General features: G+C 35.1%; 3 protein-coding genes across 5 annotated transcripts; 2 read left to right on the forward strand and 1 right to left on the reverse strand.

Annotated features, from left to right (window-relative positions):
- The first annotated feature begins 1,134 nt into the window (after window positions 1-1,134).
- LOC128988882 (GMP synthase [glutamine-hydrolyzing]) lies at window positions 1,135-31,575 on the forward strand. Its single transcript, XM_054410627.1, has 15 exons — window positions 1,135-1,238; window positions 5,077-5,097; window positions 7,585-7,817; window positions 8,673-8,767; window positions 10,212-10,329; window positions 11,556-11,709; window positions 13,539-13,682; window positions 16,058-16,223; window positions 17,138-17,295; window positions 19,859-20,074; window positions 21,734-21,913; window positions 26,390-26,515; window positions 27,882-28,115; window positions 29,191-29,379; window positions 31,003-31,575. Exons 1-15 carry the CDS (start codon window positions 1,233-1,235, stop codon window positions 31,102-31,104), a joined length of 2,142 nt encoding a protein of 713 aa, XP_054266602.1. The 5' UTR covers window positions 1,135-1,232; the 3' UTR covers window positions 31,105-31,575.
- Window positions 31,576-33,787: 2,212 nt separating this feature from the next.
- LOC128988762 (DNA repair protein Rev1) lies at window positions 33,788-57,031 on the reverse strand. 3 transcript variants are annotated; one of them, XM_054410378.1, is made up of 13 exons: window positions 56,926-57,031; window positions 54,849-54,975; window positions 51,123-51,167; window positions 49,982-50,369; window positions 49,691-49,811; window positions 47,756-47,909; window positions 44,011-44,137; window positions 42,979-43,174; window positions 40,558-40,676; window positions 38,313-38,838; window positions 37,170-37,293; window positions 36,019-36,208; window positions 33,788-33,955 (listed from the first exon to the last, which is right to left on the reverse strand). In XM_054410378.1, the coding sequence occupies exons 1-13, from the start codon at window positions 56,977-56,979 to the stop codon at window positions 33,826-33,828; spliced, it is 2,301 nt and encodes a 766-aa protein (XP_054266353.1). In that variant the 5' UTR covers window positions 56,980-57,031; the 3' UTR covers window positions 33,788-33,825. The 3 variants fall into 3 exon arrangements, with proteins under 3 accessions (XP_054266353.1, XP_054266351.1, XP_054266352.1); XM_054410376.1 differs by having other exon boundaries at window positions 49,982-51,167; XM_054410377.1 differs by lacking the exon at window positions 56,926-57,031 and adding an exon at window positions 55,220-55,264 and having other exon boundaries at window positions 49,982-51,167.
- Window positions 57,032-66,366: 9,335 nt separating this feature from the next.
- LOC128989450 (sodium channel modifier 1-like) lies at window positions 66,367-68,098 on the forward strand. Its single transcript, XM_054411344.1, is given in 3 exon segments — window positions 66,367-66,375; window positions 67,407-67,527; window positions 67,530-68,098. Coding segments are annotated over 3 exon segments (699 nt in total).
- The last annotated feature ends 3,991 nt before the right edge of the window (window positions 68,099-72,089 follow it).

Here is a 72,089-nt window from a genome sequence, read left to right on the forward strand (position 1 = left end):
CATTTACAAATTTACAACTTATAATCACAATGTAAACTAATACCTACCTCTACTTAAGTAAAATCACACCTAAACTCGACTTTTTTAGTTGTTGGTCAACAGAGATTGAGGTTAGTTAGTTAGACAAATATTCACTAAAGTAAAAAAGTCTGCACCAGTGGTGCAACCTAAAACAAATAAACACCAGAATGCACAGAATTTCTTAAACTTTTGAATGAGATACGTTATCATATGGATAATTATATATTTCAGTGAATATAATGCGTTTTATGACTGCGACTATTATAGTCGCTCTGCCACTTAACGAACAAGTAAAATTTGATTGTTTGTTTATATTGTTGTAGGATCATATGTACCTAATTATATTGTAATGATTTTTAAACCATAATACAGGAAATGTCTTCCTTATTGCAGTGGTACTGCCTGTTTCTTTGTAGACAAAAAATATCCCTTGTTATGATTTTTTTAAATATCCTGTTTGGCAGTTTTGTGACACATACATGGTGCAATTGACTTTGCTCGAAATTTTTGTTCACTTTAGTGCTCAATTACAGTGATCCCTTTGTGAGGTAAAGCTATGTAACAAAGTGCAAGTTTAGAACCTTATTTTTCTAACGGAATAAAAATTATTCCATTTTACAATCGTTCTTAACCATTTATTTGGAGTTAACCAAAACCTTGCAAAACGGGACTATCATATTCGCTGCCCTACAGAAACCACGTTCCACGACTATTATATGTGTAGTCCAGTTGGAGGGTTAAACCATGTCCTCTTCCATAACAGCAATAAGCATTTTATACTTATATGCCAACCCCGTATGAAGGACGGTACTCTGCTAGTCATTTATAAAAGACACATCTGCACCCAGTTCCTGCATCTAGGTACATAAAAATTAAGTTATATTTCAATTTTTTACTTTAAGAGTAATTTATTGGATAGATTAATGTGTTAGCCAGTTAAAAGAGAAAGGGATTGAGGAGAAAGAGGATTGAGGAATGAACTGCTATCCTTTGATATGAAATGCATGTTCATCAGCTGTTTTTGGCATTACAAGTTGTTTGGTTCTAAATTTAGTGTCCCCCCTCAACCGCTGTTTGGTTTCTAATTTTGGGTTAGAACAATGTCCATTTGCTTGCACCACTGGACTAATATCAAGTTAGCCGTTGAGCTGGTTGTTCTGTATATGCTTATTTAATGTTTCTTTTAATCCACTAACATATTTAGGTTGTGAATGGAGGTATGTAGTTTTACTGTTTATAATAAGACTGATAGGCCTACTTGTTTTCACTGTACTTTGTTTGATCCATCCTCTACTGGCTGTGTTAGGTTATATTTGCTTTAGGCCTATAAGCACTATATTAGAACAAGTGCTATTGACGGTTTTCTCAAGATAATAGTGGTTTATTTATTAAAAGTTGTTTAATTGAAAGCATCCGGTCAACCAGTAACAATTTAATGTAACAGTGAGTGTTTTAGAACATATTGAAGCAGGCAAAATAATTCATTTTTCATTTACGATTAAAATAAAACGATAATTACCGTACTTACTACAGTACCTACCAGAATAAAGCATGTTGATTTATTATTTGAACTAGTAACGTGATGTAACTTCTTCAGCACTATTGAACAATTGCTAACTGAACTTTGATATCTATTTCACTTGAATATTGCATTTAAAGTTTTAATTATTGAGATTAAACTTGAAAATTTAACAAGATCAGGTTTGAGATTAGCTCTTGCTTATTTCTGTAGGCCTATGCTTTTGAATCATAATTTGCCCGGCAAGAAGAAGTTTAAGTTGTCTGCACTTGCAGACAATTCTCAGCAGCTCTAGTTTCCCTGAAGGACTAAACTTTTTCCGAGCTAATTTTGAAAAGTCTGCGTCTGTTTGAAGGAAATATAAAAAAGTACTTCTCATCCCTTGATATTTCCTCAATGGACTGGGTGAGAAATCCTTTCATTGAAGCTGCTTACAAGACTGCATTGTTTACGACTGATGAAGAGAGTGAGCTGATCAACTTGAAAAATGATCGTGGTTTAAAGCTACAGTACTCCAAATTAGTTGAAGATGCGGAAGCAGAATCAAAACTGAAGAAAACCAAAGTTAATATTGATATTTCATCTTTTTTGATTCCTTTGCTAAAGGAGTAGGTATCCGTTAATTTCAAAGAAGGCCATGAAAGTAATATTGCCCTTTTCTACTTCGTACATTTGTGAAGCTGCATTCTCATCAATTAACGCAATCAAGACCAAAACCTGTTCTCAACTAAAGTCTTTGGAAGACGATATGAGAGTCTGCTTGTCAACCATTGGTCCAAGAAAGAAACTTTTTAATGAACAAACGTCAAGCACAAGTTTCCCACTAGAACTGAATCAGGGTTTATTAAACATTTCTTACTCATTATTGGTAAATTCATACATTTTAATCAAGCTTATTGTTTAATTATTATTTAAAACTTTCCATTTAATAAAAACTAAATAATGCACATATGTTGGATAACAAATGTGAGTTTTATATTTTTTACCTTGGTAAACCCACCTTTATAGGCTACACATACAGGGTGACAAAAAAGTCTGGAAACGGTTTAATATCTTTTTAATTAAATTCGTTAGAAAATTCAAACCTTTCACATCACCACAGCTATCTGATAAGAAATAAGAATCTTTTACTATACAAAATATAGTAACACCTTATTACATAATTTATTTATTATCAGATATAATGCTTGCAAAAAGTAGTTTTCCTACATATACTTATATGTAGGAAAACTACTTTTTGCAAGCATTACCATTTTTGTACCTTCACCAGGGGACGGCCCATGAGAAGTAGGTACGTAATCTTTAACGTAAGCATAGGCTGATATGCACATCGTTTTAAAGGTCTGTTCAAGTGGAGTTCATTGCCAGAAACCGTGTCAAAAAAGGTTCATCCGTTACAAAATGGCGGCAGTCCAAAGTTCTTGCGGAATATACCTGCACATGCCTTAGTAATGGTAAATACTCGTAGTCAACATTAGCCGGGAAATCTGAAACCCGGTTAAATTTGTTTTGAAGACTGAAAAAAGTTACTAACTAGTGGACTTTAAAATACAATTTCAGCTCTCACACTAATGTTTAATACGAGTATTTATCAATACTAAGGCCTGTGCAGGTATATTCCACAAGAACTTTGAACAGCCGCCATTTTGTAACGGATAAACCTTTTGAGACGCGGTTTCCGACAATGAACTCCACTTGACTAACCCTTTAAAATGATGTGCATATTAACCTATGCTTACTTTAAAGATTATGTACCTACTCCTTCGGGGGTCGTCCCCTGGTAGAGGTAAAAAAATGAAAATGCTTGGAAAAAGTAGTTTTTATACATATGTAAGTTGAAGTGAAAGGTTTGAATTTTCTAACGGATTTAGTTAAAAAGTTATTAAGCCGTTTCCAGACTTTTTTATCACCCTGTTTATATATTTACTAGTAAAAAACAGGTTTTACGGGGTAAGGTGTAATTGAAAAAAAGAGTTTTTTATGCACTTACTAAATGTAATTTCAACCAACGATATTTTTGTAGACAAGTGTGCCGTGACTACAAACGTGAGTTAGTGTGCCCTGAACGGAAAAAGGTTGGGAAACACTGCACTATAACATAGAACAGACAAAACGTTAACAAAAAACACAAAACATACAATATTGTCCTAACCCTTTGGGTGCCAGAAATTTATTTTGGTACTTTCTGAAAAGTGCCAAAGTTTTTTACTAGGTATGTCTTAAAAGTGCCAGGCTTGCCGCAGGGGCGAAGCGTAGTGCGCAAGAATAAAAATTGGTAAAAATTATAAATTTTCATCCCAAAAGTGCCAAGGAACGATAAATCGTGCCTCGATAGTATGAGAAATTGAATGAAGTCATCGTTGTTGTAAAATTACAACCGAGTCAATCGTTATGCCCATTAAAACTCACATGATCGAAAGTCAGATTTAATTTCAGATCGTACTTATCAGATACTTATTATTCAGATTTAATTTTATTTGCAGATGACAACAGCAATAGTCAAAGGTTAAGTCAAAAATGAATTGGCACTTAATAACTCTTCCTCTGGTCAAAACATAAGTTTCTGGTTGAGCAAGAAAGGTCTTAGCTTAAATCGTGCCAAGACTAAAATATTAGGCTAGAATTTTTCGCCTCATCAAACAGGTCAAAAGAATTAATTTTTGCAGTTTCCAACACTAACATTGACCTTCCTGTCTGCAAATAAGTAGATTTTCTGGGACAAACAGTTCAAGATAATTTAAAATAGAATAACCACTTTGACCATTTATATGATAAACTAGATAAATCTATATTTCATATCTGAATTATTAGAAGAATTTTTGATGACAAGACAGTGATATTAGTAATACCATGGTTATTTATTATCAATTAATTATGTCTTACAGTTTTTTGTGGTGGGCAAATTCACCTTCCAGCAAATATATCTTTAAACAACAAAAAAATTACATCAGAGTCATTCTGCTCAAGAAAATCATGTAGATCCAGTTTGAAAAAAATTAAACTTTTGACCCTTCTGATTTTTATATTTTACACTTGGCACTTTCCATTAAAAACAAAATTTATTTATTTGAAAACTGTAAAAAAAACTCATACTTAATTATGAAACAAGACATAAACAACTTTTGGAAAGTCCAAGCCACAGATTAGCTTTGTTCCACAATGGGCCTTATTATAAATGCATACAACTCTACAACAAATTGTCCTATTATTTCACAGACCATTCTTTGAGTTTAAATAATTTTAAAAAGAAACTATTAGAAAAATTGATTGCACTTTGTCCTTTTGATATAATTCATTTTTATCCTGTCAACTTTGTACATATTTATTATGTGTAAACTATTAATATTAAAAAATATGCTATTTATATAAAAGCAGAACTGGTCCTTTGATCTCCAAGGCCAAGTTGTGTTATATAAACCATATCTTATATAAAGGTTGGTGAACCACATGTGCTCTCTCAGTAGACCACTGTCCAACCTTGAACTTGTTTCTTTTGATTTTCCACATTAGACTAACAGAAATAACTTTTGTTTCAGCATACTACTGCATTAGTAAATGTAAGTAGCCTATCCACAAAACTGTATTCGTTATTAATAAATGTACAAGTTTTACTGTCTATTATAATGCACATTGTTTAAAGGGCATAGTTACATCACAAGTTGTATACATGTTATGGAGGAATGTTTAAATTAAAAGCGCATGCTTGTGCAAAAAAATTAATTTGATGTCATTCCATTTTTTTTAGCCATTCCTATTTAATTATTTGAATTGTGCATATTCTTGACTTGCTATACAAACGAGAAATATTATGAACTACAACGTGACAGGATTTTTTATTTTAAGATTCTGAATCAACCACTTGACAGGTTTTAATGATGTGTTGAAGGAAAGATAACTTTAAAAGGCAGGGAATGTTGAAGCTATAATTTTAGTTTAGCGTTTAGGTTCTTTAGATATTAAGTTTTATTTAAAGAAAAGTCTAGCAGCTGACATGCTCATTTTAAGATTGTTTCAATGTAATTTGTTTTATAACTAACAGCTGTTTCAAACTTTCATTAAAATATTTACGTTACAACGTTACAAGTGTTTACACTAATATTGATCGTCGGTATTACATATTTTTACGATGTTTGCGTTTACAGGAAATGTGTAGCCTAATTTTGAACTCCATATTCCAAACATTTAAATGTGTATAATCAAGTTTCGACGTAAATATAATCTGTTTGAAATTTGAACTCATGTTAGGGATTTTTTTTTTTAGCGAACTATTGCTTAGGTAATTTAGGTTACACTTGACTTCTTAGGATACGGTACTTCTTTTTCTTGATGTTCGAGTGTGTATATATCATCGGCATAACAACATTTTGGTTAGTAATGAAAATGTAAACTGGTGTAGTAGTAGGTCACTAGAAAACTGTTCAATAAGCTGCAGGGTGTCAGTAGAAACCAAAATCGATTTAGGCCTATACCATACCATAACTATCCCAGTAGTATTGTATGGTTCAGAAACTTAGCCACTGACCAAAGAACCGAAAACTCTAATTGCTGGGTTTGAGAATGAGAGTGCAGAAAAAATATCCTGACCAGTTCAAAACCACGGAGGTTGAGATACGAAAGAACAGAGAGATAAGAGAAATGTATAAACACCCAAATATAGGAGTGCTTACTGAAAGTAAAAGGCTCCGGTGGGCAGGCTATGCATGGTGGAAAGAAGATAAAATCAACTTTTAAAATTATCGGATTTAAAATGCATATCATATCGTGTTGTTGGCCTATAATTGGATAAAAGAAATAGGTGGTCACGTGACATTTGTTGAAGGGACAATTTTCCCAATTAAAACTGTCAGAATTCCTCTTTATGTGTGTAAACTTGCTGTTCTGACCTATGTTTAGTTTTAATCGACTATTCGATTCCTGTACATAGGACAGGCCAACTAATACAGAATTTTATGATTATTCAAACTTACAAAACAGTTGGTGAAAGTAAACATCTGCTTTTAAATTTTATTTATTTGTAAACATTGTAGTTCTAAAAGTTTGACATTCAACCCCTTAAAACACTCTGGGGCGGAGCTCTTTTGATGAATCTGCATCAAACTTTACACAAACCATCCTTGAATAATGCTTAATAATAATAATGCCTGTATGTTTCATTACTATCAGTATCTGTCAAGCGGTTTCGGAGTCCATAGGGTATATACATACATACTTCCTCTTTTATATAGATATTCATAATATGTGTAAATTATTCATAATGCATGATTTTTATTGACATGTCGCATATTCATTGCTGATCTTCAGCCTCTGTATTGTGATTTATCCTGATGAATAAATTAAATTGAATTGTTTTGAATTCAAGATAAAATATTAAAGTTAAAATTATGTAGGCCTATGTTATTTTTTGGGGTGGTTTCTTTGACAATGAAGAATAGAAGCTATCTCATTCCTACGTGTTATAGCTTGTTTTGTACAGAATTTGCTGATGTCAAGTACTTGACCAAGCCAAGTAATAAAATGACAACATACTCTAAACCTACATGCAAGGCTGGTATTTCAACATCAGTTGACAGACCATCGGCATCTGTTGGAACAAGACTCACCTTGCTTAATATAGAGTAAAAACTAAGTGATAAATAGCAAAATAGCATTCACAACTCACACGATAGTACTGTAATCAGGTAGTATTAATAACACTCATGTGAATTTTTAAAATTGAAAATAAAACTCAGTGATAAGTTCTTTCCTCATAAAATTAGAAATATTAACTGTTCAAGAAAGGTTCATACATATTAATTTGAAATGTGTTAGTAAGTTTTGGTAAATATTAAACATATTTAACAAAAATATTAGGTATCACTTCTTAAAACTACATCTTCTATGTGACATATATTTTTTTATCAAATCACCAATAAATTAAGAGAAAAAGTATAATTTTGATAGTAGCACTATCCGTGAGTGACAAATTCATCTTTGTTCTAGTGGAAGAAAACATTGGCTGGTCCGTATAAGTCAATGGTGATCTGTATTAGTGTTGAAGGTAGCAGTGGGTGTTGCAGTGTTGGCGGGGAGGAGGAGGCATGACTGATGTTACGATGGCTGACGCAAACCACCGAGCCAACGGCGGCGCGCCAACGGGCGGCTGGGACAGGGTGGCTATACTGGACGCTGGTGCACAGTACGGCAAAGTCATCGACAGGAAGGTGCGCGAGTTGTGTGTGGAGAGTGAGATACTGCCTCTAGACACACCTGCATTCACACTCAAGGAGAAAGGCTACAAGTGAGTCAGAGGGGATAGCTAGGTTGTCATTTGATTTATAATATTTGTTTAAGATTATTAATTCAGGAACCTGGTAGAAACCTTCAGGTGTCAAATGATGGTCAAAAGTGGTTACTGCTTCCGTCTATCCCCAATCTCCCGAAAACGTCTACAGTATTTAAAAAACTGCCTAGATTTTTTAAATTTTTTACGGAGGGATATAAATTGTCTGAGCCATGAATTTTCTGGTGATCATTAATCAGTGTTTTTTTTAGAGTTCAAGCAGGAGGAAGTTGTTCTGTTAACTAAGTTAATTTTACTGTCTACTATGCACAAGTGAGTACTACGACTATCCGCAGTACTATCCTGATAATTTGACCAATTCGTATATACCAAGGTGAGAATGTGGTTCGGATTCCACTATAAACTGTAGGTCCCTTAGTTGCCATTAGCTGTATGGGCTATTAATTAACAACTGTGTCTAAGGAACATGTCGGCCTTAGTCACTAACAAGACTACAAGATTGCGCCACTCATCCTACACTCATCTCCATTCATACTTAGCTCAAAATACCTACTTAGTATGGTCGCCATTTCATCAAAAAGTATTAAAGTATTAAACTATGAAAAGTCATTGAACTGTTTAGTCAGCTGCCAATGGTGTTTCTTACAGTAATAGACCTATATGTAACTACTGTCGGGGAAAAAAGTTTAGACACTCGAGCTTAAGAGGTCTATAGAAAAGTAAGCAAAACACTTCGAAAATCAGGGAGCATATAAAAAAATCTGTGCGATTTGATGCATCGGTTCGTGCATGGGTATGTAGGACGGGCCAACAGCTAGTTTAAAATAATAATGTAAATTTTTAATGTTTCAGGGCTATAATTATATCAGGGGGTCCAAGCTCTGTATATGCAGAGGATGCTCCCAGATATGATGCAGATATATTCAGGATAGGAGTTCCAGTCCTAGGTATGTGGTGTGAATAACTCGGAAAACACATGGTTAAATGGGGTAGTCCACATTAGCCCTAAGCCAGATGTCAAAGTGTGGAGCTCAAGCTCCACAACTGAAATGTTTTGGACATGTGACTACATAAAAAAAGATTAAGCCATGGAGAGCATTTTTTAACTACTGAACTGCCAGAACGGTATTTTAGAGAATATTTTTGTGTGAACAAAGAATAGTTTGATGAGATTGAAAGTGACATTAGTCATATAGCACAAGGTGATGTTAAAATTACCATCTGAATTAAATGCTCCATTACTATATCTTTCACTTACAAAACACTAGAAAACCAATGCACTGTATTCCAGATACAATGCCGCGGAGGCCTGCTGCACGCAGCCTATGCTCAATGTGCGGTGCTCCATATAAACCTGTGTATTACAGAATCAGCCGAGGCTTGCCTTCACCTCGCCTCACTCCAATGTGCGGGCCTAAGGGTTCAGTCATTGTTTCCAACACGAATAGTTATGTCGTAATAGTCAATAAATCGAACAAATCACCATCAATTTGCTAACCGCGATCTAACCGCTACAAAAGAATCTGGTAAACCCCATCTGAGAAGCAGCTAATTTAGTGTTGATAGCCTGTTTATTTACGTTTTGGTGGCACTTCACTAATATTAAAACAAAATAACACTATGATGTGGTTAATTGCCATTAGTTTTAACATACAAATAAACTACACAAACACATAAAAATTTGGGGTCTGGGTTACAGAAAATTTAAGGTCGGTATGGTACAATATTTTGTACCTCCGTTCTAGGTACAAAATTGGTACGGTACGCGGCTACCAGTATTTTTGCCGTTTTATTCTTAGAATTGTATTTAAACCATCCATATATAAAGCTAGGATGGATTTGAACTAATTGAGAAAACTGTGAGCCCATACATACAGTTTGGGGTTTTTTATTGCATCATTACCCTATTAATAAATTATGAAAATTGTAAACAAACATCTGATAAACCTTTTATGTGCTCTGAACTAACCAACTACCTGTTGACTACTAAATTAAATTGAATGTATTCGTATTGTATTGTTATAATAGTCTGTAGCGAACTGAATTTGTACCGCATAAAATGCGGTGATGGCGGTAATTAGGCCAGAACCGTACCATACCTACTTTTTCTGTACAACGCAGACCCCTTATAAAAATACATGATAGAGAAACATATATTATGGTTTGAACTCACATTTATGAAGTTGATGGATGTTGGCCTAGAGTCGTTCCTGCTTTTGTTCAAGGCAGTAAATGTAATGGTTAAAAGAGAGCAGTCCTAGTCCTTTAAATATCTAATTTTAGCTTTTGGACAGGATTTAAATTAAACTTTTTAGGACAGGAATATCAGGTTGTTTTTGTGTCAGAAATGATCATGACGCTTTTAGTAAAAGAACCCTGGTTTGTTTTCAGGTATTTGTTATGGAATGCAGATGATGAATAAAGAGTTTGGAGGGCAAGTTATAAGGAAAGATGGAAGAGAAGATGGACAGTTTGCTATAGATGTTGATCCTAAGTGTATATTATTTAAGTAAGCCAATGTCACATATATTTTATTCCAAGTTTATGCCATTGATTCTGTCAATGAAAAGAGTTTACTGGTTTGTCATAAAATTAAAAGTCTGAGGGCTTTTAGTTACACAAAAAGAACACAAATACATCATCAGTATTTTGTCCTAGAGTAGGACTTCTTCATAATAGATTGATATGTTTGTGTGAACCAGAACTTTTTTGCAGGCCATCCATAAACCCCTTGACTCTTATCAGGTATCCTACCTGCACTTGAATTCATTTCTACAAACACCCCCTGTAATTAGCCCTACAGATTTACCTTGAAATAAAAAACCCATTGACATAACCACCAAATCCCATGTCCCCTGTGATATATTGATATTCTGTAACATTCCATTCTAATCTTGTTATTTCCATTGAGCAACCCCTTTGCATTTGGCTTTTTCGTACTTTTTTTTGCACCTTTATTCTTTTTATGTACATGATCAAGCCTCCAAATTCTCTTACTGCTCATGACTATAGTCATTGTTTTGAATAACATTTCCTGATCTCCTGTTTAAGTCTCCATGTTATATCTTCAAGTGTTAGTCTATATATTTCTCAATGTTTTATTTTGAAAATTTATTAGGCCCCAGCTAATTGTTCAGCCGTGAAATAAAAGTTGAATCACCAATGTTTGTTCTAATCTCTTGGCAGTAGTTTTAGTTTTATTTTTAATTTTAAAAAATCTCTTAAAGAGTTAATAATATAGATTTAGTTTTGTAAAGATAATTAGTTGATATAGGCCTATACAGTAGACTCTCAGTAATCCGGCATATATAATATTCGATGTGCATATCAACCTATGCTTACATTAAATATTTTCTTCTTACTCCTTGTGGGCCAGTAGAAGAACTCGCCCTTACTCACCCTTGGAGGAGAAGAAAATTGACAATTTTTGCTTAAAAATGTAGGTTTTAACGATAAATATCTAAATACAAAACTGTGCTACTGTCGACCACGCTGGGGGGTGACAACAAATAGTTTTCATGAAAACCATAGTGCCTATAACAACAATCAAAAATAAAATTGTGTCAGGCTTTCCGTGCTCACTCAACCCCTGGACTATAGTTAATGGAACCTTCGGACTGAAAAACCGAGAATTTTTTTAACGATTCTTGGTCCCAGTTATTTCTTTAAGTACCGTTGGTATCGAAAACCGTCTTGTGGAACCGACATAACAGCTAAAGAATATATCATTTGCAGGGGCCTAGATAAGTCACAGATAGTACTGTTAACACATGGTGACAGCATTGAGAAGGTTGCAGAGACTTTTCGGGTGATTGCCCAGTCTCGCAATTTTGTCGCAGGCATCGCCAACGACAAGTTGAGATTGTACGGTCTTCAGTTCCATCCTGAGGTTTGTTTGGTTTTTCATGAATAATAGTGTTTTTTTTTATGAATTTCAAGCATGAAAAAGTAAAAATTTAAGCATTTAGATACTGTACTCGACAGATAAGTGTGTACTTTTTTGCACAGATTAACTGTTTCACCAATAAGTCAGATGTGGTTTATATAAATGATCTCAAGTTGGTATTGTTTTAAGAATACTAGGGGTGTGCGTTGCATCAAAAATGCATTAAAATTCTGATTTGATTTGATGCATTGAATCGTGATTCGATTCAGTGGTGATCAAAAAACAATTCGATTCATGAGTGAGTCAGTATCCAATCCATATACGAAAAACCCTTACAGAAAGTCAACGCAATACAGGAGCGTGTTGATGTTGCGTTTCCTTTGTGAAGCGGTTCTTATTTAATGAATTCTTTGCTTGTAAATATTTCATTAATTGTTTTATAATTATTTGTTTTGACATTGCAAATGACAATAAGTATTGTTAAGTGTAGTAGCCTAAACTACTGTAATAGCAAAAACAAGTCACTCCAAAATCATTCTAAAAATAACACAGGTCTGAAAAATTGTTACTTGATACTTAACTAGCAATTGTTTTAGACTGATAAACTTGGTATTTGTTTTGTCTCCTATGTATTCCTTGTAGTTTGTAGGTCTGATTCTATCCTCTCATTTTATTAATTTGTGCCAATTGAAAGTTACAGTATAAATCTTGCAAATGTTTTTATTTGTTTACACAAAAACATATCTTTATTTGTTACATCAATATTCAAGAATAGGTAACATGCTTAACAATATGATTCTGAAAGTAAAAATTATAAATAGGCAAGTAAAGCAGCTCACTGACATTTCCAGCAATACAGGTTCTTCCATTATATGATTGAAAATAAATATTTTTCCACCCTAAAATTAATTTTATTTTGTCATATGTATGAATAGGCCTAACACCACATCAACAAACATTTTCATTACTTTGTGTGGTAAATTTTAATTTGCCTCTGGTTATTTCACTCCAATCATTGACAAGTATGAATAGTAAAATGCCGTATTGCTTCGAATCGAGTTGCATCGATTCAAATTGAAAACCTTCTGAATTGAATCGTTGCTTGGTTGCTTCAAATCAAAATTTTTTTGCTGCTTCGCACATCCCTAAAGGACACCTTCACAACATATCCATTTTTATTTTAGTGGTCTGATTTCTTTTTTCTTTATGTTAATTGTTATGTTTCGTCAAGACTTGTAAAATGATACCAAACTCAACTATACTTGCTGTTTGAAAATTTTGAGCTACCCCCTACCCTCGCTACCCTAAGGGCAAAATTTTCAAAACTGACCAATTATTGTAGCCCTTCATATCCAAACAAGTTGCCGCAAACCGATTTAAAATATCTCAAATCGTTAAAAATTTAATGTTTAATGGGGTGCAAGTTAATTTTCAGCTACCCTCATGGTTATTTGGGTATGAAATGTTTTAGGGCGCCATTTTCTTATAAGTGGGCCGATTTTGGTTTTCTTTAAGTCAATTGTTATGTTTCGTAAAGACCTGTAAAATGATAGCAAACTCGACTATACTTGTCATTTGAAAATATTGAGCTACCCTCTACCCCTGCTACCCGTAAGAGCAAAATGTTCAAAATTGACCATAATTATTGTAGACCCTCATATCTTAGAAGGTTGCTGCAAACAGATTTCAAATATCTCAAATGGTTGAAAAGTTAAGGGGGAGGGGGGTGTAAGTTACTTTTCAGCCACCCTGTATATTGAGAAGTATCCTTACAGTGTCCAAAGACAATTGTTGCATATTATATTGTAAAAGTGATTGACAATATATGACAGGTGGACCTAACAGTCAATGGCCAGTCTATGTTGAGGACGTTTCTGTTTGACGTGGCTGGTCTTACACCCAACTACACACTGGAGTGTAGAGAGGCCTCATGTATTCAATACATACGCGAGAGCGTTGGCACCAACAAAGTTCTGGTAAGCGAAGTAGCTGTAACTAAACGTATGGGATCTTAGATGATAAGTGTGACGATTTCCGAACAAGAGTTCATTGAACCTGAAATGGCCAGTTTAAAAATCACTTTTAGTTTTTAGAAAATATACTTGCTTGGTGCAAATTTGATGTAAGAGCTTACCAGTTGATTCTGACCATTACAGATTTATAGACACTGTATTATGGTATTTTTGTGTAACTCATTCTCCATGGCAAGTCTCAATAACATTTTGAAATTAGTCAGAGAAGTACCTATTAATAGTGGAAGAATATTAGGAAAATCGACCTAAAAAATTCGGTCTAAGTGGAAACTTTGCACAGTTGTTTAGTAAGCCCAAATAAATAAAATATCAAAAGTCCCCATAAATTCCTGCTGTGCTTCAGCCGCCATCTTGGAAAATGGCAGCCAATTTTCACTTTTTTGACAATATTTCACAAACTATTGGTATTAGAGAATTTTTGTAAATACAAAGGTTAAAGAACGTCTAAAAATACATCTTTTTTATATTAGAAAGTTTGCTCTATCTCTAACGGTTATTGAGATAAATAATAAAAGTTATCATTAAATTTAAAATTCCCACATTATTCTTATGGAGGAAAATAAAATTGTTGCAGTTTGCTTATTTATGGATACATTTTGATGAAACTTGGCAAATATATTTATTTTATAATGAGCTATTAATATTTAACATAAATACACACTTCAGTACCCTCCCTATAGCAGTAAACCTAGTACTCGTTAAATTTAAAGTTATTTAAATAGGGAATATATATCTTACATATTTAGGATATATTTTTAGTAAAAATCCAGTCAGGCAAATGGATATTCATTTGTTAATCATATTAACAATAATTTTTTCTTATTAGTATTATGATTTAAAGCTCACTTACTATCTTGTCACTACTATGTAACTACTCAAACCTTACGGTACGTTGTTACTCCCGGTATAATTATTTTGTCAGTAAATATTAGGAAATTGAACCTTAAAATCCGGACTAAACTGAAATTTTCCACAGTTAAACGCACAGTAAGCCTAGTTGATGAAAATGGCAAAAGTCCCCACAAATTTCGGCTGTGTCTCAGCCGCATTTAGTCTAGATTTTAAGGTTGAATTTCCTAATATTCACCGACAAAATAATTATACTGGGAGTAATAAGTAGGCCTACCATGTAGGTAGTAGTGAAAAGATAGTGATTGGACTTTAAACTTTAATACTAATACGGGAAAACTATTGCTAATTACTAAAATACTTCCTAAAAATGTAAGATAGATTCCCTATTTAAATACGGCAACTTTAAATTTAACAAGTACTAGGTTTACTGTTATGGGGAGAGTAATGAAGGTGTGTATTTGAGTTAAATATCATTAGCTTAGTATGAAATAAATAAGTTTGCCAAGTATTATTTATCTCAATAACCGTTAGAGATAGAGCCTTGTAATATAAAAAAGATGTATTTTTAGACGTTCTTTAACTTTTGTATTTACAAAAATTCTCTAATACCAATAGTTTGTGAAATATTGTCAAAAAAGTTAAAATTGGCCGCCATTTTCCAAGATGGCGGCTGAAGCACAGCCGGGACTCATGGGGACTTTTGATATTTTATTTATTTAGGTTTACTAAACAACTGTGCAAAGTTTCCACTTAGTCCGAATTTGTTAGGTCGAATGGCAGTTTTATTCCTAAAATTCTTGGACTATAAGTCAGATTATATGAAACTAGGGATGGGTTGGAAACCCGAAACCGGGAATTGTAAAATAAAGAGTTGGTTTGTTTTATCAGTTACTGTGCAAATCATTTTGCCGTGATCATGGTAGTTGGTTGGGAGATTTCACTAAAAAAGCACACGGACAAAGCTTCAAAAACATCTGGATTTGTAAAAAAAAACATGGTTTGGCACGTACAATCCTTCCTTCGGTAGCGTATGTCCAGTGCCTTATTTAAAGTCAACGGTAACTTTTAAGGGAAATTCCTTCTTAGTCAGTCCGAAAAGATTACCTACAAACAATTGCTTTATATGACAGTTTGACCAGAGTTAGCCAAATACACTACTTGATAGTGTAGGTGCCCAAGAGAGATACAACCAATCTTGAACCCTGATTACGTTTCTCATCAACTTGATCATTCTTCTTAGTTCAGTTAGTAACTGAGTTCTTTTTATCATGGGTTTATGAGGTGACCTAAAGGGCTTAATGAGTTCAAAAATCTAATGGATACAACAGAGCGTTCTCATAGCGCGGTAATAGCTTATTCCCTATATGGGGAATTAACAAAAAATTTAATCAAAGTTAGATACATTCATCAATCTTCATACCAGTTTGGCTGCAATATATTTTATGGGATTGTGATGTTTCTTGCAGCTTATGATCAGCGGAGGAGTAGACTCAACAGTGTGTGCAGTGCTGCTCAAGAAAGCTCTGCCAGACACAGATATCATCGCGTTACACATAGACAATGGGTTCATGCGTAAAAACGAGAGTCAGACCGTGGAACAGCTGCTGAAGAAACAAGGCATAAATGTACAAGGTACTAACACTATCTAGATTATTATTGTTTCTAAAATGTTTTTTTTTGTCGGTACGCCATAACTTTCCTAATAGGCCACTTCATTAATTTTTATAAATGAGGTATCATTTTTAAGCTTATTTTACCCACTACATTGAAAAAAAAAACAAAAAAAACAAATCCCTCACATTTCAGTGGTTTTTAAAAATAATTGATTTACTTCCTCACTTAATTTCAACTTTAATGCTTTGGTGATTGGATCAGCTGATTTATTTAGGGCCTACTCTTAGATGAGTAATGTTTGCTTGTATGTATGCTTGTACAGTAGACACTCTAAAATCCGGCACAATCTAGTAACCGGTGTCTTTTGACTAGGGATGGACGGGATTACATTTGATTCAGGAATTTTTTGGGACGGGATTCGATCCGATTGTTGGCGATTTTGCTGCTTCGTGAGTGACGATTAGACCGCTATCGTGAGAGATTTTCACGATAGTTCTACGAATCCAGGAGGCAAAGTCATTTTGACGATCCCGCCATGACCACCGAGTCATTTTGACGATTGCACTGAGACCGGCGAATTATGCCGACCTTAATGCCGTGACCGCGAGTCATTACCACGATCGCACCATAATCGCAGAGTCGTTTCGACGATCGTGCCGTGACTGCAGAGTCATACACTGACGATCCCGACGTTAATGCAAGTAATTCGACGATCGCGCCCAGAATGCGAGTCATTTTGACGATCGTGTCTTGACCGCAGAGAAAATAGACCTGCGATAGGACCAAATCCCGTCCCGAAAAATTCCCAAATCAAATGTAATCCCGTCCTGAAAATCGGGACCTGTCCATCCCTATAAATAGCATAACTTATTGACATGACTGCAGCATTGCAGCACAATGTGTGCATTGTAATTACTGTATGTGTGATGTAGTAATCAACGCAAGCCACCAGTTCCTCCATGGTACGACGTCAGTGCCTGTAGACACCAACACCAAGGAGCCCAACAACAGGACCAGAGTCACCAAAATGCTCTGCATGACTGCCAACCCCGAGGAGAAGCGCAAGATCATTGGCGACGTCTTTGTTGAGGTTAGCTTTTTATCTGCTTGAGGAATGAGTTGTTTAATAATTTTGTAGGCCTATGAGTAGTTCAATTGATAAATTTTGTAGGCCTATGAGTATTTCAAGTGATTAATTTTGTAGGCCTATGAGTAGTTCAAGTGATTACTCCATTGCAACTATGTGGGAGTTTTGTAAAGTGAAGAGTTTTTTGTTGTAATTTATAATTTTACTAGTACCAAAACTGGGCCTAAAGTTCATTACTTTAAATTTTTGTTTTGGGTGTGTTGACAATTCTGGATGGTAGTGATGTGTCGGTTCCAAAAGACGATGGTTCCAGCGGTTCTTGGGGAAATAACTGGGACCGAGAACCGTTGGAAAATTGTTGGTTCTTAGGTCCATCGGTTCCATCATCTACTTTACGTATTTTTTAGTACCGGTACTTATTATTTAAACGTTAATTATCACCACATGATAGCTACAATACTAAAATATAAAACTCAAAAATGCTATTGTTATAAATAAGAGATAATAAATAACTAGGGGTCTGCGGGTCCCCAAATTTTTCGGGTCGGGTTGGGCCAACAAAAGGCCCAAAAGACCGGGTCGTGTCAGAGATTTGTTCGGGCTAAAAAAAGAATAGGCCTAATAATTTATTTGCCAGTGGTGTGCAAGGCAGCATTTTTTTTCTCTTCGATTCAAAGAACTTTGATTTGAATCGATGCGATTAGATTCGATGCAGCACAGCATGATTTTCTTTCAAAATTATTTACATGTGTTTCTGTAATGGACTGTTACCTTAAAAAAAAAGGTTAAAGTAAAAATATGTACCTACTAAAAAAATGATGAACAAGAGGATCTAACCTCCTGCTGATGGAAACTGCCAATTTTATGGCTGGACTAAAGAAATCCAGACTTCACTAACAATTAGAATAAGCCTATACCAAAGCAATCGTTATTATTGTTGACCTGTATTAAATCAAATTGAGTTTCCAGTTTATTTTATGATGTACGGTAACTTAATTTCCACTTTAGGTTTAAATAGAAAGAGCTTATTGCCTGAGAATAAGGGAGACAAAGGATAGGATAAGCAGGCTTACCTTTAGAAATCCAGGCATCCCACTTCACTACAGGAACACAGAAGAAAACACAAAAGAAAAAACAACAGGATATTTCGAGGCCACTGGCCCCTTTCTCATCTAATGTGACTCTCAATGTTGAGAAAAGGCCAGTGGCCATAAAATATCCAGTGTTTCTTTTGTGTTTTCTTTTCTTCTGTGTTTCTGTAGTGAAGTGGAATGCCTACATTTCTAAATGTAATCCTGCTTATCCTATCCTTTGTCTCCCCTGACTTCCAATTTTATATTGTTGGCTTTCAATACTTCCGGTTCATTCTTAGGACCAGGACGAACCAAAAAAGTTGATAATCAGTGTTTGTTGTCAATTTGATACATTATTGCTTTCAATAAATAGATGTCAAATTAAAAATAACAATTGAAATTAATAAAAAAATTCAAAAAAGATCAGTGAGTCGGCCTACCAAAAAGATAACATTTATTAATTAGAACCGTGTACAATGACATTTTCTCACTACTTATATCTTCAACATTTGTTAAACTATGAAAATAAGTCACTAAGTTTAGCTAAAAACACATTCATAAATGAGGATACGAGTATATTTGAAATACAGAATAATAAAACAACCACATTTAAAAAACTTTTATTTCTTAACTTTTTTCCTTGAACGGGTCAACATTTTTTCACTCACTATCAACAAAAATTATCACTTATCATTTCACAAAAGCCGTCGATGTGTGAGCTGTGAAGAGCAGACAAGCTGAATGCTGAGGAAGTGCTGCTGGCTCAGGGCACATTGATACCTGATCTGATAGTCAGCATCTCCCCTGGTCAGCATCACTAATCACATGCTGTTCACAGGTAGCCAATGAGGTGATCAGCCAGTTGAAGCTGAATGCTGAGGAAGTGCTGTTGGCTCAGGGCACACTGAGGCCTGATCTGATAGTCAGCTTCTCCCCTGGTCAGCATCACTAATCACATGCTGTTCACAGGTAGCCAATGAGGTGATCAGCCAGTTGAAGCTGAATGCTGAGGAAGTGCTGTTGGCTCAGGGCACACTGAGGCCTGATCTGATAGTCAGCTTCTCCCCTGGTCAGCATCACTAATCACATGCTGTTCACAGGTAGCCAATGAGGTGATCAGCCAGTTGAAGCTGAATGCTGAGGAAGTGCTGCTGGCTCAGGGCACACTGAGGCCTGATCTGATAGTCAGCTTCTCCCCTGGTCAGCATCACTAATCACATGCTGTTCACAGGTAGCCAATGAGGTGATCAGCCAGTTGAAGCTGAATGCTGAGGAAGTTCTGCTGGCTCAGGGCACACTGAGGCCTGATCTGATAGTCAGCTTCTCCCCTGGTCAGCATCACTAATCACATGCTGTTCACAGGTAGCCAATGAGGTGATCAGCCAGTTGAAGCTGAATGCTGAGGAAGTGCTGCTGGCTCAGGGCACACTGAGGCCTGATCTGATAGTCAGCATCTCCCCTGGTCAGCATCACTAATCACATGCTGTTCACAGGTAGCCAATGAGGTGATCAGCCAGTTGAAGCTGAATGCTGAGGAAGTGCTGTTGGCTCAGGGCACACTGAGGCCTGATCTGATAGAGTCAGCATCTCACCTGGTCAGCAACAAAGCTGACACCATCAAGACCCATCACAATGACAGTCAGCTGATACGTAGCCTCAGGGAAGCTGGCCAGGTCATCGAACCGCTCAAGGACTTTCACAAAGACGAGGTAAACTAAGCGTAATAAAAAGTTATATTTTAAAGGGAAGCCGAGTGGCTGATAAGAAGATTTTCTAATAAGCATGTTCAAAGTCCCAAAAAAATTTTCATTTTGGTCATTTGGGTGGGATTTTGTTAGGATGTGGGTATCTTCCATCTTGCTTGCTATTGTAGCGGAAAAATGCTGGCCTTGTCAGAAGTATGCATCCTCACAAAGAAAAAGAACCCTTAAAACCTCATGAAATTCCAACTCGACCATGGCAAAAAGTAGGAGTTGATTTTTTACAACTCCCAAGCTCTATACAAGATATGAAAATGAAATAATATACATGAATACAACTTTTTTCATATTTTACTATCAATTAATATTATAAACACAGATTTTTATAACTTAAAAAAATCCGGTAATTAATGATTTCTAGCCCGACCCGATTTTGGTCCGAGACCCGAGGGCCAAAATTATCGGCCCGGCCCGACCCTACCCGAACTAAAAAAGTCTGACCCGCAGACCCCTAGAGATTATTGACGTCGTAATATACAGTACTGTTACATTGACTAACCGTAGAGGTTATTGATGTCGGCAATATACAGTACTGTAACATTGCCTAACCATAGAGATTATTGACGTCGTAATATACAGTACTGTAACATTGACTAACCATAGAGATTATTGACGTCGTAATATACAGTACTGTGACATTGACTAACCGTAGAGGTTATTGACGTCAGCAATATACAGCACTCTAACATTGCCTAACCATAGAGATTATTGACGTCGGGAATATACAGCACTGTAACATTGCCTAACCATAGAGATTATTGACGACGTAATATACAGTACTGTGACATTGACTAACCATAGAGATTTGACGTCGTAATATACAGTAATGTGACATTGACTAACCATAGAGATTTGACGTCGTAATACTGTGACATTGACATTAGTCTTCTTGTACACAGACACAGATAGTCTTCTTGTATACAGTCATAGATAGTCTTGTACATGGATACAGACAGCGTTGTGTTAGTAAAAATCGGTCTTGTACATGGATACAGACAGCTTTTTGTTAGTAAAAAAGATCAGGGAAAATCTGAACAAAATCGAATCCATCAAAACCGGATCCAGCCCAAGATCTGGAATTTTTTGGATCCGATCGGGTGCCGGTTCTAGCTAGGATCTGGCGGATCTGGTAGTCCGATAGCCGGATCCGACCATCACTAATTATTATTATTGTTTATGTTTGTGGTTGCTATGTTGTGAATCATTCTAGTAAAAAGTCAATACATATTATTTTAATTATTTCTTAAATAGTTAACACTGTGATTTTGCCGTAAACAGTTTTAATAATCGATCATAGGTTTTTTAACCATTCAAACTAAAGTAAATCATAGCGACAATCAAATTTCACTCTAGATTATATATAGTATTTTATGAAAACTGTACTTGAATTACATTTTTACAATTTGAGTTTTTTTCTGGATTTATGATTTGAAATTCCTGGATTTTAACAATGCTAATAAAATACTATGAACAGTGATTGAGGTTTACTGTGGTGGTTAGATTATGGTTTGTTATTTTTATCTAGGCCTTTGTAGATGGTAAACCTTTTGGCAAAAATTTTGTTAATCTTCTTTTATAACAGTCATTTAGAATGTGTGTGTTATGAAGGTGCGCAAGCTAGGACGAGATCTGGGATTGCCTACAGAGATGGTAATGAGACATCCGTTCCCTGGTCCAGGCCTCGCCATCAGGGTATTGTGTGGTGAAGAACCTTACATGGAACGGGACTTTGCGGAAACACAAGTTGTTGTTAAAATCATAGCAGACTACGATCTTATGGTGCAAAAGGTAAGAACTAGGGTTGTATTGATTCTCAAAACCACTGGTTCTTGTACATAGGTATCAGTAACGAGAATCGATTGTCAAGAGTCAATGCCGTTACAGTTACCCGACATGCTTATAAAGATCGCATGATTGAAAAATCCATGCTTCCGCGATTGCGGATGACTACGATAACGTTTCTGTGACTGTGGGAGAGGATGATGATAGTTACACATCCACAGAATATGATCAGAATTTGCTGTGTTCACGGAAGACGTTGATATTGTCCACGCGACTGGGCAATTGTTCATGATTTGGGCGGGATCGTGGAAAACAATAATGTTCCTGTGACCCCAAGCAGGGGTTGGTGTAGTATCTTACCAACTATAGTATCAAATCCTACCAGTTACATTTTAGTAAATTAACAAAAATTTCAATTAGTATCTGGAATTAATAAATTTTGGCATCAATAACTCCAAATAAGAACTTCTATTTTATCCAGTTAATTCTTTTGATTGCCGGACTATAGAGTTTCAGCTTTGCTATACAGTAAAGTTTGTTACCACTACCGGTACGGAAAATTTTGCAATTAATTAGGACAGATGGTGTGGATAATAAAATTGCTCACATTATTAAACTCTAAAATGGATTAGCCTATAAAATAACCCATTGACATAAAAAAATGTTTAAGAGAACAGTAAGCTTACCTTAAAGGGAAAGAGTCTATTCTGATACAGGAAACACAAAACCCACTACGTGATGGTCAGGCAGTTATTAACCATACTTTTTTTTCAGTTCAATACTTTCAATACATTTTTAGCGAATTTCCCATATAGGGAATAAGCTATTACCGTAGTACTCATGGTAAGACCTGGACGCGGGACCGATTTTTTTTTCGTTTTGAGGTCACTAGAGGCCAAAAACACCATCCGTTCAAATTCATATATATATACACTTGAGTCCCGCTAATCCGAACACGGTTAATCCGAACGTCCGCTTAATCCAAACACGTTCCCGATATTAATTTTAATAAATTTGCACTATATAAAATACAATGGGAAAGGTAAAACATCTTGAAATAAAGTATAAACAGAGTAATCAATTAAGGAATACAATGGTTTGTTTATTACGTAAAGTTTAAATTTACAAATCGTAATAAAAAACAAATAAAACAAAGAATTATTTTGTAAGAAATATTGCACATACCGTACTGAAAAATTAACTTTGGTTAGGCCTACTTGTTATTGGACATGAAGTCCCGCATTGTCATTTGCTGCAGTTTAGTAAGTCTGTTTTTTGCCGCGTAGTTCCGCCATTTTCTCATGAACATCACATCTGCAGGCGTGGCAGTAGACTGTTGTTCTAAGTAGCGAAGGGCAAGGTCAAGCGCTGCAGCTGCCTCATTGTGTGTCACTTTCTCCTCTCCTCCCCCGCCCCCTGGCTCGTCATCACTACCCTCCCCCTCGTCTCCCTGAACATGATCTTGCGTCACTGCTGCTACGATGTCATCGTCAGTCAGAGTCTCTGCACTAGTACCGTCTGCCGCCATCCATTCATCCACGTCCTCTTCCTCCGCGTTTTCACAACCGGGAATGTTTCGAATCATTGGTAATAAGTTAACTGGGTCATTTTCGGTAGGGGTTTCTTCAAAATCTAACGATTTCCACAACTTTTTCCACGATTTTCTTATCGCCCCAGTTGTCATATTTTCCCAAGATTCAGCTGCCCAATACACAACATCCTTTACGTTCATTTGTTTAATTTTTTGAACCAAGGGAATTGTATCATCTTCAATTAGGGACTTTAAAAAGTGTTTGCGATACTTAAGCTTCAGAGCCTGCAAAACCCCCTGGTCCATTGGTTGCAATAATGGCGTCACATTTGGAGGTAAAAAGGCTGCCTTTATTTCGCCACATGTTAGTTCGTCGACATCTGGGTGGGACGGTGCATTATCTAGCAAAAGAATAGCACGTGGGGGAATGTCATTTTCTTGGCTAAACCGTTTAACAGATGGTACGAATTGGTCATGGAACCATTCTTTAAACAGTTTCCCGTCCATCCAGCCTCTCTTCTGGTTCCTGTAATACACTGGAAGTGACTTCATGTTTATATGCTTGAAGGCTCGAGGCTTAGCAGCTTTGCCTATCATCATAAGAGGAAGCTTATGGTTACCAGCAGCATTGGAACAAGCCATAATGGTTACTCGGTCCTTACACATTTTAAAACCAGGAGCACGACTTTCTGATTTAGAGGCCAAGCTTTTAGTTGGCAGTGCTCTAAAATTTAGGCCGGTTTCGTCAGCGTTATATATCTGTTGGGGGGAATAATTTCCTTCGCTTATTAAATTGTCAAATGAAGCAAGGTATTCCTGCGCTGCAGCCTGATCTGAGGAAAGTTGTTCACCGGTGACAGTTAGCTGCCGAATACCATGACGTTTTTTCCACCGGTCAAACCAACCGGTGCTGGCTGTGAAGGAACTGTCGCCATTTAACAGATTGTTCAACTGAATTGCCTTTTCTTGAACGATAGGTCCACTTAAAGGGGTTCCCCTTTCCCTTTCTTGCGAGAACCACAGAAAAAGCGCTTCGTCAACTTTATCATACTGCGACTGTCGCGCCGTTTGCCGATTTTCAAGGGTTACCTCTGAAGACGTTGTGCAATATTGTTGAAGTTTCGCACGGTTTTTTTTCCAGTCGCAAATTGTAGCTTTGCCAACGTTCAGCTCTTTCGCTAGTTTAGTCACACTTTCACCATTATCCAAACGTTTTAAAGTTTCCAGCTTATCTTTAAGAGTCAAAGTGTTATGTTTACGTTTGTTAGACATTGCACTTATCACACTAAAAACCCGTACACACGCAAATCCACAGGTGACTGACCGCACTACGTAAACAAAAGCAGACTAGATCAAGGTGTTGTTGTGTTGCGATTCTGACAATTAAGCTAGGTGTATTGGTGAGGGGAGGGGGGCAGAACGGGGCAGACGTGTAGGCTACTGTGTACAGTCTCGGTAAGCAGTGCGTGCAGACGTACAGTCCGCACGCATTATCGTCACATCATACACGTCTGCCCACCCGTTCATATCGCTCTACGCTAGTTGATTGTTGACACGCTAGATATTGCACAACTGATGCGCTTATTTAAGTTTAACTGTTGTTTTTTTAATTTTGTTGTAGTAAATGGACTATTAAAATTGGTTTTTGTGTATTGCTCGTTCATATTACGACACTACGACCCCTTAAAATTGCTTCCATCTTGATTATCTACGTTATTTCGGCTAATCCGAACAATCAGCTAATCCGAACGGGGTTCGGTCCCAATTAGTTCGGATTAGCCGGACTGCACTGTATATATATTTTTTTTATATATATGGGTTTTTTATATAATGGGTTTTTCCCATTTTTGACCCTAAAAACCTAAAATTTTAGAATTTCTTTCCCAACCATTTTGTAGAGCTTAAAAAAAGAAATAATTTAGTATATTGAAGCATTGTTGTATGTCTAACGGTCACGGAGAAAATTTAAAAAAATGCAAATTTAAAATCCCCATGTTATTCTTATGGAGAAAATGAAAACTGTTGTAGTTAACTTGTTTATGGATATATGTTGATCAAATTTGGCAAACTTATTTATTTCATCCTATACTATTGACGTTTGGTCATAAAACACTGTTTACCTTCCCCGTAGCAGCAAACCTAAGCACTCGTTATAGCCTATCTAATATTATTTGAATTGGGAATAAATATGTCTTATTTTTTATGGAAGTATTTTAGTAAATATGTAATCAGACAAGTTGAAATTCGCTTAGTCTGCAGGTTTGCTGCGGTGGGGGTATTTTATTCATATCATGATTACCAGCCCAAAACACAGTTTTGGCTATTGCCGGTAATATTGGCAATAGGTCAGTGGAAGCGTGTCGCAACTCCACTAGTAACCTGCATAACCTTGCAGTTTACTTGGGTTTTGTTGAGTGTCACAAAGTATTGGGTATATCGATTGCTACATCTTGTTCGGTTGTTTTGGTCATGGCATGGAATGTGTAGCCTATTGTTCTGCTGACAAGAGGTGTTATAATTCCGTGTGACGTGTAGGACCGTCAAGCCTAATCTATCTTTCCCTCCCCCTGCGGGTGTCCGTGGGGGTGGGCATTTTCGCTTTCCAAATCTCTTTTATGAAGACCACTTTTTTAAATACACTTTCAATTGATAGTAACTCATTACAAATAATTTTGTTCTTTAAACATAATAAATCAAGTGTTACATTCTCAACTAGGCTTGTTCATTGAATTGTCTACCCTTACTGTGAGTGGTCGTTACAACTATACACAAACTAACAGAAAACCACAATTAGCATCTAAATCCGATTAGCACCCGATCCTGAAATTATTTTTTGAAATAGTGCAAGTTGCTTTTTACTTGATTTTAAATGTTTACCCTCTAACAAAATAAATGTACCATAACCTAAAATGAACTTATTGAAATGTCATCCGTGTGTTTTGATGTTACAGAAACACGCTTTGCTGAACAGAGTAGAGAGTGCCACAAGTGAAGACGATCGAGCAGAGCTGAAGAGAGTATCAAGCAGACAACACCTGGCAGCCACACTACTGCCCATCCGCAGTGTCGGAGTGCAGGTAGTTGACAAACTCAATAAATAAGTATGAACATTCCAAGGTATTGTCTCTCCTGCCAGGAGACAACACTGTACATTGAGGGATCAAATATTGTCACACAACTCCTGTTTGTGGCAGAGCTTAGTAGGGGACGCCTACCTAAAATGAATGGTGGACATCTCTGGTGGGAGTTGATGGGATAGGGTGAATTATTTGTTGGTCGAACTTAAAATTACGCATTTTGTAACATTTTGTCCATCCTGTGTGTTTTTGTATCTAAAACTTGTTTTAAAATAAGACATCAAGGAAAACAAATATAAAAAAATAAGAATTTATGTTCATTAACCCTCCGAGTGTTATTTGTCGCTGCAGCGACACATAACACACTTTGTGTAGTGTTTTGTGTCGCTGCAGCGACTCAGAAACACTGTTTCGGCGAAGGCTCTATGACTGACAAAATCGGATTGAACTGGATCGAGTTAGGTATCGTTTTATTTGACAGATTCAGAGCTTTCTCCCAAGGTCTGTCTCTAAGCGCTATTCATTTTAGTTCCGAAAATATTGTAGCAGACAGCTGATGTGCGTATTTGTAAACAGCTTGGTTAAGATCGGACCGATGACTGATGTGTTTTATTACGTTTATCATTGTTTTAGTGTTAAAAATCAAAAGTAGTGATATACGTGGTGCATTATAAGAAGATTTAAGTGATTTTGAAGGGCTGGTTGATGATCCTGAAGAAGTAGGTAGTGATATTGATGTAAATTATCAGCCAGATTCCTAGCTATGGTTAGGCTATGCATTCTTAGCTAAACGCTATGTACTGAAATCTGTTTTTTGCCCATAACTTATTTATTTGCAAATATACATCCTGATATTATTATATATTTGTATTCCTCATAAAATTTAGAACAAAGTGGCTATTTTCAAATATTTATAGGCCTATAATTTATACAATTTCATTGAGCGCAAACTTATTATTTTTTTTTTGAAAATTTTCCAAAATATTTTTTTTACCTAAAAATTTTTTTTTAAACAAATGTTCCTTATGTTCTATGTATAATATTGAAGCCCATGATTTTCCAAACAAAATGGTATATAGAACACTATAATTAACATTGTTTTCAAGCTTCTCAGATCCGTTTTAATAAAACCTTGCAAATGAGCAAAAAATAGGCAGACATTAAGGCCAAAACAAGGGACACTCAGAGGGTTAGAGGCCTGTGCGTCAGACTTTTTTAATTGGGGTCGGGTATGCTACGGTCTGTTTGTACCTTTTAATAAAATCAATTAAATCTCCTTTAATTAGTCATATTACAATAAACTAAGTCATTTTAGATTTTGTAATTTGTATAAAATAAACTGAACCAATGGACTTGCATTGTGCAGGGTGACAGGAGAAGTTATAGCTATGTGGTTGGACTGTCCTGTGATAAGAAGGAGCCCAACTGGGAGGATCTGTTGTTCCTGGCACGACTCATACCTCGGGTCTGCCACAATGTCAACAGGGTCTGCTACATCTGGGGCGACCTGGTCAGGGATCAGATCACCGACATCACGCCCACCTACCTCACCTCGCTGGTGCTCAGTACTGCGCGGCAGGTTGACCACGCCGCCACACAGGTTTTGTTGGCAATTACATTTCATTACTACCCCTGTAGCAACAACCTAAGTACTCATTGAAATTAATATTTTTTGAATAGGAAATAAATCTGACAATTGTAAGGGAATATTTTAGTGGAAATCTAGCAAGGTGCAGCGGGGTATATTTTATTATTAGAAATTGTTAAATTAGAATATGATGCAAACACACCAGGTTGTGCGAGGGTTGGCGAGTACTCAACTTTTGAGTAATTCCTTAACCTCTGCCAAATACTCCATCTCAAGTTGAGTAGTAACTACTACTCAAATATTTGAGTCGAGTTGTTATAAAAACATTGCATAGCCTATCCATTCAAGTTATTACTGAGAAATTGCCTATCCATACAAGTTACTACTGAGACATTGCATATCCATACATGTTATTACTGAGACATTGTTATCTATACCAGTTATTACTGAGATATTGCCTATCCATACAAGATATTACTGCGACATTGTTATCTATACAAGTTATTACTGAGATATTGCCTATCCATACAAGTTACTACTGAGACATTGCATATCCATACATGTTATTACTGAGACATTGTTATCTATACCAGTTATTACTGAGATATTGCCTATCCATACAAGTTATTACTGCGACATTGTTATCTATACAAGTTATTACTGAGATATTGCCTATCCATACAAGTTACTACTGAGACATTGCATATCCATACATGTTATTACTGAGACATTGTTATCTATACCAGTTATTACTGAGATATTGCCTATCCATACAAGATATTACTGCAACACTGTCCATACAAGTTATTACTGAGACATTGCCTATCCATACAAGTTATTACTGCGACATTGTTATCTATACAAGTTATTACTGAGATATTGCCTATCCATACAAGTTATTACTGCGACACTGTCCATATAAGTTATTACTGAGACATTGCCTATCCATACAAGTTATAACATATGCCCTAACTTTGTTACTTTATGAAATATTTAACTGTCCTGGGACATTTTTCCTCTCTTTATACTAAGTTGATAAGTAAGCTACTTATGGATCCTTGTTGTATTTCTTTGTGGTGATTCACAGGTCCTGGTGGCCACAAACACACAACACCTGGTGAGCCAGATGCCTGTCGTGTTGATCCCTATCCACTTCGATCGAGACGCTGTGACAAGAGGTCCTTCATGTCAGAGGTCTGTGGTGCTCAGGCCGTTCAAGACCCAGGACTTCATGACTGGCTCACCTGCTCTCCCCGGAAAGGATCTGCCCGTTGAAGTAAGTAACACAGTACAAGTTCACTGTTCGGTCAACATTTATTTTTATTTTGTTTTCAGTCTAACCTTCTTTGTCTATTCTTGGCAAAATATCTCAACCATATTGCCCGTTCGGATATGATTTTTTTTGTGACGTTCGTAAATATGTTACTTTCGGTGACTTCCGTGACCCTTCACTAAAATCCTGGACTTTTTGGGGACTTCCGTGACTGGACACCATATATATAATACACACACAACATATAATAACACAACAGTATATACAGGGTGTTTTTTTAAAAACTTGCATCTTTATTTATGTAAAAACCGCAATAGATAGAAATATGCAGTTTGCGGGAATCATCTATTGACGTAGGGGGACCAATTGTTTTGAATTCAACGTTACATTCACATTCCCCCCCTTTCCCCCCCTGCCCCCAACTTAATTTTTTTAAATAGCAAGGTACCCCTTGTGACATATCAAATAAAAGAGCATGAAAAAAGAAAATTTTTGATGAAAAAAAATTGAAAATCGGTTCATAAATTTGTAAGATATTTCCCCCCTCACCCCCCTGGAACTTAATTTTTTTTTATAGCAAAGTACCCCTTGTGACATATCAAATGAAAGAGCATGAAAAAAGAAAAATTTTGGCGAAATTAATTTTTCATTTGATATGTCACAAGGGCGGGTACCTTGCTATTAAAAAACAAGTTATGGATAGGGGAAAAGGGAGGTGATTATCTCACAAATTCATGAGCCGATTTTAATTTTTTTTTCACCAAAAATTTTCTTTTTTCATGCTCTTTCATTTGATATGTCACAAGGGGTACTTTGCTATTAAAAAAAATTAAGTTCCGGGGGGGGTGAGGGGGGAAATATCTCACAAATTTATGAACCGATTTTCAATTTTTTTTCATCAAAAATTTTCTTTTTTCATGCTCTTTTATTTGATATGTCACAAGGGGTACCTTGCTATTTAAAAAAATTAGGTTGGGGGCAGGGGGGGGAAAGGGGGGGAATGTGAATGTAACGTTGAATTCAAAACAATTGGTCCCCCTACGTCAATAGATGATTCCCGCAAACTGCATATTTCTATCTATTGCGGTTTTTACATAAATAAAGATTCAAGTTTTTAAAAAAACACCCTGTATAATACATGTCTACTTTGAGTGACTTTGAACTTTTTTTAAATGCCTGAGCCAAGCTGAATAATGAAAAGCTCAACCAAAAAGCTCGAAGGTTCGAGCACTCGCACACCCCTAATTCTACATATAATCTTCTCTGAGCTCTCCCCAATTTGGAAAATTTCCCCAAATATTATTACTGCTTTTCTGTTGTCTCGGATTGCATCTGCTAATTTGTACTTATGTCAGCTAGATGAATGTAACCGTCAACTGTTGTAATTTCAACAAGATGTTCTCAAAAGTGTGTGCAAGGCATATCAAGAGTGTTGATATGACTGATTTCTAAACCCCTCAGTACTACTGACGTTTGATGTTAACTGTCTACTGTTGTTATAGGTTGTCAACAAGATGTTCTCAGAAGTGTCTAGTGTGCAAGGCATATCAAGAGTGTTGATATGACTGATTTCTAAACCCCTCAGTACTACTGACGTTTGATGTTAACTGTCTACTGTTGTTATAGGTTGTCAACAAGATGTTCTCAGAAGTGTCTAGTGTGCAAGGCATATCAAGAGTGTTGTATGACCTGACGTCTAAACCCCCCGGTACCACAGAGTGGGAATGATGTCCGTATACACACGATGACGTGTGAACCTGTGTGCTAGCATTCCAGAGACTGACTGTACACAATAACTCAACAGTAGACCTCCGTGGTACAAACTTATTTTGTATATTTAAAAAAAATTATATTGCATATTTCTTTTGATTCGGTTGTTTTAGAAAGATTGTCTTTTTCACGCTAATTTATTTTTTAATTTTAAAAATATTTTAACATATGATGCTTGCAGTTATTTTATTGTTTTATTACCAAATGAGATTTTTTGTTTGAAGCCTATCAGAAATATAGTGTAGAGAGGGTAAGGAGGAAATGTTTTCGGACTTTATATATGTATTTTTTTATACTGTCACTAACAGTTATTAAACATGAGCTGTCGTGTATTTTAAGGACAACTCATGTGTCATGAGATGGTTCTGTTTTGAAAACATTACTGTTTTAAATGTAAATTATGAATAATATAAATAGTTATTAGAAACACCATGTTGTTTTTCTTTGTGATTGTCTTTTCCTGTGACTCCAGAGAGTTATTTTTAAAATTAGAAATTGTGTACCTTATAAATATAAGTAATGAATATATTTATAACTACTTATTTCTAAACTGCATGATAATTTTATTATAAGAATAATGTACTTATTGATTAAAGTTTTGATCATTTTCACAGTTACTTTTATTAGTTACTGTACCCATAAATCTTGTATATTAAAACATGAGAGGGTTTGAGGTTTTTTTTTATTTAAAGACTAGCAGAGTGCCCTTCGTACGGGTTTGGCATATAAGTATAAAATGCTTATTGCAGTTATACTCAAGTTAAGCGTTTGCAATGGGGGAGGACCAGTTTGATAAAATTTATTATTATTATTATTTTTTTAGGGCGACGGCAATTGAGCCGCGTTCAATCTTGGTGACGCAAACCATAGTCAGGCCCCACCTCCCAGTCAAGTGTCTCGACTCATCGCAGCTACCCAGTCACCCTCTCTAGTGGCGTAGCAGTACACGTAGCCATATGAGAGCGTTCACACAAGCGGTCGGTCGCCACGCTGCAGCTCGCATACTTCCCTTCGCTCTCATTGTGCGCCAGTGATGAATCCCAGTGTCTTTGATATCGATATTTTCATCTAGTCTGGACTTGTCGCTCGTGTGAACCGGTGTTGATTGATTGATTCTGTAGGGGCGGACCTTGTCCTGTTGCACGTCAGCCACTGATGGGCTTTTTGAGAGTCCGTCAAACCTGAGTTGCTTAATGAACTCCAGCATCCTGTCTATGAGCTCCTCCTGAGGAAGGTGTCTGCCCCTTGTCATTGCACCAAGAGTACTGTCCCTTACCTTATTCAGAGCTGTGAAGTCGTAGAGTAGGTGATCAGCAGTCTCCTCTGATTGCCCACATTTCCTACACACAGTGTAACCATTGTGCATCCTCAAGCGATGCAGCTGCAATTTCAGGAAGCCATGTCCAGTGACCATTCCTGTGATCTGTCTGAGTTGCCTCCTGTCTGAACGTAGAGCATTGGAGGCGACCGTCTGGGAAGGGGAGAAGAGGATGAGCTTACTTACCCTATGGTGCTGAAGCCTAACCCATCTTTTCCTGTGTTCCTCCTGAGCCCATGACATGACTGAGTGACATGCATGCCCACGAGAGATTCCACAGAACCGGTGTATCGCCGGGTCGCGAAAAATGCTAGTCAATGCAAGTCAGCTAGATAAGTCGCTCGTGTGAACTGTGCCTTAGTCACTAACAAAGCTACACAAGGCATTTTACTTCAAGCTAAAGCACGGGTCACACTAGGCTGGCATCAGCGGCGAATTGAAAGAAGCCGCTACTGTCAGCTTAATGTGACCACAAAATTCAAAAACAACGGCGACTAGAGGTCACGTGACCACTCGCACTCGCTGACGCCAGCGAGCAGCGTAGTCTGACCACCTCTGGAAGCGTGCCAGCGGCGACCAAAGATAATTTCCAGCTTGGTTTAACACAAAAGGACAAAAGCAACTGTCTAAATTTTTTAATAATTAGAGGTTTAACTAATTCTAGTAATTCCTGGAATGTATGTAGTGATATTCGTAAAACATTTTTGTATGTTTCTGCTTAATCTTTTAGCGCGTTTAAAAACGTGGTATTTTTTTTAAGTATTTTTATTTAAAAATTATTTGTATCCAATGCCTGATGCCTAATGGTCCACTAACGTCTCTTTTTGCAGTTAGGCATCTTTTAACAAAATTATTTCTTTTTCACACACATCCTCAATATTAAGTGCTGGTTTATGAGCACCCAAAAAGGACGAAATGGCGGCAAGAACTGAGCTTTAAACTAGGCGATTAAAATTAGTATTTGTAGCATAAGTAAGAACATAAAACTAAGCAGCTTACAGTAATTTGTTGCAAAACCTCACAGCTGTTACTTCTCACACATCGTTAATATCACGATCACCAGCGGCTGAAGAGCAGCGTAGTGTGACCCGTGCTTTAACTATTAATCCTTCATTGATATTTGGATTTAAATACAATCAGGTCTATCCCCATCAATTGGTAATAGTAATGATTCCTTCATCTCTAACCTTTTCATTGATCAATTAGGTCAAATCACAAACAATTAGGTCAATTAGGTTAAATCAATTAGGTTTACATTTAAAAAAATAAGAACATTAACTGTAAACGTTTAATAAAATATTATACAACTATTATTACTTCTCTTTAAAAAAATACCACAAAACATTTAGTTGCTTCTCCTATCATAGTGGTCTAAATGTGTTTGGAACCCTGAGTCTGAGGCCGTATTCCGCAACCATGGCCAGTTGTAGTTCATTGATCATATTGTGGTATATGTCCTGCCACAGCTGACTGTTGCGCTTCTCAATACACCTGCATCAAATGTTATTTAAATCAAGGCTATTCAGCACAAATTTTATAAAACATTTCACAAATGACCTTCAATACAATTAGCTTAAATGTCATTGCTTCAATTGAGATAAAGATTCTGGAGAATCTAATACACACTCTACAAGATTAAGGCCACATTACACATTATTTTTTTTAAAGAATAAAACAAAAAAGTTTTTTAAACAATTTTATTTATTCTGCTTATAAGGGTGCATCTTTTAGTGTGAGGTTATGTTCAAACAACGAAAAAACATGAGCATTTCTTTTTTCTATCATGATGAAAGGCACTGCCACTCCACTACCACACAACATAAACTCAAATCCAAAGACAAAAAATAGTTATTTGTGCAACTAGTGAGAAAAGTGAGCAATTGACTCACTCGAGAGAAATCCTTACTCACGAGCCGTATGCGAGTGAGGAATGGTTTCTCGAGTGAGGCAATTGTACTTTGAACTCGAGTTGCACATTATACTTTTCCTACAGTTACCATAAAACAAATAAATTGGTGAAGAAACATAACCTATTTTATTTTTACACAGAAGTGAGCTTTTAATATAACATTTAATGTGAAATGACAAATACAACAGTACAACAGCTGACCAGCTGATTTACAGCCAGTGATGCCAAAGTATTTCGCGCGCATACGACGTTGCCTGCATGTTACGCGCTCACTATTTCGTGCCTTCACGTTGCAAATTTGGAGTGAGACAAAGTAATTAGAGTGAGACAATGTTAACATTGTCTCACTGATAAGCGAATTGGCCACTTTGCTTTCTCAAATCAGTGAGAGAACATGTACATTGTTAGGTAACTGTAGGAAAACATTATTCCAATCAGCAATCTGGTTAGAATGCCGTTGGTTATAAGAGTTTCGAACCTACTTCAATGATTTAAAGTAAAAATTCAAGATTTAAATTTTACGAGAAATAACCGTTTTTAATTTAAATTCAGCTTGTACAGGATTTGCAACAAACATGTAGGGTAGGTGTATTCTGATTGGTCAGAATGTTCTAGAACATTCAAGTTGTAAGCCAATCAGGAGATGCCTACTGACTACCTATTTAAAGGCACTTCTTGCTCAAACCGTCCTTGTTTCTTTTTTACTATCATGCAGTTTAGTAGTTTTGAGAGTTACTGTAAGATGTTGAATTTTCAATAAAGTTTTTTTCATCCCTCTTTTAAGGGTAAGTTTTTAGATAAGTAAGAATTAAATAGAATTTTGCAAATCCTATAACTAAATTTATGTAGTATAATTTCTCCTTTTATTAAAACTTTGAACCTTTTTACAAGATGAACAAAATGATAAATTTAATTAATGCCTTATTTTTATTTTAGGGGCTCATGATTTGGATTTCAAACTCAAATATTACTAAATTTATAATGTACCATAAAATTAATACAAACTGAAGAATGAAATGTAAAGGTGAAGAGATAAGCAATAGTAAAGAAAAATATTTTAACTATTAAATATAACTGTAGATTAGTTACACGTTAAATATGAAACCATCAACAATTGTATGGCAGAGGGCAATGACCAGTAGTAAATTAAAAATCCACGACAATAATACTGTTTGAGACATCAGATCAAAATTTACTAAACATCATAAAACTATCATTACCCTGATAAAATGAGTTTTGGAATTCAAAAAATTATCCTAGTAAAAAATAATGGAAGTAAAGGTATAAAAGAGATTAACAATCTAAGTAATAAAACTTTTATGAGCTTTGACTCCCCTTGGAAGTACTTGCTCTTGCTGACCTCCACAAAATGATTATTGTCATGATAAAATAATAATGGGTTTGGGACTGAAAATGTTTTTTTTTCTTCATTATCATAGTAATAAATCATTATGAAAGTCGGAAACAAACATCTGATAAACCTTTTATCTTTCACTATTAATACAATTCTGTATCCAATAGTCAATGCCTTTATGTTCTCCTAACCAATAACTACACTCCCAGCAAAATGATTACACAATAGACTTATGTCAATTCTCGGGAAACCGGACAACCGACCCATCCCTAGTTTTATCACTTAGCATACCTGTGTAAACAGCTGACACTGACATCAAGGTGGTCCAGCTGATGGGAGGTGATAAGACCCTTGAGATACTTTGACAGCATATCTACATCACAAGGTTGGGGTGTGTCTTCTGCTGTGGTCCACGCAGTGATCACTGATCTTACCTCTTTTGGAGACAACTTCTGGTCTAGCTTCACCTCATCTGTGTGATCTACAACCATGGACTTTTCAGAAATATCAAGTTACACAATGTGCTACAGTAAAAAGTGAATTGTTCTTGGTATTTTTCTTGGTGATGGTAAAAAGTGAAGGCACAGCTGACCGGCGTGGCCCAAACTGGACCCGGCTCGGTCTCTGCTCCGATAAAGTCCCGGCCAAAAAAGCCCAGGACGGAGGCAATCCTGGTCAAACCCTCAGGGGGGAGATCTTTCGCCGAGGACTTAGGTGAACACCCAATACCTACTTGTGTATCTTTTAGGTGGAGGATAAACAAGACGCTGGCATGTTAACTCAAATGGAAAGTGGGCAAAGGGTCTTATGATCTTTGAAGGAAAGAGCGCGGAGAGAGGCTGATTTTGACCTTCGGAGCAATCTGGCACCAAATGGCGGTCGAGGGATTAGGACCCTTGTAAATTTCTTCAACCATCAAGGCAATCGGGCGTCAGCCCACCACAGATTTTTCAGAGCTTTAGTAATTTTTTTTTTAAACTATCTCATTTTAACCCTTGCCTTGGACTTTAGGTGGATATACCCGCTTACAGATGTAAAAAATATATTTCTTTGGTTTTTTTATATTTATTTTGCTGTCTGTAGGCTATACATAGTATAGGTCGTCCCGGAAGGGTTAACATAACTAATCATCTAAAATATTAACACAATCTATAAAAGTGTTAAGTAAATTTCCCTATCTTCGCATTATTTTATAAAATTTCCTCTGACTTTTGGTTTCTTCAACTTTTCCTTACCTGTTTCCCTGACTTTCCCCAATTTTGCCAGGTCCTTGGAAACCCTGCACTATGTATGAGTAGGCCTAAATGTGACAGAAAAGATGAAGTGGTTTTCAATAAATTGTCACTTTATATAAGCTTTCAAACTGAATAATTCTTGAATTTACATTTAATAATAACATTAATGGTTTTGATGCAAATTATAAGCCACAATACAATACACACCTTCAGAGAAAGGTAAGTATTTATCTTTATGAGGGTCAGGTGTCTTTTTAGACTTCTTCGGTATTGCATATTCAATTTCTCTTTTTATTTCCTTTGGTAACTCAGCGAGAACATCGAGGTCAATCTGAGAAAAAAAATCAACCATATGAGTTGGAAAACAATAAGATAAGGCAATGAGACATGGTTTGAATGCATGGTAAACAACTAACATTAGTACTAGAGATATGTAGATTCTCAATATCACAGATACTTGGACTTTGATATTCCTATTGACAATCGATCGTTAAAAGTCGATTCCGATAACCGACCTGTCACGTCTGCGCGATCGGAAAATTACCACTTGCCGTGATTGTGCAAGAAGACGAGGTTGTTACGGTGACCGAGGCAAACGATGATGAGGTCTACTACATGACCACGGTAGATTTTTATGATTTTAACACGATCACCCAAGACGACGATGACGTTTCCGTGACCGCGAAACGATGATCGATGATTTCTACAAGACTGCAGGAAATTATCAGAATTTTCCAGCAACTGCGGGACAATGATAATGTCCAAACCACCCTGCATTGATTCAAATTTTGCCGTAATCGCAGAAGCCGTGGATAATATTTTCATGACCGTGCGAGATATTCGTGATTTTGCCGTGTTCTTGGGAGGCGTAGATGGTGTTTCTGTTACCGGTGAGCGATAATCAAGTTTTTGGCGAAAGACAGTGATTATGTTTCTGTTTCTGATATTCAAAATTTGCAATGATCTCAGAAGACGACAAAAATGTCTCCACGACCGCAGGAGATGATCATGATATTACCTCCAGTTTTGCTTGAATTTTTCATTGCTGCATACAGTTTTTCCTAACTTGAAAAACACCCCATTACCTTAAAATATACTTTATGGTAGAGCATAAAGACAAGGGATGGTATAGTATTAAAAATCAATCCATTACAAATATTTTGTAAAACCATAAAAAATGTTTATCGGTTTCGAGAATTGAGAATTGATTTTTCAGGTGTCTGTATAGAGAATTGATCAATTTTGGTATTGAGACGTCAGACGTCACTAATAATTAATTAGTACCCTCTACAGTGTAAAATTATGATATGCGAGTAAAAATATGTTATTTTCTACCTATTGAAATCCTACCTGTGAATAATTAGGCCCTAAATCAAATCTTCCACTGATAAATTCAAATTCATCTTCACTTACAGTTTTGACAACTGTTTTTGTTTCTTCAGTTCTTGATTTAGAATCTATCTCTTCGTAATGTGAATCATTAACTGATAATCCGTACTCCATCATAACTTCTTTACGAATTTCTTCTGGCAAAGCTTCCAAAACTTCCTTTTCAACATCCATAGGCCTTACTCTTTCAGAAGTCTTTGGTTTATCTTTATCCTGATTTGTTGCATGTTTCTTCACAGTAAAGAACTTGTCTATTGCCAACGAACTAGATGCCTCTTGAGAGTTAGAAGTTTTGATCGCTTGATTTCGCACAAGTGTAATAGTTTCTTTTGTTTGGTTGATTTCGCTCTTTGGACGTAAGAATTTAACTATAGCATTTCCACTTGGTTTAGATAGCTTAGTACTTTCTAGCTTTGACAACTGGATTCCGATTCCTCTCAGTTCTATTGGGTCTGCTTTGAGTTGGTGAGATAGTGCTAAAACTTCTCTGAAAAAACATATATAATATATATTTAGGTGGGATAACAGCTCAAGTAACAACACAAATTTACTCTCTATTCATTTGTCAAAGTCAAATTTCCATTTAATCATAATATTACTCGTATATACAGTTATAAACAGGAAAACAGGTCAACAGGTGTTAAGTAATTCTATAATTTAACTAAAACCAAAACCATAAACAAAAGAATTAAATATAGACTGTCAGCCAGGCTGTGGTTACCATATTTACCATAGGGTCAGGCGCTCCCAGTGGTAACCTATGGTAACCGCAGCACAGCTGACAGTATATACGAGGGCTATCCAGAAAGTAGATTACGTTTTTGTCTGTATCCCCTAGGAGCGGGGCTAGCGCGACCAACTTGGTGTTAGTTCGTTATGCTGCTCAGTTGGCATCTAGCCGTTCTAGTAAGAGGTTTCTGCTGTACTCCGTTTGGTTACTGTGATAGTTTAAAATGTCTGTGTTAATTGAAAATGCCGCGAACTGTGAAGTGCGTGAAGTTATAAGGTTTTTGACGGCAAAAAACTGTAAACCGATAGAAATCTATCGGCATCTTTGTGAAAACATTATTTATTACTGAAGGTGGAGTTCGTCAGTGGGTCATCAAATTAAAAAATGGCCGAACTAACGTTCACAACGAAGAGCGAAGTGGAAGACCCAGCATTGTGACTGCCGAACTTGTCGAAAAAGTTGATGCCGATGTCCGTAAAACTAGAAAGTTCATAATAACAGAACTCCTATGGGTTTTCCACAAATTTTGCGAAGTTTGTTGCACGAGATCATGACCAAAAAGCTTGGTTACCAAACTGTAACCAAAGAGTCCATTAATTTTTTTTTTGCACGCACTTCACAGTTTGCGGCATTTTTAATTAACACAGACATTTTAAACTGTCACAGTAACTCAACGGAGTACAGCAGGAACCTCTTACTAGCACGGCTAGATGCCGACTGAGCTGCATAACGAACTAACACCAAGATGGTCGCGCTAGCCCCGCCCCTAGCGGATACAGACAAAAACGTAATCTACTTTCTGGATAGCCCTCGTATTTAGTTCTTTTTGTCTATGCTAAAACTAACTAACTCTCCTTTGTTATGGGTTAGGCCCAGTGAATATTGCATGGTTAAAAGACAGAGCTTTGATTTTGTTTCAATCTTATTTCAATTTCATCTAGTTATTATTTCCTTTTTCAGTGTTTTTAAAGACATTTGATGTTGTTTAAGGAACAAAAGTATGTGATAGGTCAGTATGATTCGGTTTTACCTGGTATTTCCGGTGCGAGTTACTGAGATGTAAGAATTGCACCCAGTTGTGTTCTCATTCTAATTGGCAATGATTTGAACCCAAGACTTTGGAAACTGAAGTTCTTTGTTCTACCACTTGACTAGCTTTGTTCCCTAATAGATCTTATGCATAAGTACTGAGGCACAACAGGATTGACAGCAATCGTGGTATCACAGAGTGTGTCATGATGTGTAAAACACTCTCATGTTATTTAACTTTCCAAACAAAATAATATTGTATTTTAAGGCAGAATACTAAAAGAAAACAACTCTGAATGGATTTATTTTGGTTGAAGGTGGAAGAGCCAATGACTTCTCCCGAATAAAAAAAAAATAAAGATGTATATCAAGACCAAAAACTGTTTAGGTAAGGTCGATAGCCAAGGAGATAAGGTAGGTAAGCAAGTTATTTGATTATTGAGATACCTGGTGATGACATCCAAATCATCGGTGGCCGTAAGAAGAGCTGAGGAGCGAGACACGTGATCACAAACACCATGACCGAGAAACTTGGCAGTCTCTACTGGAGCATCAGCTGCTCTGGTCTGTGTTGAACAAACAAACAGTGTAAATCCATCCATATACGGTAGAAATCCAACTATCCAAACTCCAATCACCCTGATTGCTAATCATCCGGATTACTTCAAACAGAAAAAATAAATGAATTGGACCAGACAAGCTTAATTTATGACAGATTTTAAAAACAGCACGTATTGTGGTACCCTACTGTTATACCACACCAGGTTAGGTAGGTTTTAAGTAACCAAATATTTTAAATTTAAATAAATGTATTTTTTAAATTTACAAATAACCTAGCCTGGTGGGCAAAGTCCTAGTGTGTCAGTTTAACAGAAAACCGTATTGAATGTGTGCCAATTGTGTCCATCTTCCAATTAAACTATTTTTGTGTTGTTTTATTTTAACACCTACACTATTACATTGGAATACACGAATACACAAGTAGTATAATAGTGGAACACCAGGCGGGATTCGTAAAAGGGAGATCTATAATGGATCAAATCCACATACAGAAACAAGTTATTAGTAGGCACTGGGAATACAATAAAGAAGTACATGGGCTTTTTATTGATTTTTCAAAGGCCTATGATAGCCTTCATAGAGGAAGAGTATTTCAACAGATGGAAATGTTTGGGATCCCCAGAAAACTAACGATACCCCCGTCGAACAAACTATTCATTTAAAGCACTATTAGAGCTATGGAATTGTACAATAACTAAGAATATTTACAGTTTTGTTCTTTTCATTATTAATCCTAAAAGATTAACAATCCGGGTAGTATTTAATTTTTTTTAGACATAATTAGTTTTAATCGAGTCCTGGACGTGTACATTTACAACAGCAAACACTTTGAATACCATTTAATAAAACATTAAAAAACACTATAATTTTGCGTTGTATTTGCTGATAGTTACTTCATCAATTCAATTCACAGTCAAGCGTCTATTCTATTCTATTAAATCCATCTAATACCTGCTCTGGGGTTAAGGCCCTTCTTGGAACTACCTAATCTTATTCATAGTTTTTGCCCAGCTTGCTGTGTCACACACCCCTATCTTCCCTTCCCTACTTTCCTCTTACCCACAAAACCTGTTAAATTAATCTATACTATAGGGAATCTTTTGGACTCGCGTGAAGTTGGCCCCACCATAAAGAGCACAAATTTTTAAAAACATATACATAATTTAGTGTTGAATTTGTCCTTCTCAAAGGTATATATAAAAAATTTGTGCTCAACAATAACACACCAAAAAAGCTATAAAAAGTGTTGGCGGGGCTAACTTCACGTTCAGCCGGCCACCAGAGGATTTAACAATGTTTTATACATAGAAATTTGGTGCTATTTTTGTGCTACAACAATATATAGTTTGTATAATTAGTGCTCTTAAAACAACCGATTGAGTGAGGAAAAACTTCCGACAGTGATGACGTCATCCGCAACTCCTCACATTTTTGCTCGAAACTTACTTGTTTAGGGGCTACATGATGTTAAATGTACAACGGAAGTCTCTTTTTCATAAGCTGTAACTCCTAAACGAGTGGGTTTACCGAAAAAGTGTCAAGAACAAAATAGTTTTTAAATTGCATTTTCTACCCAAAAACGTGATAAAATATAGGGTGTTCCATAAGAAATTTCTAAGTTGGCCGCTATGTTGGAAAATTGCAGCCATTTACAAACATCTCATTTACTTATTTTTCAACATCTTTAAAAACAAGAGAATGTTCCCCATTTTATGTTTCCTGTAAGATGTATCGTTTACAAGATCCTAATGGTGGCACCGTTAAATAAAACACCCTGTACACTGTATGAATTTAATCTAAAAGTGACTATTTTCAACCAATTTACTCAATGTGGCACGGTGAATGACGTCATCACCGGTGGCAGTTTTTCCTCATTTACTCGGTTGTTTTTAGAGCACAAATTATAAAAACTATATATTGTTGTAGCACAAAATGAGCACTAAATTTCTATGTAATACATTTTTAAACCCTTTGGTGGCGGGCTGAATGTGAAGTTACCCCCGCCAACAATTTTTATAACTTGTTGGTGTGTTATTGTTGAGCACACATTTTTTTTATACATACCTTTGAGAAGCACAAATTCAGCACTAAATTATGGATATGTTTTTATAATTTGTGCTCATTATGGTGGGGACAACTTCACGGGAGTATCTTTTGAGGGGACAACAGACTCAGAGCTACCCATGTCTCCTATTGTTTGTTGCGGAGGGTAGGTTTCTCATAATCACCCCATTCCGAGTGTCCTACACTCCTGGTTTGGTTTAGAGATAAGACTACTGCAATAAATCTGGATGAAACTGCACTTACCATCAATTTCAAGGTAATTAATTTCGTTTTCATGTTCACTTCCAACAATCGATTATGAACTTCTTTTGATAATTCCCTTAAGAATTGATCAGCTTCTTTAGCTTCTTGAAATCGTATTCCATAATTTACTTCAGCTGATACTGATTTCCTAATCTGGTCAAACACTAATTTTCTATGGTCTTCACCTCGACAATGCCTAAAAAATTATACATTATGTTCTTTTTGCCTCATTAATCCATCTAATGGATACCTTTAGGAATTACAAGGACGAATTATCACCTGTCCTAAAAACATTGACCCTGGTAACGAATATGTGCATTCAAATGCAAGAATAAAAATCATATTAATGTTAATTTATTAATTGTTATTATTTTTACTAGTCTTGAAAATGGGTGGACTCTGTCCCAGCCACCACTGGTTACACAACTGAATTTATACTTGCAATCTAATACAGTAGAACTCCAAATATCCAAATCAATTGAGACTTTATGGGACCAAATGGGGGATTAGGGAGTGGGAGAACCTTTCGCGCCGTTACAGCCAAACCTCGCATGAGGGGTTGGTTTGGCAGATTGGCCACACCTAAACTCTATGTCTTTGATATCTTTGACATGCTGAATTATTTGTTTTTTTAAGCTCTTAGTATGGGGAAAAATTGATAAATTTTGTGTTTTAAGGGTAAAAAATGAGAAACACCCATTTTTACCCCATAAAACCCCCCGTTTAACCCCGTTCCCATGGTCCAATCATGCTGGTTCACGAACTCATAAAAGTTTATCCTGCCTTACACATTCAAACCAAACTTTATCAAAATTGGACAAAAATTACCCAAGTTAAATTACAATCTGTTTATGACAATATTCTTTTTCCTAAAGAAATTTCAATGAAGATGTTGATTGATTGATAGAACTATGGTTTTAAGTTTATTAAAATATTTTCTGTAGGCGATTCAGATGGGAGTTTTACTGTAGGCTACTGCTATTCTAAACAAAATTAAATTAGATAAATCACACAGATTTATTGTTGTCATACTTATAAAGTGATTCCCCGGATTTAACTCCAAATTCAGCCTGTAGCCTAGTGAGGGGAATTTGTTGAAGATCTGAACATTTTTTTATCCCCATTGAAGAGAGTTTGTAACTGGTAGACCGACCAACACCTGGAACATTGAGGTGGCAAGATAAAAAAATGCATTTTGCACAGGCAAACATTAACCTATTCATGACTTTGTTGCTTCATACTTCCATTCATTTCCCATGCTCTTTGAACAATGATATACATTTTGTTTTAGTAAAAACGTTTCTTTTCTTTAAATATTTGCCCAGTCATTAGTAAATCTGTAAGTGGCCAGATGTTTCAATAATGAAAAAAAAAAATGTTATAGTACAATAGTTATATAGTAAATTATACTTGGTAACAAAGTTGGCGTATTTGACAGAAACCAAACCATAGTAACATCAGTACCAATCCAACTATGTCCATTTTTACTTTCTCCCCCTATACCATAGTATATGGAGAAAGTATTGTTTTCGTCAAAATTTTCGAGTTTGAGTTTTGAGTGGATATATCCGATTTGGGTCCCCCTGGACCCAAAAAAGTGGTTTTCAAAGTGATGTCTGTGTGTGTCTGTGTGTCTGGATGTGTACAGAGCTAGGGACTACTTGTCCCGACTACTTGGGTCTACTTGTGGTCCGATTTCGATGAAATTTGGTATGTAGGTTCTAATCCATGGTATCTCCAGGCGTTTTTTTCATCTTTTGGAAATTTTGATTTTTAATGGGGATTTTCCCATAAAAACCCATAAAAAACCGGAAAAATCGATTTTCTCGAAAATGGCCAGAACGATTTTGATAAAAATGTAGTATGTTGTAGCCCTTTAAATTCTGAACAAAATGGTACAAATCCCATTTCTGTAAAAATTATGGTTCAAAAGTTATGGTAAATTATGTTATTTTCCCATAAAACCCCATAAAATAACAAAAAATAGGATTTTAGAAAAAAATCCGGTTTTATTTTAACATAGTATGTTATGGTCCTTAAAATTTTGATAGTTTTTTTATTTTTAATGGGAATTTTCCCATAAAACCCCATAAAATAACGGAAAAATAGGATTTTCCCAAAAACGGCCCGAACGATTTTGATAAAAATTTTGTATGTTATAGTCCTTTATATTCTGATCAAAATGGTACAGATCCCATTTCTGTAAAAATTTTCACAAAAATGGCCCGAAAGATTTTGATAAAAATTTAGTATGTAGGTAGTCCTTTAAATCTTCTATATATATAATTCCGTAAGTCAAATTTTTGTAAAGAAATTGTGAGTGACTGGATGGCCGTAGAAGGATGGGAGGGGTCATATTTTAAAGGTCTTGACGTGAATTTTGAGGGAAAACTATTCATTTATCTTATTTTTTTACTATAAATTCGCAACAGAATAAAACTTTTCCCATTAAAACAACATGGGGTTTAATTTGTTTACATCTTTTGAAATTAAAACAGCTGTACCACAGATTTGAAAACAGTGATCAATACACGCATTTGGTTTACTTTTAGCCAGTCAACTATGCAACTATGAAATGTATACTATAATAAAACTGAAATATTGAAGATTAGTCGGAAAATTCTTTGTTTATATTTAAATCATATACTCAAGTTTCATTTTTTCATGCTTTTATGTTATTGTCGTGTTAAAGGAATAAACGACATAGAATAAATATTCTGTATAAATAATCAAAGAGTCGAAATTAAATCTAACTTCTGTTTTGTTTTTATTTTTAAATCATATGTTCAAGTTTATTTTAAATGATGTTGTTTTCTTTATATTTCTACACATTTTAAGGTTAAGGTTGTGTAAATATATACAACTAAAATAACCTATAAATGTTATTGGTTCTAAAATGGTGTATTTGCATTCCTTCGTAAGTAAATTTTTTTAGTGCAGTGAATATACAACGTAAAGTAATCATATTCGATCATACTTTTATAAAATCACCAGGGATTCAAGATGTTTTGGTTGCTGGATATATATTCTTTTCATTATAAGTACTGTAATTAATATGAACGCCAGGGGAATACCACAAAGGCGGGGAACTGTTCATAGGAATGACAGTGCGCGTAGGAGAGCAAGAGTAGATAATGACGAACTTAATCAAGATATGTTACAACCCCTTTTTAGAAGACCCTTGGTAGACGAGAGAAATGTAAAGATCCATGATGCAGGATTACTGGACCAAGAGTTCATTCAATGTAGTGCTCTTCATTTTAGAGAAGAACTAACGAATAATCATTTTATGACATGTTGCCATAACGGACTTATTAACCTTCCTCAGCCAAAAACTAATGTAGAACTTAAAAGTTTGTTTGAAGAGAGCCCACAACTGTATAAATTCATTCGACAATGCAACAGTGCGATGGCTTTTGCTTATTTTTCAGCCAGTAAGAAAGATATTCCAGGAAAAGGACCATACTGTTTCAAAATTCAAGGACAGATTTATCGTTCAATCTCAGATTTGCTGCCTCAACATGATGAAGACCCTGTGTATGGCCAATTGTACATTATTGACACATCAACAGCAACAGAAATTCGTCAAAGGCATCGAGAAAATAGTGACTTAAAACCTGAAATATTGTCAAAACTAGCTGAAATTCTATTAGAAAATCCATTTGCACAAATTTACAAAAGAGCTTGGGAAGAAATAGTTGTACAAGGTGACAGTGAATTAGAACTTAGGTTTGTAGACAGGATAAATATGGATCGTCGTAGGTATAATAAGCCTACTGCAGATGAAATTGCAGGCGTCTTCAATTCATCTGAAGGTGAACCTCCAATGAATTTTTAAAATTCCAAACAGGGAAACTTTTATTTATCCTCATTAACCACAAGACCAAAGCTACCTTAGTAAACCAGTATTTATTCACAAACAATGATATGTTTGCTGCCTTTTCATGTTAAACCACTGGAGTGATTCAAATTATTTATTGAAAATGACATCAACAAAAGCAAACAAAGAAGAACAACAAACTGGTTTTTACACAAAAGATATGGTGTAGGGATGCCTATTCTGACACATAGATAATGTTATTCTGAGTTTGTTTAAATACCGGTATTGCAAAAAGTTGTTTTACATTTGAGCTTTTTAGGGACTTATGTCCCTACAAGCCACTAGTTGTGAACAAAATTGTATAAATCCCATTTCCGTATATTTACTCTCACCGCTTACACATGATAAAGGTTGTTAACAAACTTATGGGAGAAAGTAGGCTATGTGTCAGAATGCTGATACCGTTTATTATTCTTAAAGTAGCAACAAATTGAGACTGGGATATCTACTTCTAACAATACTCAAAGGTTACAGTTAGGGTCAATATTTCATGTAGCAGATAGTATGTCATTGGTAGGTGAGAGTTTAGTGTTGATGTGAACATTTAATTTGTTTGCTAAAGGATGGTTTATTAAAAATATAATAACCTAACCTAAGCCAACTACCACAGCACGTTATATAAAGGATTTCCTACAACGTAAAAGTACCCACACTACTACGAATAGCCACAACTAGTCCATAAAGACTGGATGATTTCTTCAGTACCCTCAAGCCAATGCTAAAACCGAGATATTCATTTAAGCTGGACCTAAAAACTATTTAAAAATTTATCTTTGAACAACCAAACCCGGTTTACATAACTTCTGATCCAAACGCTCACCAGGCAAGTCAAATTAAATTTGAGCTTTCAAGTCTAGTCTCATATAACTAATAACTTCTGATTAAAAAATCCCTTACCAGGCAAGTCAGACACACTGATATTGTCCATGAAGGCCTGCACATCAAATGGTTCTAGATAGAACTGTCCGTCGGGTTTGGCCCTCTTGGTGGCTAGTCTCGCCTGCAGACGGTTGGCTCCAAAGCCAGCAGAGCATGGGCAACCTGTCTTTTCCTGGAATATTACAAAATTGCAAATGATATAAATAATCAGAAACTATGAAAATAAGTATAATAAACTATCCTGTGTCTTCTAAAATATTGAAAAATACAAATATATTATCAAATAAATAAATATAGGATGGAGAGGACACAGCTAACTCACCTGATGAAAGGTTGCAGATGAGTCAAAGAACACATAAAATCACACACATAAAATCAGGCACATTGCAATATTGTATTTACATATAATATGTACATTGAAAAGCAAATTAGTTTTGTCCATGAAAATAAATACTTAAGAGTTAGCTGTGAGGGTGAGGATATGAGGATATTATCTAATGTTGAGGTTAGGTGGGGTTCTGGAGTTGGTCACAAACTGGTAAGCTAATTCCCATCTTCTGAGCATTGAACTATTGCATTGGTTCTTTGGCAATGATTTTAGAGCTTTTATGGTGAAACAGTCATCAAATAGAAGTTGGTGGGATAAGGCATGTTGTGCAACTGGTTTTTCTTTGCTAGTTTTAACATCATGTCGATGGCCGTTCATGCGTTTTCGGAGAGTCTCGGTTGTTAGGCCTATGTACTGGGCTGGACAATGTGAACATTGAAGCTGGTAGATAAGGTTCTCTGAGCTGCAGGTATGATGGCCTTGGATTCTGTAATTTTTATTATGGTATGTGCTGGTAAAAGTTTCTGTAGGATGGTGTATCTGGCATTTAATCCAAGCTAAATGCTTTTTCCTAAAAATATATTATCAACAAAACTATCGAAATTACCTGTAAGACTTATGTATAATTATTAGTTTGTTTAGAAGCAACATTGACCTTTAGATAGCAGGGTAGACATCCCATCTATTTGGACCAACTGTAGCCTATTAGTGAAAAAGAACATAGTTGAATGATCCCCTTTCAAAGAGAGCTACTGTGGTACTAAAAAGCTGATGTGCATACAACATAAATCATTAAAACACATTAAACCCTATGCCCGAGTATAGGCCAGGGTACTCAAAATGCCGCGGCGAAAGAAGCCCGAGTAAACCGGGTGTCTGAAAAAGAACTGAAACATTTAAAAGGCAAATACTGATACCAAATAAGAGACTATGTTATAGTAGTTTACGCAACGATTGCGTAAAGATAGTGTTAACGACACGAGTAGAAAGTTTAAGGTACGAGCCTTGGCGGGTGCCTTAAAAACTTCTACGAGTGTCATTAACATTATTTACACGAGTTGAATTTAACCCTCAATTATATTAGTACTCAGTAATAGTGTAAGTCCAGTAACTATCATTCAAGTTTGATTAATTACAAACTTTGAATTAGCATGAAAAATATATCGAAAAAAGTCTGAGTACAACTAGTTATCTCTTGCATGCTATACAAAATGTTGTTTCAATGAATAATTTCTCCTTCTGTCTTTGTATGTGGCGAAATTCCTTGAACCTAAAAATACTCTTACCTATTTTTTTAAATAAAAAAAGCTACAGTCTTACCTCACTCAAATTTGGGTTAGTTGCATCCCCCCTCTTGGCAAAAAAAAAGTATCCGGGATTGGTTTAAAATGATGAGGAAATTAAACAATGGGCTTTCTGAACTTTTAACTAGTTTGAAAATCTCCACACCTATGGACGTGTGTTTCCATGTAGGCCTATAATAAACTTTGCAAGTATATTAGGCCTAAATATATAGATTTTATATGGAAGAAAAAATACATATACTTATCAGCAGGCACACGGAAAAATCAGTTTAAAAATTTACTCAATTGTTTTTATTTAGGTCTTATCTTTGATATACATACCTTGATCTCTTCTCTGATAAGCGAGGCCAGCTGTAGAGGAGAAAGGCATGTCTCATTGAGCAATGAAGTGCAATCCACAAACATCTCATCACAACTTACTGCTTCAATGTCTAATGTGTAACTGTAAGCCCAGCATATCAGCAACATGTAAGAAACGTTCCAGATTTTAAGTACATGTAATGTATTTTCTGAAATTAATCTTTCAGCTTTTATACAACTAACTAGGCATTACGGAAAAATAACACAACAGTGTACATTAGAAAAGTCAAAAATAAATTTAGAATTACATACCTTGCAACAGTATTATACAAGCAATAAGAAACTTCTTTGTAGCCATCAAAATCATACGGAATCGTCTTTAAGGAGGGACACAACTTTAAAGCTTGTCCTAAAAACATTCCATTTTTCAAACCCATCTTTCTTGCTTCATAGTTGCAAGAAGCTATTTCAGACATAGAATCAGACTCTTCAATAGATTCAACCCAGTCAGACCATGGTTGTACATCAGCGTTATTAACTTTGTGAGAAATATTTTTAGCTTTTTCTTCTTTCCTCGTTTTGTAAAGTTCAAACTCAGCTTTCCTATCCACACCATTTCTCTGGAATCCACTCTTTTCACCTTTGGCATGAGTAACTGCAACTGGAAATGTTTTTAAGTCTGGTCTTTTGCGCAAACCAACTGAAACAAAGAAACAATCCATGTCTATATGCATTATGACACTCGAATATCTTTTAGTGCTTTTTTTATATGAATTGCTGCAATTGAGTGATTTTAATTTTGTCAAACCAGGCAAACTTCCACTATTCTTTAATCTGAGTTCATTTACATACTGTTTAAACGTGGCACCCATTGTAGATATGTGATGAAGGCGAGAGTTGCAATAAAATTCTGATAAGAACCCAGCCTCACTTGCTGTTTTTATGGCTGAGGTTTTGGATGTACCTGGTACTGCCTCAACTTCAGAAATTAGGCGAGGCTTCGCTTCATTTGGTATATTATTATCTAAAGGAGAATTTTGTTGCACGTCATCATCAACATTCTCAGTTGGTTCCATAGAATGGTTATAATCACTATCACTACTATTGTCTTTAGTATCAATTTCAGTACCGGTACTCAACTCTGTAAATGTCTTGCCTCTTGATTTAAAATCACTACTATTGTCTTTAGTATCAATTTCAGCACCGGTATCCAACCCTGTCTTGCCTCTTGATGTATCTACATTCTTGAAGGTCAGTTTGGGTTGGGTTTTCGACTGATGGCTGTATAACAGATACTGACAATAATCTAGAACTTTCCCTGCCGCAATAGAATCAACAATCCAATCAGGTTTGACAACATTCATGTTTTTCAAGTGTTTCACCTTTGTATCAGGTAGGTTGGTAGCAATGACATGTGTAGTGCGGTCAGAACGGAAATAGTGATGGTAAATACCTCCGTGTTTCATCATCAGTAGCTTGAGTTCGTCAGCTGACGGAACTGAAATTTAAATAAAACGTGATTAAACTTTTCTTGAAAAAGATAATTGAGCAAAAATTACACTCTTGAAGCTTTATGTTAATGCATAAAAATGCGGATTAGACAATTTAAATATGATTTCTTAAACACAAAATAATGTGTAACTAGTGTACCTGTTGCTCGAAATCGAGCAATTTTCAAGTACCCGTATTATACAGAAGTTATTTTAAAACTACAGTAATAACGGTCATAATTTTCGATGAGTTTAAAAGACCCGACTAAATACTTATGTAACTAATTGTAATACTCACGCTATTTAATAGCGCTTTTAAATAATAAACGCTTCTTGTAAAAATATTTTAGAATTTTTTGGACCCGACCTTATATTTTAGTGTTTTCCACAAATGTTTCCCAACTTAAAGCTATTACCAGTATGTTAAACATTTCTGCGTGAATTTATTTGATCTGACTTTAGGTAGGTTTACTTTACTACTGTGACAACACGAAGTGTCCATATTCTTCATGGGGTTTTTTTACTTCCAAAAAGTTGCTTAGCATAACTGGCAAACATGATCCATCTCCCCAAGTGATTGTGTACCTGGATTCCTTACTGTGAGAAAAAGGCCTCTCCTCTACTCTTCACATACGTAAAAGATTTCCTATTAATTGTCTCATCCTCCTGTTTTCAATATTTCTCCTTTAAACTCAAGAAATTGTCTGTTCTTCCAACAAAACTGATTGACTGTTTAGATTTGTCTATAACCCCCTAAATCCCAAAAAGCTGGTGAGTTTCTTTTTATGTACAGCTGTTTTTGTTTTTAAATTTGTTCAATGTAATTCTTATGGGGAAAATGCGACCTTTGAGAGCGTCTCGTGCCCTTAAGGGTAAGAGTTCTTAAAATTCTAAAATCTTTATGCAAAACTACGAATTGAGACGAATTATTTGACACCTCAAACGTTAAAATCGATTCAGAAATAACGGAGGAGTTTTGTTCACAAAAAACAGCCCTCACGTATTAATATAAGAGATTAACACAAAACAAAGTAATTAATTACAAGCAATCTTAAGCAATCAATTGTATCTCCAAAAGGATAATTCAAGAGGGAAACGGAAAAAGGAGCACAAGTCATAAAATCTTTTATAACACTTTCACAGACTATTTGTAGGCCTAAAGCAATTTTCAGTTACCACTCCCGTTCAGGGATTTTAAATGTAATTTTATTCTGAGCTCTTTTGTTGTTTAAGTAATCAGTAATGTATTAAAAATATATCCTGATTTAATTGTCCTTTGCAGTGTACAACAAAATAGTTAAAGATATATTCTGAATTTTTAGAAATATGGTGCTTTAAAAGTTTAACTTAGTTTGGAGATAGGCCTACTACTGAGGAATTAATTGCTGTTTAACATAATTATGTTCAATATTATATTATAATGTTTAAAAGTTGTGTTTGTTCATAAATATTTTGGAACAAGTACTGTATTATTATATTTTTGAATGTATTTTTTGATGTAGGGATTTGGTTAGATAAATTATGTGGTTGATAGGTTTGCGGCGTACAGTTTGCTCAAAAGTTTGGGATCCTTGTTAGCTTTAAATATATAGCATATATATAAATATATATATAAAATGATGGTTGGGTGTACGGAATGAATAAACAGATAAAACATCCGTTTGAGTGTTTTCGATTTATTACTCATGTAATATAGTCACTAGGAATAGGCCTACACAAATGTGCCGAGTAGGGGAGTAGGATAACACTTATTCGTTAGGTGCTAGGTCCTGTTTGCTGTAACAAATTAACTTAGCACGAAGAGTGAGCAAACATGTGATATTATTTGTTCCTGACTATCCAAACCATTTTGATCTTTTGAAGTCAGAACCTTACAAATCGTAACAAAAGGGAGTCGACAAACAGTAATTGCCTCGATACTTTGGCAATATACGGAGGCCACCTTTATACAGTGTGCTGCGGTCGTTATGTTAGGTTGGGCTATGATAAAGTAAAATATGTTTGTAGGGCTTTCCTTGTTTAGTTATGAATAAGATTATACCAAATGGAAATGAGTCATACTTTGGCCCGCCAAATCCCCTCCAAGTAGGCAAAGTTCAGGTCCGTGACCAGAGCACGTCTATTACCTGTCACCGCCTATCTGGGTCAGTGTCCTGAGTGATTATTTGCTGTGCAATAGGTTAGTTTTGTCTCCATAATGAGTCACATTCTTTTGATTTGGGATTTACCTCAAAATGAACTATTTATAATAACCCAACCTAACATAACCGCCAGAGCGAGCTGTATAAGGATGGCCTCCGTATATTACTAATGTTAGTTACCATTCCCTAAGTTACCATAGTATGGATAACCAATGTGTACAATTATAGTGAGGTCTGTGCATTTGCCTAGAGCAATTTTTATTTTATTTTGGAGCAATTTTTTCATTATGACTTCACACCCCATTGGATGTGTTTTATTGAGCAGAGCGAAGCGAAGGTCTTTGGGTTCAACTTCAATGCAATATAACAATTAATCTCAATAACGGCTGAACATATTTTAGCCAAACTTACTTAGGTTGTTTTGTCAAATGTTTAGATGGTTTAGACGTAACCAATTTCAATTTTTGATAATGCCTAGCCTATAATTTTAAAGTAAATCAAAGTTTTAAGTTTTAACATTGGTCTTATGGGTTGCCATGATTACAAAATAATGGTTACAAAAAAACAACGTAAATGTAGGCCTAATTAAAACAAACAATCATAGCGTGATCATAGCATAGGCCTATGTTCAAATCAATCCACGGCCTACACACAGTACAAAGGAAAAAACCTTTGATGATGACAACTGATCAAATAATACAGAGAAAGTCTTAGGTTTACATTTAAGTCGCTATTTGGAAACGACCATTGATCGAATAGGTAGGCCTACTGTCATAGATAAATCATACATTTTAGGTATAGTATTTAACTGATTTGATTTACGTAGCTAAATAAGGTTATAACAAATAGCCTAACATTTTATCTTTAAAAATTCGTAGGTGAATCACATTCATGGATCAATCTCATAAATGGTAGCCTAAACTTGAACAGTTCCACGACGTAGGAAGTGGTGAAGGGAGTAGTAACGGCTAGTAATGCAGAGTATGGGAACGCTTTGGGGCAGTTAGATTAACGTATCTAAAATACTAAAATATTATGGGAATGAAGGGAAACAGGTACTTAGGACTTAGGAAGCGATGAAGGAAGTAGGACAGGCCAGCAGTGCAGTGTGTGGGAACCGTCTGTGGCATTTAGATTAATGTATCTGCAATCTTAAAATACTCTAGGAAGCGAGGGAAACAGGTCCACAACGTAGGAAGTGGTGAAGGAAGTAGTAAAGGGTAAAGGTGCTGAGTGTCGGAACCCTTTGTGGTAGTTCTGATTAATGTATCCGTATCGGCAATCCTAAAATGCTATGGGAAGGGAGGGAAACAGGTCCACGAGGTAGGAGGTGGTGATAGAAATAGTAGGCCTATAGGTTAGCAGTGCAGAGTGTGGGAACATTTTTATTTTGTATTATATCTAGGCCTTTAGGCTAAACCTTTTTTTATTTATTACTTTAAAAACCGTGAAACATGATTGCTCCGCTCAACTGGCTTTCACTGTTCTGAAAGCAATCCTAATCCTAGTTTTATAGTTGGTTACCTACCTATACTTTATTGGATTTACCTGTGTAGCCGTTGACAAATATTGATATACCATTGAATATTTTGGTGTTATCATTCAAGGGCTCTTTGGAGGCATCAATCATGAACTGTTCTTGCAATTTTGCCTTCTTTGCTGCCATGTAACCACCCTGAAAGTTGTTATACCGGTAAGTTAAGTATTTTCTTAACAAACTATGAACAATTAGACGTTAGTTAGTGGTAGGTAACTTAAAGGAGAAATAAGTTACCGGTAGTATGAAACTACCGGTACCACTAAATAACTTGAATAAATCAAAATTTATTTTAGCTGTAGGAAAGGAAGGTAATGAGGTAACTTAGAGCTCTCTGTAAATGAAATTGTGGTGTAACCTAAAATGCAATAGGCCTACTTACTTGCATGGCAGATGATTGGTAAGACTTGGCTAGTCCAATGATAGGCCTAGGCCTTGTTTTGATATTAGGCTAAGTTACCGGTAAGTTAGGCCTAACTTATTAAAAATAGTAGCCTATGTTTAATAAGTTTGTGTGTCAATATGTTTAGGCTAATACATTTTTTCCTACAGCTTAATAACCTGTGACCTACCATCATCACTATCATCACCTATCATCCTATCATTACCTATCATCATTGTTTTGTTAGTTTTTCTTCTTTAAAATTTTCTAAGGCCAATGTTAGCCTAGATACCTAATCAAATGAATGAAGTGGATGAAAGTAAAATTTTTGGGGGTAAAAAGTGCTTAAAATAGCCCAATTTTGTTAGATAGGCCTAAGGCAAAAAAATGCAAAAATCAATAGTAAAAGTTCAGTATTATTTTCGTGGTAATTCTACGTACATAGGCCTAGGCCCTACCATTTAAGTAGTTAGGCCTTACAGTTAGTTAGGAATTACAAAAAGTGCTAAAATGTGGCTAAAAAGTTATCTCTCCAATAGACAGCAAATAGTCGAAGTAACCCACTATACTAACAACACCAAACAAAAAATAAAATCAACCTGTGGGAAGATGGAAAATGGCGTACCACAGGGCTCCGTATTGGGACCATTACTCTTCCTAATATATGTCAATAGCCTACCTCAAAACCTCCCCGAATTCACAAAATGTATAATGTTTGCCGATGACACAACCCTCATTGTTCCAGCATCAAATATAGAAGAACTTGAAAACCGAATTGAAGCAACAACAATTTCTGCAAGCGACAACTTCAAAAAACTCAATCTCACTATAAACCAGACAAAAAGTGCAATAGTAAACTTTACATCAAGAAACACAACAAACCAAAAGCCTAACGCCAATATTGAAATAGTATCAGAAACCAAATTCCTAGGACTAATAATTGATGAAAACCTCAGCTGGAAAACTCATGTAGAAAATTTAACAAATAAATTATCCTCAGCATTTTATGGCCTTAAGAGAATAAAAAGAATATCTGGGAAAAATACCGCACTTGTGGTTTACCATGCTCTAATTTCTTCCCACATAAGATTTGGCATTATAGCCTGGGGAGCGGCACCGCAAATCTACCTAGACCAAATACTAACTGTCCAGAAGAAATCTATAAGAGCAATTAATGATCTGCAAGATGAAGAACACTGCAAACCATACTTTATCAACGATAAAATTTTAACAGTCATATCCATCTATATCTACGAAACCATCATCCATTCCCTAACATCAAACAACAATAGAAGAGAAGACATACATGACCATAACACAAGAAGAAAACAACAATTTGACCTACCATACAATAGACTTAAAAAATCTCAAAACCATCCAAACTACATAGGACTAAAATTTTTTAACCATCTCCCAGATCAATTAAAAAATATTCAAAACACAAACGGCTTTAAAAATAAACTTAAAGACTTCTTCTCAACAAGACCCTACTACAAAATAAAAAATTTCTTTGAGGCTACTGATGACCAAAAATGATGTGAAGAAATAAATCCGGACGAGCCCCCTTTCTTAAGGACAGCGGAGGCGAACACCCACAAGTAACAAGTAAGTAAGTAAGTAACAAGGCCTACTTCTTTAGAAGAGAAAAGTGCAACCCCATTTCGTAAAAACTGGACTAGGCCTAGGCTACAAATAAAAATATTCACCCATTGAGCAAAACCATTGTCTTCTCCACCCTTTGGCTTCCTTTTCCTGCCCATTTTTTCAATACAGTTGAATTTAAATAAAAAATGTGAGATATTAAGAAACAACACAATCACTAGTCAGTCACAATAAACGACAGACGACAGACAAGCTGACAAGAGACAACAAGAACAAACAACAAATAACACAACACAACCAGTGTTGCCAACCGACCTCTTTGGTTTTCATGGGTTTTCCCCGCATGAAACATACATACATACATACATACATACATACAGGTTACTCTTCTCCGTAGTCTTGAAGACCAGGGAATTGTCAATTCTTGAGGTTGGGGTAGGTGTGTGTGCTTGTGTGTGTGTGTGAGAGTTTATTTGTTGAGGCGTTTGTGGTCGTCAAAGAAATCTGTTTAGGGTGTAGTATCATAGCTAAGGGAGTATGTTTTATCTATGGTAGTATGGTCTTTCAATCAGGTAAATTCAGGTAAAAATGACGAAAATCGTCGATTTTCCTCGCATGGATTCTAAAATTACTCGCAAAATCCTCGATAGCATCCAAGATTAAAATAATTTGATATTTCCCCATATTTACACTATAACTACCCATAATATACGTTTCCACGTATTATTTTTTTATTAGAGGTACAAATAAACGGTATCAGCAATCTGACACATACTTTCTTCCATTAGCCTACCTTGTCAACAACCTTTATCATGGGTAAGCGATGAGAGTAATTATGATAATAATATAGGTAAAATCACAAAAGTTTCATTAACTTTTGAACAGTAATTTTAACAGGAACGAAAGGATGCACTATTTTGTTTAGAATTATAAGGACCATAACAGAAGAATTTCAATCAGAATCGTTTAAATTTTTAAAAAAATCCATTTTCCAGCACAAGTAAACATGAGCTATCAGTGCAAATCTATAGCTAACGGTATAAAAGCCCTTAAATTTTTAATCTTAACAGACTAAAACAAAATAAACGGTATCAGCATTCTGACACATACTTTCTCCCATAAGATTGTCAACAACCTTTCTCATGTGTAAGCGGTAAGTGTAAATATACGGAAATGGGATTTGTAAAATTTTCTTCAGAATTTAAAGGACTATAACATACTAAATTTTTATCAAAATTGTTCTAGCCAATTTTGGGAAAATCCGATTTTCCGTTATTTCATGGGGATTTTTATGGGAAAATAACATAATCCACCATAACTTTTGAACCGTAATTTTTACAGAAATGGGATTTGTACCATTTTGTTCAGAACATAAAGGACTATAACATACTAAATTTTTATCAAAATCGTTCGGGCCATTTTTGAGAAAATCCTATTTTTCCAGTTTTTTATGGGGTTTTATGGGAAAATCCCCATTAAAAATAACATTTTCTAAAAAATGACGAAAACTATCAAAATTGAAAGGATCATAACATACTCTGTTAAATCAAAACCGGATTTTTGTCTAAAATCCTATTTTATTTTATTTTATGGGGTTTTTATGGGAAAATAACATAATTTACCATAACTTTTGAACCATAATTTTTACAGAAATGGGATTTGTACCATTTTGTTCAGACTTCAAAGGGCTACAACATACTAAATTTTTATCAAAATTGTTCTAGCCAATTTTGGGAAAATCCGATTTTCCGTTATTTTATGGGGTTTTTATGGGAAAATAATATAATTTACCATAACTTTTGAACCATAATTTTTACAGAAATGGGATTTGTACCATTTTGTTCAGACTTCAAAGGGCTACAACATACTAAATTTTTATCAAAATCGTTCGGGCCATTTTTGAGAAAATCCGATTTTTCCAGTTTTTTATGGGTTTTTATGGAAAAATCCCCATAAAAAATCAAAATTTCAAAAAAATTGAAAAAACGCCTGGAGATACCACGGATTAGAACCTACATACCAAATTTCATTGAAATCGGACCACAGGTGTAGTCCCTAGCTCTGTACACATCCAGACACACAGACACACACACACACACACACACACACACACACACACACACACAGAGAGACATCACTTCGAAAACCACTTTTTTGGGTCCAGGGGGACCCAAAACGAATATATCCACTCAAAACTCAAACTCGAAAATTTTGACGAAAACAATACTTTCTCCATATACTATGGTATAGGGGGGGAAAGTAAAAATGATGTTTCTATTATGACAAAAGTGTTCCTATCTTAACCCATGGTGGAAGGAAAAAACATAGGTGTACTGCTATTACCACATATTCTGACGTCACTCGGATTGCAAACTAAAGATCACCTGATTGTAACTGTCAAGTTAGTATATGTATTTGTTTTGATATCAAATCAAAACAAATAAGAAAATAAATTATTGCTATATAAAACCAACGATAAAACTATATTGAAACCAATCTGGATATATGGAGTGCAACTATGGGGCTCAGCGAGTACTTCTAATATAGAAATTCTCCAAAGATACCAATCGACAATGCTGAGGAAGATAACAAATGCACCATGGTATGTCAGCAATAGAACACTATTTATTGTTTATATAACAATAGAATTTTTTTTTTATACATCAAGACCTTAAGATGCCTACAATTAAGGACGAAATCATGACCATAAGTGAACGATATATTACGAAATTGGAATCTCATCAAAATTATTTAGCTCTTAACTTATTAAACAACATGGATACAATTTACAGACTAAAGAGGCCATCAATTCTCGACCTACCCTACAGAGTGTTTTTTGTAAAGTGTTTTTGTTGAAAAATTTGTTGTTGAGAGTGCTTAACAGCTATTTTTAACCAACCTAAAGGTGAGTGAGCGTAGCGAACAAACTTCAACCAGGACGTGATTGAGCCATGCGAACGAGATAATCTTGAAAATTAAGAAGTTAAACGGGGCAAAGCCCGCGGGTTACAGCTAGTTGTTCAATGTATAATAGAACAGATTGTAAAGTAAATAAGTAAATAAAAAAAACCACTAATTTGACAGTTACAATCAGGCGATCTTGGGCGATCTTTTGTTTGCAATCCGAGTGACGTCAGAATATGTGATGATCTTAACCTATAAACAAACGATTCGTGTTAGTGTAGCCAGTAAAAATGAAAAAAAAATATTAAGAAGGCCAAACCCTACTTAAAATGTATAGTATGTTATAAATTACCCTTATGGTTAAAATTTAGTTTTCATTAATTTGCTCTTTTTATTAATCTAATTCTTTCAGGCACAATGTTGGATTTGATTCCTTTTGTTATTATTATTGCATAGCACTTAATATCAATAATGTGTATTGATACATTTGTAAAATGCATGTTATTATTTTTCACTTATCACTTCCTTTTAAAAAGTTTTTATTTTGTACTGATAATTCCGATAGCCAAATTAGTTTGTTTACGGGGGAAATTGTATGTTTATCCATGATATCCATGATACTCATGATACTCAAAAGTGTTTCTTAGGTTTCTTACAATGAAAAAAAAAAAAAATACTGCTCAGAAAGCAACGAATGTGTGGACACACCTCTGCTTGGGAATTGAGAAATACTAACACAAGTAGCTCGCCATTCTTTTCAAATATTTGGCTGTCAGGGAGTTCCAAGGTGCAAACTCGCCTGTGCATTGATAAATTACAAAAGATACTACGAGTTAATAAAGAGTTCGAATTTAACACAACTAACAACAATTTTCCATCTTTTTCAAGATAAATTTAATAAAATAGTGAGCGATTTAAGAATTGATTTTAATGCCTGGAGAACAAAAAACTCATCCTATATCTAGCAAGGATAATATTGCATTGAATATATACAAATACACTGCGTATATAACTATTTAATTAAAAAGAAAGCCGTGCTGCAACGTGGTAGACAATTTTAGAACTTCTGAGCTTAGGTTTTCGGTTGACCAGTCCAGTGTTGATAGAATATTTTTGGTCATTAGGTTTGGTTGAGGTGTCTTGCCAGTAGACAGTCCTAAACAGTAAGCACTGATGATCTAGTGTAGAATTCATGGGCTTACGTGAAGCTGTCTGTGGGAGAGTTTTTTTGAGAGAGTAGCGACAAACTAAAATAAAAACAGTGAACAAAAAACTGATACTACGAACGATTTGTATAATGTCTTAACTTATGAAACTTGTTATAGATGTTGATAATTCTGAGCAAAACTGATAAGTAAAAATTGATGAAATAGTTGTATTTTGTATGATATCTATAAACATTTGTTTATTTATTGCTTTATTAAAAACCATGAAACGTGATCGCTCCACTTAACTGTCTTTACCTGCTATGAAAGCAATCCTTTTTTAGGTTACCCTGTGAGATAAACAACTGATATAAGAGTTGACAAATGCAGGATTGATGACGTCACAAGTGGATAGATTCACTGTCACTATGTTTTTAAGCTGGCTGTTTACGTCTGGCAACTTTAGTACAACTATCCACCACTGTGACGTAATGTTGCGCTGCCCGCACTGCATTATGGCCTTTTTTCTAGGGGTCTTGGATAAACTGTGCTGTACATATTTTTTTTTATTTATTGATTTGCAATTTAACAGGATTAATTAGTTTGGAATGGTGTCTAAGAAAGACATTTTATTAATCAACACATTACAAAAATATAGAATACCGGTATTCTAAGATATAAAAACCACCGTTCTTTGGTAAGATTGTCTGAACAGGACCATTATTAAAACCTATATCAGAAAATGGAAAATTTGTTATCTACATCAATTCTATCTCTGGTTCTTTTAACTTCGTTCTGTGGCTGACATTGTCATTTGGCCATCTCTGTTTCCTTACAAAAGCCTAATATGTGGAACAAACCTGCTTGTTTTTTTTTTTATCTTATTGTAGGAAATGTATATTCATTAATTGTTCTTCCATATTTCATTTGGTTTTCTTGAATTTCAGCCATTAAACTATCATCAGCTTAAGCTTGAGTTTCGTCAATTATTTCATCTTACATTTTACCCCTTGTGAATGCATCAATGATTGTTATCGTATAAGATCAACATAAATATCAAAAATATATCTTTGTGAATATAAAAAAAAACATGATTGGTGCAGATGAATAGAACAATGCATTACAGCTCTCCTCTTGATCTTTCGGTTTTAAATAAATTGCCATAATTAATTAAAATAAAAGTTTATTTAAATCAAACCCTCTGCCTGCCACAGAAAGTGTTCAACCTCTATGGTTATTTAATCATTATTTAACCATATGTTTTTATTTATTTTTTTACTGATATTGTCTTGTATTTTGGCCTTTAATATAAATAGTTTAGTTTCTTTTGATCTTTTAATTTTATCAAAATAAGAAATAGAACAGAAAGCCTGCAAACCTAGCAAATTTCCAAACCCTTCATGATCATTTTTTGAAATATTAAGCATGTCAGATTTATACCCTATTTTCAATCACATGTGGTTACAGAGTACTTAGGTTTGTTGCCCTAAAGAAAGGTAATAAAGTTTTTTTTCTTTTGCGTTTTTCTCTTTGTAGCCATTTGGTACAAATAATTAAGAAATCTCGGAATATCGGTCGAGCAAACAATTTTTAAGCTATAAAAAGCTTAAAGGAAATCGGGAAATTTTGATTTTATAAGGGTAAAATGTAAGAAAGCATAATTTATTCCCTATAAAATTCTGTTCCCATAGTTCGATCACACTTTTTAACAAAGTTTCATCAAGATCGAACTGTTTTGAGTCGAGTTGGAGTTATGGTGCTTACGAACACTGACACACAAATAGTGTTTTGGACCTTGGGGAAATAAAATCAAAAAAGTAAATCAGTCTTCTATGTCTTACCCCGAGATATACGTCAATAGCTTGTGTACATATGTATTTATACATGTATTATAAGACATCAAAGATAGTTTATTCCGGTTCATAGTTTGGAGTATTTGAAGTGAAGCTTGCCTCACTTCTTTACTTGAAGTTGAAATATAAATGCTGGTTTAACTTGTACAAACCACACTCCTAAAATACGAGTACACACTCTATTGTTCGTGACTTTCTCTTGAGTGAAGTGTTAAAGTTTGTTTTTACGCGTTGTTTTATTAGCAAAAGTCTGAACACACACTTTTGGATCCAAGCCTGAAAAATTGCAAAATCTACTGAACCGACTGAGTTTAAATTTTACGAAAGAAATATAGCTATCATACCAAGAATAGTAATAGGTATTCATAATTCGATACTGACCGTGGACTTTGCCCCTTTGGATTTAAAAAATCTGAGGTTAGGATTTTAAAAGTAAATATTGATTGGTCTTTAGGGCTGCAATGAGAACACCAACTTTTTTTTTAACTAGTGAACCTGTGCGGCTCAATGCCCCGCAAAAACATATGAATTTAGAAAGCAAATTCATCGTGTTACCGGTATATATTGACTCGTCGAAAATTAAATACAGTAGGCCTAATGATAAAGCATTAGAAGGGAAGCAATCCAGCCATTTTCTAGCTGTATGCGTATTATATTTAGTAAATTAATAAGTGTTCAAGTTCAAGTATGTTACAGGGTAGTTATGTTTTTAAGACTTTTAAAAACACAATTAACAAAACATTTTATCATATCAAACCAATAAGGCAGTGAATGTAGCATATACCTATGTAGCATATTTTGAGGGTCATAAAATGCTGCTTGAAGAAAACTCTTTTAAAAATAAACACTGAAAAACAATATTTTTTTTTCACAAAAGCATTTTCATAAATACTACGATTCTAGTCAGTTACCTTCAGGAATATTACCCTGGTCAGAATTTTCCGTAATGAATATGCTTATCCTACTATTAAAAGATGTAGCCTTACTTAAAACAACAAATACATATACAATATATAGTTACTCATGACTGAAATTGGTCTGGCTAAGAACATTGCTGCTCATTAATTAAAGTGCTTGTGCTGAAAATGCCAAAGATAACAGAAATTAGCATAACTTTGTTTCAGACGGGCAAATTTGTTATCCTCGAAATCAAAATATGTCCTTACTCACTTGTTCCATGTTATGACTTTAGATTTTACTTTACATTGTTTTTAACCGTTCCGATCATGAAGCCTTGTGCCATTAATGAGGCCCTTTTTGATGTATTAATATCAATAAAACCACTGCCTCCTTTTATTATTATAATCTGTGTCTTGGCAATCCACTGACCTCTATATTTAAAAACTCAGTTGGATTTTCTAGATGGGTGCCTCTGCCTTCGACTGTTTTCGAGGACCCACTCTTCCCCTTGGCATACTGACAATTAATTACCTAACTTGTAAAGTTCATGAAGTAATTCATTAATACTGTTAGTTTATAAAGAAAATTAGATAAAAGGTACTTGGCTTGGTGCTTTCATAACTGCAAACTCAAAATACACCCACAAGTAAAAAAGAATCAAGTTATTGGTTAAAAAAACTATGTTTGTGTAAAAACATTAGTCACATGAAGTAGATGATTTGTTTGATTTCTCGATCAGCTGTTTCGTTTCTAATGAATTAATAATGTCAAAGATTTGTGATTTTAAATACATCAATTAGTATAGTAAAATTTTCTAAATATGGTAACTTATTCTCAACTAAATTTTACTATTCCCAGCATGAAAATAAAGTAGTGAGATCCATTATGAGTAAAGTTTAAGGCACACAATCCTTGATTGAAATGTAGTATACATTAACAGTCATAATACACAGCAATTATTATGTAGTAGACTTTGAATATTTTCAAGTAACAAACATATGTTTCTGTAAATAAAAATTATCTCCCTTGTTATCCTTATGGAGAAATACGAAACTTTAAAGGGCCCCAGGGCCTCACTCTCTAATTATTTCCTTAAAAAGAAGGTTTCCTGCACAACTTCACGTTACGCTCTTTCCAATGACACCAAAAACATGTCAATCGGTTCAGTAGTTTCGGAGGAGTAATTGTCACAAAAATCGTGCTTGCGTATTAAATAAGTACTAGTGTCCCTGTTGCTCGAAATCGAGCAATTGCTGAGTATTACAGGCTTTATTTTAAAACGAATTTCAACCAAGTCAGCAAGATTGCAGCAAACTGTTAAATTAGCAAACTTATTGACTGTTTACAATTAACATATGCTCTTCTTCTCACTTTTGATTTCTGACAACAGCTGGAGTTTCATAACAATTTTTGTTTCCAATGTTATTCTTATGGAGAAATACGAAACTTTAAAGGGCTCCATGGCCTCACTCTCTCATTATTTCCCTAAACAGAAAGTTTCCTGCACAACTTCACGTTACGCTCTTTCCAATGACACCAAAAACATGACAATCGGTTCAGTAGTTTCGGAGGAGTAATTGTCACAAAAAATCTGCTTGTGTATTAAATAAGTACGAGAGGTCATCCAGTGGTCGAAACTCGACCAAAAATATGTAATGTAAACTTACTCACTTCTCTATTTTCACCCCACACTGTAAATAAAACATGTGATTGGAGTTTCTTCCATTTGTTTTGATTTTCTGTTTATATTTCGTTGTTATTTCGTCACCAGCATGGCAACGCATAAGATCCATGTTAATTTTTTCAAATTTTTAAACTAATTTTTTGTGCTTATCTTTGAGCCTATTTAAATTTATAAAGGGATTCTGCACACCTACAGGAAAATAGCTTTCTAACGGTATGCGTAGATTTACCCCACGATGCACACGAGCTGAGAAAAAAGGTTTTAAAGAAACATGCTTGCCTATTAATATATAGACTAGAGGTCGTCGAGTGGTCGAAACTCGACCAAAAATATATAATGTACAGACTTCTCTATTTTCACCCCACACTGTAAATAAAACATGTGATTGGCATTTCTTCTATTTGTTTTGATTTTCTGTTTATATTTCGTTGTTATTTCGTCACCAGCATGACAACCCATAAAGCCCATGTTAATTTTATTCAAATTTCAAATTCATTTTTTGTGCTTATTTCTGAGCCTATTTTAATTTTTAAAGGGTTTCTGCACACCTACAGAAAAATATCTTTCTAACGGTATGCGTAGATTTTCCCTGCGATGCACACGAGCTGAGAAAAAAGGTTTTAAAGAAACATGCTTGCCTATTAATATATAGATAGATAGATAGATATAGATTTGCTTTGACATTTCAATATTAACAAGAAGGACAGCCAAATTCCACATTTAACAATTTCAGAAAGCTGATCCAAATAAATTAAATATAATATTTTACACAACTAACTCTGGGGTAGGTTTATTTAATCTACAACTTTATCATAGATTATTTATTCTAAAACTCTGTCAATGATTATAAAATAAAAAAAAATATATTCTATAACCTTTGCTGTATCAACTCAGACCTGCTTTAGATTTTTTACTAAAGTTATGAAACAAATTTTATTGTTGTAACCGCTGACGTTAGTGTTGCTAATAATTTATGGTGAGTGAAAATGGAAGGATTTGTGATTTAATTTAAAGAAGATTGACAAAAATAAACTATTATTTACATGTAAAAATTTAAGGATGACCTTAGTAAAAAAAACTTTGACCTGCAATACATACTCTGTTTGGGCTTCCGAAAACACCATGTTGAATCTTATATTTATAAAAAATTCCCAATAACACTAAACATCATAGATAACCATGCAACGATGCATAGATAACCATGCATTTTTTTTCGTCATTAAATGTGTCCCACACTACCTCCAACTATTATTAGGCCTACGTTAAAAAAAAAACATGTATAATTTTGTCTTGCATTGACATAGTGATTTTCGGGGAGCGTTTAAGGTTGAGATTTGCCTTCCAAAGGAAGAACAATCTTTAAATGAGGACAATTAGCACGGGGAAATGGACTAGGCGTTGATAAGTACATACTTTTGTAAACGGTATATTTACATCCACGTATATTTCTGTTAACATTTGAATTGTAATTTCATTACTTCACAAAACATACATTCTGAAATCTAAATTTTGATTTTATATACATGTCACTAAAATTTTAGGCCTAATGGTGTAAAAATATTTCAGGGAGAGAAATGTAATGTTATTCAAACTAGTTTGAATAATCTAATGCATATTTGTTGAAACTGTGAGTATTTTGTTATTGGTTTATCCAAAACCTTGTATGAAATGAAGTAAATCTTGGATTAGGATTCAAATATCGATTATTTCAACAATCAGTCAGACATGTAAAGAGACTTCGTTTTCCGATAAACCCTTTAATCATTTTGCACACACAACCTTTGTTGTGAAGCTCAATTCCAGTTTTCCACGAATACAACCCGTTCAAAAACCTCCACGTTGTTCATAGCATTGAGTTGTTTTGTTTTGTTAAATTATAGGTCTCTTGTTGAAAATATGGTTGCTTTTACGAAATTAATTCCACTCTACGTATACAAAAATAAATATACATCGCTGTAGCACTATTACGAAATAAAGACTGAAGAATAATTTTGTACTAAATGTTAATGCGAGGAGAGAGTTTCGAGTGAGATAATATTTAATGCAACCTTGTTATTAAAATTGACGCAACCTATCCGGCTCTGCTGGTCTCGTTCAAGGAGGAGGATGAGCGTGTTAGAGAACTTCTTGGAAACCATGTCCCACAAGATGAAGCTAAGCTGTTGAGCAATGGGAGATTTACCTGCCTGATTTGTATTCATCGACCAATTTTTGACACAATAGTATGCTTGCAAACCATTGAAGAGGGAAACGACATTTATTTGAAGTCAGCAAACATATACAATGTAGAGAAGAGGCTGAGAGAAAAGCAATCCTAGAGAAGGAAATGAAGTCACTTTTGGGGTGCAAACGTGTGGAAGCTAAACATGTAGGCCTATTAAAATATCAAAGGAAACAAATTTTAGATACAGGAAAAGCTTCTAGAACCAAACTATCTGTTCATTCTGGTCCGAATAGTACAGATAAGCAAGTTTCAACCACAGTGAAACATTACCTGAAAAAAATGACTTGCAAAACTTCCTTGGAGAAAATTGTGGAGAGGAATCGAGAAAACCATGGGATTGATTTACAAAAGAATAGTCATGAATCGTGTTTAAAAGAAAGGTTGACCGATTCTAAACCTGTAATGACACATCCAGCAGAATCAACCGCATCAAGATCTGAAATCCAAGAATATGAAAGCAAGCTTCGTATGTCAGGATGGATCAAAGATGCGACAGGGAAATGGATTAAAGATCCGAATGTGGAGTTCGACAGTGATGAAGATGATATACCTCCTCCCCTTATTTAAGCCCTATTTAAGCTCGATATTTAAGCTCGCTTACTGGTTAGTATATACTGTAGGTGATTATTTGATCAGGAACAGTTTACTGAAGTCAAGGATGTTTGTTAGTTTCTAACATAACAAACTGCTTTTGTCGGGACCGAACCGTCGAACTTAGACTGTTACCTGAGCACAATAACATATGAACTATCTATTTAACCCATTAATACTCTAATCAATGCTAAAAGTAACGATCTTAAAAATCACCATTTATCCACCAAAGATATCTCCAAAGAATTATTTCTTTTGAACTAAAATTAAGAAGTATATCAGATCAAACAGATTGTAGTTGAAGGAAGAGTATACTTAAAAAGATAAATAACATTTACAATACAGAATAGTCGATTATATTAGTTTCTAGAATGAAAAGTATAATTTAGTTAGAATGATTGTCAGATAAAAAGGAAAGCTCATATTTCACTCAGCAGAAAAACAGTTTACCTCAGAATCACTTAGAGTGCTAAAATATTACCTTATTGTGAAAAAGGTTGATTTATGTGCAGTCAATATCCTAAGAGGAACTTTCTCTCCCTTTTTGAACTTTATCACGGAGAAATAAAATAAGAATACGTAAATAAAATGTCACTCATATAAAATACTTATGATAGTTTTACTCTGTGACATTACTAGGTTTGGTAGAGCTAAGAGAATTGAAATATTCTAATTTCTTTCTAATGTCTTATTTTTTCAGTCTATGTTTACCTAGTTAAAAAAATATTTAAAATGATCTATGATTTCTTCTTTTTACAACATTGATTAAGATGTTAAAGTTTTATTTCATATGAAGATTTGGATGGCAAATTTTGTAACGTTTCGTTAAGTTATACCTCAAATATAATGAAAACAAAAATGGTAAATTTAATAACACGTACAATGCTAAATAAGAAGGCTATTTACAAACAAGAAACTAATCTTTGTATCGTTGAATTTCAACCACGCACTAGTGTGGTTTTACTTTAATGGTGTAACTTTCAGGAATTTAAATTTGGTTCATCACTCTTTACTTTACAATAATTTAGCTTATTCATAGTTATACAGTTTTCTTTTTAAAAGTCGCCTTAAGAGTCCTTGGAGGCTAGCAGCCATCTTGAATAATTTAAAACCACTGCGAATAATGTCAAAGTGATTATAATTTAAATATCTAGTAAACTGTGAGATCTAATGTTCTTTGTAGTTTTGAATTTTTCTCCAAGGAGTCCATGGAAGCTAACGGCAATCTTGGATTTGAAATGCAATGAAATGAAAATCGTCTTTATTCTTGAGCGTTTTTCATATTACAACACATGTTTTTCAAAACAACTCACGTCAACATAAATAACATAAAACAATGGAAACTTTCAAATCTTAAGTTAGGCTAATTAAAAATTAAAATATGTTCCCTATTCCTTTTTATTTTATCAGTCTTCAAGCCATTTGTTATATATTTTTTAAAAGACTTTTCACTGTCCAACACCCCTGGCTCAGTCCTGGATGACAATATATTCCAGATTTTAGGGGAAAAATAAGAAAACCCACAACGGTCGGACTCACAGCGCACACGGGGCATCTCCAGCATGTCATCCTGCCGTGTGCATCGGGATCGCATCTCAGAGCGAGCTCTCAGTCTTACCTTCAGGTACTGAGGTCTCTCCTCTGACAGTACCCTCCGGATGATACAGGAAGAGCTTAAAAGGCACAGGTACCATAATAGCAGGTAGCATAATAGATTTGCCCACCATAATAGCAATGTTAATTCCGTTATTTTCAAACAGCCACTGAAGTGTTATTTACCATTTCAAAATATTATTTCAAACACTTAAATATCTAGTATACTGTTGGATTCGAAATTTTCGTTGTAGTTTTGTAACTGTTTTACGAGTTAGAACGTCTAGGCTGCAAAGGGCTCTTAATTTCCAATTAGATTTCCAGCTACATTGTTGGTAAATACTCAGGTCATAAGAAACATTTTTACTCACTGAAATCACTGTGTAAAGATCAGATAGCTTTGAAACAATAAAAGCCTAGGTAGCTTTGATTTGTGAATCGAAGATGGGGCTTTTAACTCAAGCGAATCGCCCAAATAAAAATAAATACTGTTGAAAACAGCTGTATGATACTAAAGGGTCCTCATCGACAGCATGGACAGACACTAAGGAATTTTAACTGATAGTTAACTGTAGTAAAGTGACAACATTTCTATTGTTGACTTGACAAAGCACCGGGCAAAATCAAGCGGAACTAGAAATGTATCAGATATTTGAATCAGAGTTAAGCAAATGTCTGTGGATTATAAGCGTGCTTCTCATTGGAAGATAATTTGAAATACTAGAATTGCATGTTTAAATATTATTAAGACAAACGTTGATTTATTTGTTAATGGAACGCCAGAGGATTACATGCGTTAAACAAAGTTTACAATTTAACATGTTTTTGACAACGCCCCAAGGGAAATCCCCTCGTATGATGGATTTGCTGACACAACAAATTACAGCATCAGCTTAGTTGGGCACCGAGCTGCATCAATCATACCAGCATCTCTTCAAGTCAGCTTTTGCTCTAGGAATTATCTAGCTTAATTAATGCCAGACATCTAAGCTTAATATGTCCATGCAAAATATTAATTTGTATTAGGTTAGTACATATATAACAAAAAAGATTTAACTGAACCACGCCATTAGAGGTTGTTTCAAGTTGTAGTCATATTCTTATCTGTCTACACGAGTAACGGTTGCGCACAATGATTTAAAAAAACGGCTTCTATGATTTCCTCTAAATTGTTGGGAATATCTTAGTTTCATACTAAAAACAATATCCATGCTAGCCACTGTTCTGGAAGAAATCGTTTTTCGTTAAAAACTTTAAATTAAATTTTAATATTTTTAATAATAGTCTTATGGAACGGTAGGTAGCGAAGACAGCTTTACGAAAATGTAAATAAATGAATTGTAACTTATACTTGTAATAAATAATCTACAGTACAGTGAAAAGCTACTAAATACAGTGCAAAAGAAAAAGACATTTCTATAAATACCATTTGGAATTGTTTATTTAATACTCTTGGGGTATTTTATTGATCAATGGGATGATCACGACTGTTCAAAGTCGTAGAACATTTTACAGCAAAAGAGATTATACACTACTGCTGAACAAAGAGTATTGAGGAAAACAAGGACGTTCTGTAACTTTTGACGAAGTGCCATATGAACGGGCGCCTTGTTTGGACATAACACGGATTATAAAAATATAAACTACATTGATTATAAACAAATAAATGGTCCGAAAATAAACATGTTTGTAATAGTATTTCAATGTAACTGTCAAAAACCGTTCAAAACACGTGTAGAGATTATGAGTATAAGATTCTATCCAGTGATGTCATTCTTTAATGTTTTTGATCCATAACGTTTATGTTCTAATATCCGTGGACGATCCCATTGTTGCGACGTTCCGCGATCCAAGCATGTCGCAACCAGAGAGCGCATAATATTTGCAACTCGCAACAATGCTGGTCAACAGCTGATATGTTACACGTATTATCACGAAAAAGTTCTACTAGAATTTTGAATGGTTTTCGCGTATTTTCAATATTGATTGTTTGTCTGTATGGAAATTATTGTTGATTAAATTAAGAATGAAGTGGGAACCGAAGAGAAATTGGCTTTACACCTTAATTAAACGTAGCTAAATTGAAAATGGAGATAGAATAATTTACACGTAAAACTAAATATTAAGTATTTTATGCTTGATATGTTTTTAGAAATATATTTATTGGAACTAGAGTTTCAAATTAATACTTGAATACTTTAATTTGAAATAGCAACCATACAAAAGAACTTATTTTAAACCAAGTATGAATGGAGATGAGTGTAATTGTATCATTTTAAAATTATTGTTGTATTTAAAAATATTTTAAATATGGTTCAGTATAAAAACTAACCTCTTCACACTCGTATTACAATATGACTCAGCTTAAAAAATG

The sequence above is a fragment of the Macrosteles quadrilineatus genome, unplaced genomic scaffold (assembly GCF_028750875.1).
Source record: "Macrosteles quadrilineatus isolate MER2022 unplaced genomic scaffold, UCM_ALF_1.0 Scaffold_3__2_contigs__length_128488019, whole genome shotgun sequence".
Lineage (NCBI taxonomy): Eukaryota > Metazoa > Arthropoda > Insecta > Hemiptera > Cicadellidae > Macrosteles > Macrosteles quadrilineatus.

Coding starts and splice junctions, on each gene's coding strand:
- LOC128988762 (XM_054410376.1), bottom strand. CDS start 56,979: ATGGGCAGGAAAAGGAAGCCAAAGGGTGGAGAAGACAATGGTTTTGCT. Junction 40,677..42,978: donor TAATTACCTTGAAATTGATG/GTAAGTGCAGTT, acceptor TGTTCAACACAG/ACCAGAGCAGCTGATGCTCC. Junction 37,294..38,312: donor TAGGGCCTAATTATTCACAG/GTAGGATTTCAA, acceptor TTTTTTTCTCAG/ATTGACCTCGATGTTCTCGC.
- LOC128988882 (XM_054410627.1), top strand. Junction 5,098..7,584: donor ATACTACTGCATTAGTAAAT/GTAAGTAGCCTA, acceptor TGAAGGTAGCAG/TGGGTGTTGCAGTGTTGGCG. Junction 17,296..19,858: donor TTGGCGACGTCTTTGTTGAG/GTTAGCTTTTTA, acceptor TGCTGTTCACAG/GTAGCCAATGAGGTGATCAG.